The sequence below is a fragment of the Nelumbo nucifera genome, chromosome 5 (assembly GCF_055504915.1).
Source record: "Nelumbo nucifera cultivar China Antique chromosome 5, China Antique-T2T, whole genome shotgun sequence".
Taxonomy (NCBI): domain Eukaryota; kingdom Viridiplantae; phylum Streptophyta; class Magnoliopsida; order Proteales; family Nelumbonaceae; genus Nelumbo; species Nelumbo nucifera.
The window spans coordinates 24,836,088-24,897,035 of record NC_142653.1 but is presented as its reverse complement, the minus strand read 5'-3'; the positions used below and the strand labels follow the sequence as shown (position 1 = coordinate 24,897,035).

The 60,948-nt window shown below is 39.7% G+C and overlaps 2 protein-coding genes across 10 annotated transcripts in view; both read right to left on the bottom strand.

Moving 5' to 3' along the window:
• Positions 1-5,486: 5,486 nt before the first annotated feature.
• On the bottom strand, positions 5,487-46,612 carry LOC104595886 (mitogen-activated protein kinase kinase kinase 5). Of its 9 annotated transcripts, none has more exons than XM_010256836.3 (11): positions 45,794-46,612; positions 40,677-41,414; positions 40,514-40,601; positions 34,434-34,496; positions 34,162-34,325; positions 23,035-23,110; positions 22,106-22,165; positions 21,895-22,020; positions 6,549-6,758; positions 6,350-6,450; positions 5,487-6,220 (listed from the first exon to the last, which is right to left on the bottom strand). In XM_010256836.3, exons 1-11 carry the CDS (start codon positions 46,300-46,302, stop codon positions 6,010-6,012), a joined length of 2,346 nt encoding a protein of 781 aa, XP_010255138.1. In that variant the 5' UTR covers positions 46,303-46,612; the 3' UTR covers positions 5,487-6,009. The 9 variants fall into 9 exon arrangements, with proteins under 9 accessions (XP_010255138.1, XP_088744732.1, XP_019053003.1 ...); XM_088888606.1 differs by having other exon boundaries at positions 6,549-6,761; positions 40,677-41,411; XM_019197458.2 differs by having other exon boundaries at positions 40,677-41,411.
• A 7,469-nt stretch (positions 46,613-54,081) lies between these two features.
• LOC104595885 (Ribosomal protein L25/Gln-tRNA synthetase, anti-codon-binding domain-containing protein) overlaps positions 54,082-60,948 on the bottom strand; it is a 9,490-nt gene continuing 2,623 nt past the window's right edge. The window contains exon 3 of the mRNA XM_010256833.2: positions 54,082-54,692. Within this exon, the coding sequence (XP_010255135.1) occupies positions 54,466-54,692 (227 nt within the window). The 3' untranslated portion in view covers positions 54,082-54,465. The remainder of the gene's footprint in view (positions 54,693-60,948) is intronic.

Here is a 60,948-nt window from a genome sequence, read left to right as displayed (position 1 = left end):
ACCAACTTGAACTAGCTAATTTGTATTGTCTTCAAGCTAATCACATCAAGAGTGGTTGAACCGTTTAGAACCGGATCATTCCGATCAGACCGGTTCAGATTGGTTGAACCTGACCCCAACCGGATCGGGCTGGTTCAACTATTGGTTGATTGACTTTGGGTTGGCTCATGTCAGGTTTGTGCACGGGTTTAGGACCGAACTGACTGGTCTGAAACGGGTCGAGAGAAGTAAATCAGACTGGATTCGGGTCGGGTTGTATGGATACAAGCTAGACCGAATGATCTAAATTGGGCAAAGCAAGCAGGTGGGTTTAGGGTTCAGATCCCATCCCATCCGATCCGTTTCAAAGTCGGGTCGACCGGGATCAGGTTGTATTGGGTCAAGTTGGCCTGTGTGAATAATGGTTGGACTGGATGACCCAAAGTGGGTAAAGCAAGCAGTACTGAACCATCCCATCCGGGGTCTATTTCGGATTCGGGTTGGCCCAGATCGGTATAATGCTGGATTGGGGTTAGACCGCGTTGAACTAATCCGAACTCGGATCAAATTGATTTGGATTTATGTTGGGTGAAGTGTGTTGATTCAAGACAAAACTAATTTTAGTCAATAATTAATAGAAAATTAATGCATTAATTATAAATTATTTAATTCAAATGAAGAAAATTAAAAAAAAAGGCTAAGAAATATTAAATATATTTGTGATGGTTAACCCAATGGTTATCCACAACCCAACCCATTTAAATAAATAAATTAGGTGATGGGTTGACTACACAACCCATCAAGTAAATGAGCAGGTTAGATAGATTAGATATACGGATGGGTTGGGTGGATTCAGCGGATTAGGTGAAAAATTGCCACCCCTAACTTTGGTGCTATATTTCAACTTTGTAAATAGAAATGCGAATAAGGTTGCCCATCAGCCGGCAAAAAAAGGGCTTGGAGGGTCAAGTTTGTTTATGTTTGGATTCAAGAGTGTGCTGTTATGGATTTGTCCGATCCTTGAGCTGAACAAAAAAAAAAATGTGGTGATTCAACCATGGTGGTTGAGCACTCGTATTCCAGAGAAGGGCTTTCCAAATTTTCACTAAATACAACTTTTGGCATTCCCATGTGGAGCCCAACTCGGAGCGTCAGAAGTCATGTTCCGAAATCCCTCCCAAACGGGCACTAAAAATATCCATACTTTTAACTTTTAACTGTTTGATACATTAAACCATGGTTGGGATCATCTAGCCAACAATAAGCGCTCCCGCAACTAAATGACTTTTTCTGGGTGAATACCCCCAACTTAATGAATTATACAAGATAAAGTAATAAATCATTCAATTCAGCTATTGTCAAACAACCCCTATTTTTTCTCTTGCTTGAATCTTTAAGCCCATAAGCGATGAACATATGCCCATTGAATTTTTGGTAGAAGTAATGCACACGTGACTAGTACAAATACCTTCATTTAATGTTCTAGGTCATTTACTATGCATCTAGACTTATAGAGGAAGCATGGTCCAGTAGTGTACATGGTCGTCCATGGTACAAGGTAACCACTAAGCTCAAAGAGTGTAAACAACGTCTTAAGAGTTGGAACAAAACTTGTTTTGGCCTTATCTAAGACCATCTCCGACAGCTAGATAAGAAAATTTCGAGTTTGCACATGGCCTACGATTCATATTACAACCACATAAAGCTGCAGAAATTTTAGAAGCAATACCATTATTAGTTCCTAAAAGAAGAATAGTTATGAGGGCTTAAATGCAAGAAGCTATGGTTAAAGGTGAAGACCAGAATACAAAATACTTTCACCAAATGGTTAAACAAAAATACGTCAAAAATAATACTATTTGGGTCAAAGACTCGAATGGTAATTGGACCTCATACCACAAAGAAGTGTCTAAATCCTTCTTTAGTATCATTTGGCAGATAGGAGGGAACCTGAATCCTTTAAACCAACTCACCTAGCTTCCCTCAACCTCCCTCGCCTTTAACAAAACCACCTTAAGTCACTTCTGGTCCCGCCAAGTTGTGAAGAACTTCACTAAGTGGTGAGGCAAATGAACCCCCTCACAAGGTTTTTGGACTCGATGGTTTTACTGCTTATCTCTACTAGCAATTTTGGGATATTCTCAGCCAAGACATTCTTGAGATGGTCAATGACTTTTACTACTTTGAACAACTCCCAGAGGAAATTAAGAACACAAATGTTATATTCATCTTGAAGTGCAACTCACCCGTAGATCATCTCAAAATGGCTAGTCTAGAGAATGCAGCCTATTCTACAGGACATCATCTTCACTTTTTAGTCTTAACTTTCTGAAAAGTAGACAAATCACTGATAACATCCTAGCTACTTGTAAAAGAAACCATACATCAGATGAAACTACAAAGAAAAGGGAAAGGGTATATTGCTATTAAGCTAGATATGTGCCAATTATTTGATAGATTGGGGTGGAAATTCATTAGAGAAGTACTATCAAAAATGAACTTCTGTCAAAAATAGTGTAATTTAATTTATCTTAAGAAAGGACTAAGACAGGGAGATCCCTTATCCCCTTACCTAATCATTCTAGGTATGGAAGTCTTATCCAACTCCTCAATGGTATAATCAGTGAAGGGTCCTTACAAGGCATCAAAATAGGTCATAATGGGCCAGAAATTAGTCATCACCTATTTGCAGATGATGTCATCAGAGCTAAACTCTCTCAAGTTCAAGCTCTCTGACCCAAAGTACTCAAAAAGTTGGAAAATTTATTGAGTCAAAAAATTAATTATGGAAAATCTTCAGTCACGATAACAAAGGAGGGTCAGAGCATGCTTTGTTCACCCAAACCCTCGGGTGGAAATGGAATGGGTCTCAAACAGGGAATGCAAATGAACAAAGCATTGTTCAGCAGATAAATTTGGAGACGATTGACCTGCACAAATTCATTATGGGCCTCGGCTATCAAGGCAAAATATTTCCCAAACACAGGTTTATTTAGTGCCAAAAAAAAGGCCACAATAGCGCCCGATGGTGACGTCAAGCTTTGAAACTGCTAAAGGACTTGAAGCCACGTATGTTATAGTTGTAAAAGAATGGCAGGTTAATTCATACATTCTGTGACCCATTGATACCAACCATCTAGGGTGGAATTCCAAAACCAATCACAACCACTAACACTAATCTCTTATCTCATCAAGGTTGCTGACTTGCTAAACAATCACAGTACTTGGAACTGCCAGCGGTTGCAATATCTGATTTTTATAGATCATTTACATCATATCATGCACCTCTGACCTAATTCAGATCTCAACATCGAACAACTGATATGGAAAACTAAGATCCCACCCAGATTTCAACTTTTTGTTTGGAAGCTGCAATGGGGTGGAATCCTCACCAAAGATAAATGCTCCGCTTGGCTCTCTTAAGAAGATAGGAAATGTTCCCACTGTCAGCAGGCACTAGAAACACCCCATCACTTGTTTTTTACCTGTGCTTATGCTCGTGCAATATGGTGCCACGCACAAGTGAGACTCAACCCGAACAAAGTAACACTCCAGCCAATTCATGTGATAATCACAAAATGGTTGGAATCATCTGTTCTCTTTTTGGTAAGTTATTTATGCAGGTAAATGTAATTACCCGTGTTCTTTTATTTCCTAGGTAAATAATGTAATGACCAACTTAACCACCAAAACCCATTATTAAAAAGGGCATTTTTGTCCCATTCAAGTGTTGGCAACTTTTCCCATAGGTGAGAAAGTGATTATCCACCTAGGAGATGGGTATTACTTACTTAGGTAAGTGGTACCTAAGAAAATAAACTTTCCCTGGTTCCCACAACAAAGAACATGGGAGGGGGCGTTCTTTATTCGGATTTTAAGAGAAAGTTTATTTGTTCAGATTGACCAAGAATCTGGTTCCCACAACAAAGAATTTGGTTCCCATTGACCAAGAATCCCATATTCTTTGTTCAGATTTATATGGGGACTAGAGAAAGTTTATTTTCCTGGGTACCACTTACTCGGAAAAGTAATACCCATCTCCTAGGTGGGTAAATAACTTTGGGGGTTGTCAACACTTGAATGAGATAAAAATGCCCCTTTTAATATTGGATTTTTATGACTAAAATGGTCATTGCCTTATTTACATGGGAAATAAAAGAACATGGGTAAATGCACTTACCTAGGTAAGTCTTTCTTAGAAAACATTTACCTAGGTAAATGCATTTACCCGAATAAATAATTTACGGAAAAGTGAACAGAGCCTAAAAGTCTAACAGACAAGGAAACATGTCTAAATCTCTTCGGCAAAGGCTGCATTTTACTAATATCTAATATGGAAAGCAAGGAACAAAATAATCTTTGAGAACACCTCACTATCACCCATGTAAATTCTGTCACAGCATATATGCTACCAGTGTTTGCGACTACACCAATACTCTTCTTAAATAGCTTGCATATTGATGGCTATTTTGACCCCAATGCAGGGTAGGTAGGACGAGCATTCATCATCAAACATGCCTCAGGTGAAATCACTGCGGAAGGAAAAGCTTTGCTGGGCAGTGTCCATGCAGAAACGAGGGCCCTCGTGGCCGGGTTGGAAGAAGCTTCGGATCTCTCTACAGCGTATAATAGTATATAATGACTCTAACAAACTAGTAAACTTCCTTTCAGAAGGCTGGAACAGCATCAGAACTATTTTGTCAAACTTACATTCCATCTTTTTTGAATATGTAAATAGATCTACTAATCGAGATGCTCTTGGCCTACACAGCCTGTACAGTTCAATTTCGCTAATCAGTAATTAAGCTGCTTCTCTTTCTTTTGCAAAAAAAAAAAAGAAAAGAAAAGAAAAGAAAACTATAGGCAAACCTTGCTTTTGCAAAGGGCTGCAAACGATATCAAAATCAAATTTGCATCCAATCAAACACCAATTTGATTCCATCCTTTAATATGCTTATTATATCTACGTAAAATTAACATGTATCTATTGGTAAAGTTTGAATGTTGACTATAGTGATAGGTTCCAAATTTCCAATCTCAAGTTATTTTGAAATCATAATTCATGATAATACCACATCGAAATACTTTTTTAGTTATTTTATTGATGATATATAATATTTTGATAATTGTTTTACTTAATAATAGTATTCAATATCCAAATCCAATGAGATATGATTTAAATCCAATGGATAAGATTTGCTTCAAACCTGAATATTAAGTTATTAACAAATCTAGTTTGAATCTAGGTATGCCCATTCGATCCAACCCATTTGCAGCCCTACTTTTGCATGCAACATAAGCTTAGCAAGAATCCAAAGCTTAAATATTTAAATGCGTGGCATTATCAGTGATGTCGAGCTTTCTCACTGCAACTCTTTCCCAAAATAAAAGAACAAGTGACGTTGATGGGGTAAAGCTGTAACAAAAAAAAAAAAAAAAATTGATGGTAACAACATACTGAGAGCCCTATATTGGGCCCATTTCTTTCTGGGTTGTATAACAACATATTGAGAGCCCTAAGTGGTAGTCTTTTTTATTGATCAAATCCAAAAACATATAAATCTAGTGACAATCACAACAGCCAGTTACATCAAAACTGTCAATGAAAGAAAATTTCATCCTTTGGGTTGCTCTGCCTCTACCTCGTATACAAGAACATGAAGATAAACTATATGCTATGCAATAATTAGACTGGCTACTAAGGACCTAAATATCTACAAAGTCAATTTGATACTATCCTATACATGTGAAAATCTTCTCCGCATAGCATGGATAAAGAACTTCAGCATTCAGCACAAAATGATAATAATAATTATGAAAATCAAAGATGAGGCCTTGTAGCTTCAACAGGTGTCAATATTGATGATACAGGAAAGAACTTTTTACAGATGTTCTGCTGTTCATGTGATCTGGGAACTAACTGCAGCTTCAATGCAGGCATCTCTTAACTCTACGCAACTAACTTGCAAGTCTTCCCCAGATCCAAATGAGAGAACAATATGTTGTAGATATGAATCTGATCAACCTGTGTCAGTAAAGTTGTGAGACTTCCTCCCATAAGCTCTTGTGAAGGCATATTAATGGCTGCTCCAAGTGTGCAAGTCTACATTGTTGAGAATGTCTGGAATTATGTGTGCTATTTGAGTGTGGAGACAAACTGCCAAAGGCCTCGAGGATGGATTTAGGAGAATGATGGGAGGCTGCTGCGGAGTCGCAAGTTTCAGCATGAGATTGTTGATCACTGGAGCAAAAACAATAATCTTGCATGAAGCCGGATGCAGTGGTCATGCAATGTAAAAGTACCATTTCAGAATCATAATTTGTTCTAGTGGCCTCAGATAGTACAGGGGATCATGCACAAGAAGCTTACCCATTAGATGGTATGCTTCCTTTTGTAGTTGATGTGCTTGGAGATGTTGACACCATCTCAGATTTATGTTTATTCCACTCTCTGGTATTATATGCTTTGTCCTGTAAGAACATATTTTATGAAATATTAGAACAAGTTTACCAGTCATTTTAAATGCTTAGATGGGTGAACATCAACTGGTTGTATGAAAGAGAGTTACCACTAGTTTCATTCCAGAAAATGCTTGCAGGAAACCTGGACCTTCTGGATAATTTGAGATTCTCACAAAAGGATGTTCCAACAACATGATTGCTGATGGCCTATCTGCAGGGTTTCTTTGAAAGCAACACCTGAGGAAATCCTTGCCCTCAGGTGATAATGTTTCCGGTATTGGCGGTGATCCTTTTAGAGCTTGAAACATAGCTCCAACCTGCTTTAGCATAAAACAAAATAACCAACTTAACAAATGTTGGTGTGAAAATTTTAAAAAATTCTCATGCAACATAATTCACTCAATCAAGTGATTGAGTTTTTAATATTTTGGGTAAGGCCCATTCAGGGAATCATACGGATTGTTCCCCTTAATTACATCCCCACAGGAAAGTAGAGAACACCTTTTGATTCTGACTTGGAGAAATGAACGCATAGAACAAAAGAAAAGAACAATAGGGTACTTAAAAAGAACTTTTCATTTGCTTTTCTTTTACATCAGGTGTACAAGAATGAGAAGAAAGAAAAAAAAATAATACAATTGAGAAACTATACAGCAATACATTTCTCTTTTCTTTAATACAAAGAAAATTTCCTTCTCACTCCTTTCTTCATAATAAGTTGTAGTCAATCAGATGAAATTCTGATTGTAGACAGCCTTACTCCTTGGAATTTTGCATACGAAAAGGGAACCGTAGTCAATCAAATTGAATATTTGATTGTAGACGATTTTCATCCCTCTACTCAACATTTTCATTTGAAGGGAACCATAATCAGCCTTTGAGATTTAGATTGTAGATGGTTTACTCCCTAACTTTGTCTTGATAGAGGGACCATAATCAACCAAGTAGAGGCACCTGGTTGTAAATGGTTCATTCCCCCCTACTCATCATTTTCATTTGAAGGGAACCATAATCAATCTTCGAGAATTAGACTGTAGACGGTTTAATCCCTATCTTTGTCTTGAAAGAGGGACCATAATCAACCAAGTAAAGGCACCTGGTTGTAGATGGTTTATTTCCCTCTTTTTCCTTTCTCAAAAGTAATAACAAAAGGGAGAGAAAGAATGATACATAGCAAAAGACATAAATAGGAAGTATTCACAGAGTGGACTTTTCTTTTCTCTACCTGTATTAGTGAGACTTTTCCTTCCTTGCCTTCCCTTGAGCACTTCTCTTTTCTTCTCTCCTTATCTTTGCCTTTCTTAAGAATCTCTTGTGAAAATTTTCTCCGAAGAGTCTCTCTGTGTGTCTATGTTTCTAGCTTCCCCTTAAGGAGCTTAAATAGGGAGTGGAGTGGTTATGTAACTACCCCCTCCTCCTAGGTGAAGGACACATGTCCCTCCCACTTAAAGAGAGAGAACTCCCCACTTAAAGAGAAAGAACTCCCCACTTAAGAGGGGGAACTCCCATACAGGATACTTTTTTATAATTTTAATGATTTGGCTAGTACACTAGCTAGCCCACTTATTACAAATTATTTGAATAAAAAAAATGACTTCAACAGTGCCCCCTTGAACACTGTGGGCCCAAAATCATAGAATATGGGCATACAGGACTTAAAAAAGCAGTTAAAGTCAAAATTTATGAAAGTTTTATCATTAGAAAAGAATTGAGACAAAATTGGAAGAGTCCTAGTATGATCAAGACTCTTGCAATATCTTTCGTTAGACAAAATCTGATATAATCTAACTGTTTGATTAATTTGATGAGGTTTTATAGTTACTCATCTTGTTAAATTGAGAAGTCCTAGTGCAACTAGGACTCTGGACTCTCGATTTTGTTATGCTTGATGTTATTAATTATGTGATTTGATTTGATTATTTGAGGGTTAACCATAGATTTTCACAGTTGGAAGAGTCCTGGTTGAAATAGGACACTTTGATTTTATCAAATTATCTTTTATCCACCCTTAAATCTTGATCCCGAGTTGTTTTTGACCAAGACAATTATTTTGTAGGCTCATAAAATAAGAGTCCTAATTTAAGTAGGATTCGCGGAGGAATCCTGGCTTTAGTAGGATCTTTTTTTTTTTTTGAAAATAATCATGTAATTAGTTTTTTTTTTTTTGAACAGAAGAGTCCTAATCCGAATAGGATTTTGAATAGGTCTCTTTTTTTATAGCATCCAAAGATGGATGTTGATGGTGCGCAATCCGGCCGATCCTAGCTGTCAACGACCTTGCCTCTGATTGGAGAAACAGGGGGGCCTGAAACGAAGAAAGTGGGGAATCTCCGGGGAGGAACCCGGCGAGATCACTCCAAAGCTCAAGTTAGTATTTTCTCAAAGGCAAGATAAAACCAGATGGCGCAAAGTTCACATACCTTCCTCGGGGGGTAGAGAGCCTTTTTATAACCACCTCGCGCACTCACTCCGAGGCCTCTGTCAGGTCGGGTATGATTACTTCTGTGCTTCTATCAGTTCGGGTGTCATCACCTCTGTTGGGACAGAACCGCCACTGCTCCTTGTCGGAGCCGTCTCTGTAACTGGAGATGGCGGTGGCAGGTGGCCGTTGGAATGCGGCTGTCAAGCATCAGATCCCAAGTCAGTTAGGTGCGGTGTGTTCAGTTCGGTGTTCAGGGGGCGAAGTGCTGGAGTGGTGTGCGAGGTTGTCTTGAGTTCGGATAGAAGTGTGGCTCGAACTGCCGTGGGGCAGGCCAGTTCGGGTTGTTGCCCTTTGTGTTCGTAAGGCTCGGGGCCTAAGGGAGAGCTCGGGCTCCTTACTGGGAGTTCGGGCTCCTTGCGGGGAGTTCGGACCACTAGTTCCTCCTCTCGGAGCTCGCGCCTTGGCGAGCTGTTGTGCCGAACTGTTGCCTTTGCCACGTGTTGAGTGGTTACAAGGTCGAGCCAAATCTTCCTTCATCAATTGCCCCCCACTCCTCGTGCTAAGGGTCTTGCCCTGGTGCGGAGAGTTCGCGAGGTGGAGGGTGGATTTGTCCCGTACTTCGGTTTGACTGATAGCGCGAGGTGCATCGTCAAGATTTTTTGGGTTTCTCGAGCGCCCAAAAGACGGGAAACGCGCCGATTTGCCTACAAATGCTGACAGACGTGACAGCACGCGCCTTATTTCAAAATTCAAAAAGCGCGCCGCTAGCAGACGTGGCAGGGCACGCTTTATTTCAAAATTGAAAAAAGCGCGCCGCTGGGAGATGCGACAGCGGGCATCTTTTCAAATTTGAAAACGTGCTGCTGCTGCCTTTAATGTGAGGAGACGTGCAGTTAGTTTCAAGAGATGTGTGGCCAGTCACGTCTTGGTCTCAGGAGACGTGCGGTCAACGCGACTGCAGGCCGTCGGATTGGCTTTGATCTGAGCTATTGATTCTTGGTTACTGTGGGTATAAATAATGGGGGGACCCCAGTTGCTTGTCACTTCTGCGCTTTGCTTCTTGAGCTCGCGTCCAATCCTTTAGTTCGCCTTCAAGGTCTTCTGCTCGTGTTCAAGTTCCCGTAGTCCGTTCAAGCATTTTTCCGGGTGAGTACTTTCCTGGGATCCATCTTCTCTCCCCGATGTCTAGCTCAGATAGCTTAGACGGTTCTTCTTCAAGGGGGTCCGATGCAGGCTCTACGAACCAAGTTGCATTCCCTGATGGTCCTAGTGAACCGCAGGTTCCACCTCTCGTCGAGGTCGGACGTTAGACAAGTTCAGTCCCTCGACCATGACGCCCGAGGGGCTCCAATCCCTTATTACCTATTACAACTTGCCTGGGGAGTATGCCTACTTCATACCTTCGGATAGCTTTCCTTGGGAACACGGTCCTGAAGAGATCGTGATATTCCGGGAGCAGCTCGCTGCGGGGCTGCGATTGCCTTCCATCCCCTCCTTGTCGAGGTCATGAACCACTTTGGCGTTACTGTCGGCCAGCTTCACCTGAACTCCATTCATAACTTGGTGGGGACAATCTCCCTATTTTGCGAACAGGGCTTCCCTTTAGACTTGGAGATCTTCTCTTCCATCTTAATGCTTAAGAAGCAAGCGGGTCCCCTTCCCGGGCGTAGGCGGGCGTATTACCTGTCTCCCCGCCCGGGTTTTAAGCTTTTACACAAACTTCCCAACAAGGTCCCGGCGTGGAAGCGGGATTATTTCGGGGTAAGAAGTGTATTGGGGTGGCCGTTTCAAACCGGGTGGGGAATGGCCGCCCCTGACTCCGATGTTACGCTTGATAAAGAGATGGCGAAGGGCCTTCGGCAATGGGCACGGCTTGGACAAAAATGCCATCTTTATCTATCGTAGGCCAAGCTCATTGAGGCCGGTTTGAGTTTAGGTAGGTTCCTTACTCAGGTTTGTCTTGTTTTGCTTTGTTCTTTCGCCTTTTCATGATGCCGAACTCATTTTGCAGGTGTGATGGACTTAGAGAGGACTCGCGGCGGGCACTTGTTTCACGGTATGAAGAGGAGGAAGCGGGTTGCAAAACGAACTCGCACAGAGGTGCCCACAGACGCGGAGCCCGAAGTACCGAACTACCCGTCTGTGGACCCGCCTAGGGAACCCGAGATGGCCCCTCCAGTCCATGAGGCGGCAGGGGCTCCTTATGCCGAAGCTACTTATACGGGGGCTCCTGCTTACTCTGAATCCGCTTACACGCGAGCTGGGCCCTCAGGCTCGGGGGCCCAAGGCGAGTTCAGGAGCGTGTTATCACCGAACTACGCTCTGCAGAAGAGTAGGGAGGCTATCTATCCTGAGGAGGTCGTGGCATGGTCCGAGCTTCCATTGAACCAGGTAGCTTGTCGTGCTGCCACTCATGCCATGGTGGTAAGTCAGATTTCTTGTCCGGCTCTTTGCTTTTATCCTTCTTTCGTTCCTTTGATCATTTTGTTCTTCCCCTTTTGGTAGGTGAATTCTTCAATCCATGCCTTGGCGGCCCAGGTGGAAAGGAGCTCGAGGCAGGCGCGAGCTGCCGAAGAGGCCTTCCGTGCTGCCGAGGCGGCTTCCCGAGCTGCTGAGGCGGCTGCTCGCGCTGCACAGGCCAGGCAGGCGAGGTCTCAGAGAGATGCTGAGGCCATGGGAGTTGTGGTAAAGCATATGGCGGACCTGAGGCTGGACTTGCAGCATCAGGTTGAATATCTTCAGGAGGATATCAGGGAGAGAACGCAGATTTTTTCCCAAGGCATTAAGGACGCCAAGAAGAAGGCTGTTGACAAGTACATTGCTTCGCTGTGCTTTGATGACCTGATGGTGGACTCGTACAGAAAGGGCTTTAAACTAAGCCGGTGGATGATCCGGAATACATACCCCGAGCTTGATATTAGTGCGATATCCACCTCGCGCATTACACAGGAGATGGCCGACGCCGCTGATGGTGAGCCAGATTCCAAGGGCGAGGCAGGACCTTCGGGTGTTGTCGAAGTGCCTTCTGATGAAGAATAACCACCTCCGGGCCTGTGAGCTCGATATTTTTTTTTTTCCGAAATGTACACTCCCTTATTTTGGAATGGAATCTCTTTTGGTTAAGTGTTGGTTGTTTTCTTTCTCCCGAACTGACCGTATTTGCCGAACTGACCATATGCCTGATCTGTTTCTTGCCCAGGTTACTGCACACACGCGGCCTGTTTTGGTGTTAATACTTAATCTCTGACATGCCAATGTCCTTATTAGTTCGTTGTCACCACTTCGTTAGCTCGGCATCCTAGCCCTTGGGCTCTGATAGCGATTTTGTCCACTTCGCTTGGTGGTTATAGGTAGTATCGCCTTAAGTTGACGATGTTCCACGCTCGGGGTACTTGTTTGCCCTCTAAGGTTTCGAGCTCGTATGCCCCCCCCCCCCCCCCCGAGCACTCTCTTTACTCTGTATGGCCCTTCCCAATTTGGTCCAAGTTTGCCCACGCCGGGTTCGGGTACCATGATCTTACGGAGAACCAGGTCGCCGACGCGGAAGCTCCGCTTCTTTACTCTGGCATTGTAGTACCGAGCTACTTTTTGCTGGTAGGCTGCTGTCCGGATGTGCGCGAGGTCTCTTACCTCATCCAGTAGGTCGAGTTTGATACGTAGCTCGTCTCCGTTTGTCTAATCATCATATGCTTCTAGTCGCAGTGTAGGTATTTCGATCTCCGTCGGAATTACCGCTTCAGTGCCATAGGTGAGGTTAAAGGGGGTCTCTCCCGTGGCGGTTTTTTCCATAGTTCGGTGAGCCCATAGAACACTTGGTAGCTCGTCCGCCCACAGCCCTTTAGCTCGGTCTAGTCGTGCTTTCAGTCCGCGGAGGATGGCTCTATTCATTACTTCTGTCTGACCGTTTGCTTGCGGGTGTGCAACCGATGTGAAGTTCTGACGAATTCCCATATCTTGGCACCATTCTTGGAACTTGATATCCTCGAACTGCTTGCCGTTGTCGGAGATCAGTACCCGAGGTAGACCGAAGCGACATACTATGTTTTTCCAAAAGAAGTTCTGTATGTTTCGGGCTGTAACTGTTGCCGAGGTTCAGCTTTTATCCACTTTGTAAAGTAATCTACCGCCACCACTAAGAATTTCCTCCCACCTGTTGCTGGCGGGAATGGCCCTAGGAGGTCGATGCCCCATTGCGCAAAGGGCCATGGACTGGTGAGGTACTTGAGGTCGGCAGCAGGCTGATGGTGGATGTTGGCATGCTTTTGACACTTGTCGCATTTTCTGACGAGCTCGATGGCCTCTGCCTTCATCGTTGGCCAGTAGTATCCTTGTTGAAGTGCCTTTTGAGCGAGGGCTCTACCTCTCAAGTGTCCGCCGCACAGGCCTTCATGAGTGTCGCGGAGCACAAGCTCGGCTTCGGTAGGTCGCAAGCAGCGCAGGTAGGGCAGCGTGTAGGGCCGTCGGTACAGCCGTTCGTCTATTATGACGTATTTGGCTACCTGGCGCTGCACCCTCTTGGTTGTATTGCGGTCCGTAGGGAGGGTTCTATCTAGCAAGAAGCTCGCGCGTGGGTCGATCCAGCTCGACTCTGCTTCAAGGACGGGAGCGACCTCCTCTGCCCCACCGAGAATGCTAGGCCGAGGTAAGTCCTCTATGTACACGGTTCTCATGGTGTTGTGACTCGTGCTGGCTAACCAAGACAAGGAGTCGGCCTCAGTGTTCTTTGACCTCGGTTTTTGCCTGATGAAGTGTGACTGGAAGTTGAGCAGAGCCTCCTTTACCTTTGCCAAGTAGGCGATCATAGTCAGCTCGCGTGCTTCGTATTCGCCCGTAACTTGGTTGACCACAAGCTGGGAATCGCTGTAGATAACTATGTGTTTCGCCCTTACTCTTTGCGCTAGGTTCAGTCCGGCTATCAGTGCCTCGTACTCCGCCTCGTTGTTGGATGCCGCAAACTCAAAGCGTAATGTGTATTCCAGTTTCGTGCCATTTGGGCCACGTAGTACTATTCCAGCCCCACTGCCCTATTGGTTCAAGGAGCCATCTACATGAAGGATCCAGGGCTCCTCATCCCAGTTCGCGTTTGTCCTAACCAGGAGAGATGCCACACTGGCTGCTACTTCACGGGGTTCAGACTCTGTTGCCTTGGGAGCTCCATGCTCACCCGAACTGGGGATCTCGGGCTCGACCAGCCTGGGGACTTCGAGGCTGAACGTGCATTCGGCGATAAAATCTGCTAAGGCTTGGGCCTTAATAGAAGTTCGTGGCTTGTACTGGAGGTCGTACTCGCTGAGTTCGATGGCCCGATTCGTCAGTCGACCGGAAACCTCGGGCTTGAGTAAGACTTGCCTCAGAGGTTTGTCAGTCAAGACGATGACAATGTGAGCCTGAAAGTATGGGCGGAGTTTTCGAGCTGCTATCACCAGTGCGTATGCTAGCTTTTCTATCTGCGGGTACCTTGTCTCTACTCCCTGCAAAATCTTACTAACATAATAGATGGGTCGTTGGACCCGATCTACTTCTTTTATTAGTACCGAACTGACCACCTCGTCGCTTGCCGAGAGGTACAGTTCCAAGACCTCGCCCTCCTCGGGCCGGGCTAAGGTTGGCACACTAGCGAGGTAGCTTTTTAGCTCGTCGAACGCGAGCTGGAAGTCTCGGGTCCACTCGAACCCTTTGCCTTTGATTGCTTTGAAGAAAGGCAGGCAGCGGTCTGCTGATTTGGACATGAAGCGGCTCAGAGCGGCTATGTGGCCGTTTAGCCTCTGAACCTCTTTTACTTTTCGGGGTGGTCTCATATCTAGGATGGCCTTTATCTTGTCTGGGTTGGCCTCAATACCGCGCCGGTTGACAATGTACCCTAGGAACTTACCTGAGGTGACACCGAAGACACACTTGTTAGGGTTCAGTTTCATGCTAAATTGACACAGAATTTGGAAGACAGAATCTAAGTCTTGTATTTATTCCTGTGAAAACTGCGTCTTGACGACCATGTCGTCTACATAACATTCTATTTCCGTGCCAATTAAGGGCTGAAACAACCTATTTACAAGTCTTTGGAAGGTCGCCCCGGCATCTTTTAATCCAAAGGGCATGACCTTGTAGCAGTACAGGCCGAACTCGGTTATGAAGCTGGTTTTTTCCTCATTGGACTGGTCCATCCTGATTTGGTTGTAGCCCGAGTAGGCGTCCAGGAAGCTTAGCAACTCATGTCCCGAGGTCGCGTCCACTAGGCAGTCAATTCTGGGGAGGGGGAAACAATCTTTCGGGCAAGCTCGGTTCAGGTCGGTGTAGTCGACGCACATGCGCCACTTGCCGTTTGCCTTTTTCACCAGCACTGGGTTGGCTACCCAGCTCCTTGGAATTTTGCATACAAAAAGGGAACCATAGTCAATCAAATTGAATATTTGATTGTAGACGATTTTCATCCCTCTACTCTTCATTTTCATTTGAAGGGAACCATAATCAGCCTTTGAGATTTAGATTGTAGATGGTTTACTCCCTAACTTTGTCTTGATAGAACAAAAGAAAAGAACAATAGGGTACTTAAAAAGAACTTTTCATTTGCTTTTCTTTTACATCAGGTGTACAAGAATGAGAAGAAAGAAAAAAAAATAATACAATTGAGAAACTATACAGCAATACATTTCTCTTTTCTTTAATACAAAGAAAATTTCCTTCTCACTCCTTTCTTCATAATAAGTTGTAGTCAATCAGATGAAATTCTGATTGTAGACAGCCTTACTCCTTGGAATTTTGCATACGAAAAGGGAACCGTAGTCAATCAAATTGAATATTTGATTGTAGACGATTTTCATCCCTCTACTCAACATTTTCATTTGAAGGGAACCATAATCAGCCTTTGAGATTTAGATTGTAGATGGTTTACTCCCTAACTTTGTCTTGATAGAGGGACCATAATCAACCAAGTAGAGGCACCTGGTTGTAAATGGTTCATTCCCCCCTACTCTTCATTTTCATTTGAAGGGAACCATAATCAATCTTCGAGAATTAGACTATAGATGGCTTAATCCCTATCTTTGTCTTGAAAGAGGGACCATAATCAACCAAGTAAAGGCACCTAGTTGTAGATGGTTTATTTCCCTCTTTTTCCTTTCTCAAAAGTAATAACAAATGGGAGAGAAAGAAGGATACATAGAAAAAGACATAACTAGGAAGTATTCACAGAGTGGACTTTCCTTTTCTCTACCTGTATTAGTGAGACTTTTCCTTCCTTGCCTTCCCTTGAGCACTTCTCTTTTCTTCTCTCCTTATCTTTGCCTTTCTTAAGAATCTCTTGTGAAAATTTTCTCTGAAGAGTCTTTCTGTGTGTCTATGTTTCTAGCTTCCCCTTAAGGAGCTTCAATAAGGAGTGGGGTGGTTATGTAACTACCCCCTCCTCCTAGGTGAAGGACACCTGTCCCTCCCACTTAAAGAGAGAGAACTCCCCACTTAAGAGGGGGAACTGCCATATGGGATACTTTTTTATAATTTTAATGATTTGGCTAGTAGACTAGCTAGCCCACTTATTACAAATTATTTGAATAAAAAAATGACTTTCAACAAAAAATAAGAAGTGGAAGGTTATGCATTAGATGAAAACCATACCAAAAAGAAAAAGGGGAGAGAGAGTAGACCTATTCATGGCCAGGCTTTACCACTTATCAACAAAAAATGTTCAGGCCCAAGCCTAAGCCCGAGCCCAACCCGATCATCGGGCATATTCTTGAGCCCAAGTCCAAGCCTGGTCTAAATAGGAAGTAAAAGGAAACTTAAGACAAGCAAAATTTATTATATATTACTAGTTTTTGTGTGTGTATTACTATTTACTAATATATATTTTTATTATATAATATTATCAGGTTGGGCCAGACAAGCGTGCCACGCTACTTGGCCCATGAACAAGTCTGAGAGAGAGAGAGAGAGAAAGATTGAGAGATTGAGAGAGAGAGAGTGCATGACCTGCCTCCAGTCCCACTATGGACATGGGAGCCATGAACAAAGCTAACTGGGTTTTCATGGATTTGTAGCTCTGGCATTGCTTGCTAGAAATCCTCGGGGAGAAAATCCAATATTTATGTGCTTGATGAGATGAAAAGTTGAAAAATAGTCATATTGCATCACATCTAAAGTCAAATTTAGATGGTGGTAAAAACATGTTTGGCATGTTGCACTGTTGCAGTCTTATCCCAACCATATGGGGCTAGATACACAAATCTTGTTTCTCCATTTTACTTAACCAAGGGCCATAGAAACAAATGATTCAGGATTCATGCTCACAAGGGTTTAGCAAAAGTTTTACATCAGTTTCCAGCTTGGCACAATCCTCATTCTTTATTTGGCCTCGGGACAGTGGTAAAACCGTGCACGACAAGCTTGAAATGCTCTCTCCTTAGAAATTGTGTAGCGAATATCTCATCACTTTTTTAGGTAAAACATAAAAACCTCCCTTGGGTTTTCTGACAATCATATAAACCTCCCCTATGTTTTGACCCTAATAAAACCTCCCTATAGTTTTGAGAAAAAGTACAAATACCTCCCTTCTGTTATCTTTACAGTAATAGATGCATTGAAAATACCAAAATTCCCTTATTTCCATTGACTCCAAGTTTACCCTTTGCTTTTCTGCTATCATTTCCAAGCTCTTTTCTATGTGATGTGGATACAGGTGCAACTTGAGCAGGCCCGACGCAACCCACAATTTTACATGAACCGTGCTTGGATTTTTGGTCCTTGGATTGGGCCTAGGCCCAAAAGTTTGGCCTTTTTAATATTTTGGGCTGGTTGTCCAAACCCGGCCCGAGCTCGGCCCGGTTATCTATATCTATATATTAAAATGAAATGTGCCAAGCTAGCACTTTCCTGCTTTTGGTTATTTTTGAGAAGCACTAATCTTTTTTTCTGGTTGTTTTTTAGAAGCAATTATCTTTTTTTTTGTTGTTTTTAATTTTTCTCATTTTAAAATTGAACAAAATAACTAAAGTGGCCAATAAGCTTTAAGATTTTCATATCCTCTCATAACCATTACCTCCCTCTCCTATTTAATTATCTCATCTCATTAATTACGCCATTAGCTCTCTCCTTCAATAACTCAAGCCATTAATTCTTTCCTCTTCATTATTCCATTAAATTGCCTAAAATTCATTAACTTTATCTATATTTATATCCATTTCAATTTAACTATAATTTTATATACATTAGATATATTTATATTAAATTATAATTATCTATAAAAATAACTACATTAAAATGGATATATTCAATGATATATTATTAGGCAGAATAATCTACTTCGATTTAAAAGATAATTAATTTTAAGTTAATTAATTAAATAATTAATATTTCAGAATAGATATTATTTAATTCACTCGACAAATAAAACTAGTGTTTTAAAAATCAACTTGAAGACTGAATAGTTTTGCCTCTAATTTACAGGTCAACAATTCATCTGTTTAGGTTGGACAAATCAAACCATGACACATCATCCATCTATATATGTTTTATATGATATATTATAATTACATTTTGTGTGTGTATATATTATTTTAGGTTCAATTTGTACTTTTTATTCTAGTTCTTAATTTTTTATAAATAAAAAAAAAATTGAAATTAAATATGAGACCATGAAATGAGTTTTTTTTTTGTATAGTGGGTTGGAAAGATTGTGAAAAGTCACCTAAAAAAAAAAAAAAAAAGATCACCCCAATCAGACAATTGAGCACAAAGTTAAGTCCTCTAGAAGTTTTCAATACATTGTATATTGTATTGTAATCCATGACCCAATGACTAGATCAAAAGGGTCAATGGTTCAACTGCCTAGGTTGAACAGATTTTAACCATATCAACAATTTTTGACAAAATAGTAAGTTTTAGGAAACCCAGAATTAGAAATAGGGCCAAGTGATGGTTCAAATGGTTTAACCGTCTAAGGCAACAACAAGTTGAAAACATTGAATAAAACATCATAAAAATTATAATCCATTTCTATTCCATTTGAAATAATAACAATTAATTAACCATAGTAAAAATAATCTATTAAATTACTTAAATAATATAAAAATCATTAATTGATATTGATAAAAATACTTTTATTAATATAGTAAAAACAAATAAATTAATAAAATGTAATAAGATAAATTAAAAACTAACATCCATTTAAAATTATCTAACAATTATTAGTTTCATAATTGATTTTTACTAACGAACTTAAATTCCATTGAAAAATAAAAAATTAATATAATAAGGATTAATAAAAAGAAAAATTAATAAAATTTTATTAACCTTACATATAGTTTAATTAATTTAAAGTCAACTTTAATTCTATTTAAAAATAGGGAAAATTATAAAAACTTCCTTGGGTTTTCTAACAATCCTATGAACCTCCCCTATATATGTTTTGACCTTAACAAAAATCTCCCATATTGTTTTGAAAAAAGGTGCAAATATTTTCCTTCCGTTAGCATTTGAAATAGAAAATGTTGATGTAATACATTAATTTTCTTTAATTACCAAATTTACCCTTAACCAACATTATTTAGAAATAATTACAAGCCAAAAATATTTTGGTAAAAAAATATTTTTACCTAAATTTAATACAAAAATAATTACAAACGATTAAATTTTAAAAATTAATAAAAAATTTATCATTAAGATACAAAAAAAGATGCAAATTTATCTAGACCATAGGAAATTATCCACTCTCACTAAAGTGCAACTTGAATTGAGATCTAATAAACTAGACATAACTAAAAAAAATGCTTGAATTGAACTTAAATGAGCACTGCTTAGTTGGAAATGTCATAAAGCTCCTTCCTTAATTTTTCTTAATAAAACCCATGCATTGCATAGGTCCTGACTACTATACATGTATATATGCATATATATAGACACATATTTGCATGCATACATACATATACATGTATATCAATAAAATTTGATTTGATTGACCAACCTGAGCCCAGACCAGGCCTAGGCCCAACCTGAGTGCATTAAATTTTAGTGTGGGCTGGACTTGGGTTGGATAGTTTGGGCCTGACCTCGAAATCAGGCTTTAGGCCCAATTCTTAGGCCTGAGTTGAGCTAAAAACCAACCCAACCCACCCAACTTGCACCCCTAGATGTGGATGTCTCCCTTTTCAAGTACTAGTTACCTAGTAAAGATCTTCATGCCCTCATCTTTGTAAGCAATATGAAGTTCTCAAGCATATGATCTTTGTCTCTTCCTTATTATTTTTTCTTCTAATTAGGACCTGATAAACAATGCTTTCCAGACACTGAATAATATCCCTTTCAATCAGTTGATGCCTCCTCCCTACTAAAAGCTGCCATGCAGAATAATCCAGATTTCCTCTTCGGTTTGGATGAGGGATATAATCTAATTTCATCAAAATTGCTGGAAACTACTGTAGAATCAATCCTGTCAGAGATGCCTCCATTGTCCATTCTGGTGACAGTATTCCTTTTGGCAGGCATATTGGCTAGATGGACACATTGCAACTGGGGGGGTTACTCGCCTCTTGTGGTGACAATAAGAGGAATGGAACAACCTGTATCTGATTCCGACTCTATATACTGTGTATCATGCACTGACAGGACGCTCCATAACAGGTCAGATAGGGGTGTACGCAGAAGGTGGGGTTGGAATGGTAAGGCCTTCAGCAATGGTGGATGCAGGGCATGGGCAACAGACCTGTTCACTTGATGGGCTTCGGGCCTGAATTTCTACTGTGTCGGGCACGGGCTTCGGGCTGGGCCCATTCAAGTTTTGGCAAAAGCCAAGCCCAAGCCCAACCCATGAACAGGTCTAATGGGCAAAATGACTTATGATGGTGTGGGGAGGCAAAAGTACTGCTATATAACAAAGCAACCATGTTTAGTGCCCCAATATCAAACACTAACAGCCACGGGAACCAATCTTAGACAAGCAGCCACTGCTACTGTTGCTGCTAGGGCATTGAGTCAAGCAGGTAACTTGGTCCTAAAGTCCCAAGGTGCTCTATTATAGTGTGAATGTGATCTTCAAATATCCTTTTTTTTTAATAATTTTCCCTTGTTTATTTGAGTAATGCTGTTTTTTTGGGGATCAAATAAGATCTTCAGATCTATTTCTCTCTACTTCCACTCAAAACCCAATAACCTCTCCATCAATGATGGTCCTGAAGAAACAGTCAAACTGAGTACCTGACAAATAAATAATTCTGTGGATTTGGGTAGGTTAGAGAAATAGAGGTGCAGCAGGTGATGCTACACAGATTCAGTCAACACAAAAGCATTTAGATGATTGGAAAGAAGCTTCTCAGATTGGCAAATCTGTTGTTAGTGCTGAAGCATTTGGTCAAGGGTAAGCCTGGTACCTAAAAATAAATAAATGTATTATGCCACTGTTTTCCGTCTAAAAAGATAACTGAAGAGACGCCTTTACACCATTTTTTTTTTACTTTTTGTTAAGGGCAAACCACAGGGGAGGTTTCTAAGACTGTCAAAAAAACCAGGGGAGGCGTGTATAATTTTCCCTTTTTTTTTACTGTTTCAGACTGTTGTGAAGTGCTCTTGAGATTAACACATCACTATCAAACAAATACAACTTTATTATTGGACTCTCAAAACCCTTCTTGCTATCAAAGCCTATAGAACCCTTCAAGAAGAAACTACCCACTCAATTAGGCTCTCTATCCTAGAGAAATCTGTCTAGGTCAACCGTCAAAAAAATGTTCTTCCACATTTGCATTCTTCTACTAGTTTTCTACAATTTCTAATTTCTTTTTATGATAGGCGACCCTGAGGCTTACAAAAAGACAATTCTGAGAGTGTTATCTATACATCATATTCATAAAAAATTATCAACCCCCATATACAATGCTATCCCGATGATGTATAAACATGCTATCCTTAATACCCTCAAAATGATTTATACATCATATCCACAAAAGACAACTCTTGAGAGTGTGATCTATACATCATTATACTAACTTTTTAAGATTCAGGCCAGGGCAAAGAATACATATAGGTGATAGTTTAAACTGCATGCTTACCCCTTCAAGCTCATTCCAGGGAGGTTTTCCATTCAGCATCTCAATAACAGTACAGCCCAAACTCCAAATGTCAATGGAATATGCAAGGTCAAGACTCGTATCTTTCTTTATCATAGCTTGTATAACCTGTAGAGGAGGAAATCAATGTCAGATCAGGGGAACCATGAGCCATATTGCCTATATTTGTGAAGAAGCAGCCACAAAGGATTACCTCTGGGGCCATCCAGTATGGACTTCCCTTCAAAGAGAGATCAGTTGATTGTCCATTAAGCTGAATACAAAAACAAATAAATACTCTTTAAGCCAAATCAATCATCATCATCCAAGCTTTATCCCAACTAGACCTGTTCATGGGCCGGGTGGCCCGACGGGCTAGCCCGGCCCGGCCCGGCCCCCGGAGGAGCTTGAACATGTTTATAGGCCCGCGGGCTTAAACTCAGGCGGCCCGAACCCGGCCCAGCCCGACCTAAAATTAGACTTAAAATGGGTTATGTGATTATGTCCATTTGAATAAATTTTTTTATTTAAGAATGTAAAACTGTGTTTTAAAACGTAAAAAAAAAGGGAAAAAAACCATCTTATAGGCCTATTGTTCATTTAAATAGGAAAAAAACCATTTGAATTTTTAATTCTAATTTGAATAGCGAAAATTGTAATTTTTTTTATTAGGTCGGGCTTCGGGCTCGGGCTCGGGCTTCGGGCTTTTTATCAGGGCCAGGCTCGGGCCCAAGTTATAGGCCCGTTGGTCGGGCTGGGCTCGGGCTCGAGCCTAGCGTATTTCCATTAATGATGAGTAAAAGCCCGGCCCGAGCCCAGCCCGCCCGGCCCATGAACAAGTCTAATCCCAACATATGGGGTCAGCTACAAGGATCCTGTTTTGCCGTATTCATTGTTGAATTATTGGTGCTAAAATCATTTCTTACTTCTACCCATGTCCTTTTTGGTCTACCCCCTAGCCCTTCTAGCCCCTTCAACTTGCAACCAACCACTTTTTCATACAGGTGTTATTGATGATCTTCTATGCACATGACTAAACCATCTTAGTCTACTTTCTCTCATTTTATCACCTATTGGAAAAGAAGGCAATATATTAAATATAAGAATATGAATCAGTAGATGTTTGCTGAATTCAAAACTCACATGTTTTGCCATCCCAAAGTCAGCAAGCTTGACAACACCAGATGCATCAACAAGCATATTTGCCCCCTTGATATCCCTATAATATAGTGATAAAATTTTGCATATCAGACGATGCCCAACAAAGAAAGCATTATAAAAAACATCAAACTCATAAAACAACAGAACAAGAAATATCATAAAATTTTTGTTCTAACAGCATGTTACAACAATAGGGATTCTTTTAGTTACAACATGAGCATAGTACATCTAACACTACATCTTAGTAACATGGGAAATTGAATATTAACATAGAAAAAATGGTAGCACAAGCATGTTATTTACTTAACTTTTTATATAGACCTGCAATTGTATTTTTACATGTAGAAGCCAGAAAACAAGTAACATGAAAAACTATTTTCTTCGTTTTTTTATCAAGCAACACTGAGAACTGTTTAAAGCTTTCTTGTTGAAAAAGGGGAAATAGAAGCTAGTTAGATAATTGGGACTTATTACAAAAGAAAACAAGAACCATGAAACAAACAATCAGCAGAAAACACAAATTTTCTATCTTTTATGGATCATCCTGTGGGAATTTTGGAATAAACTGGTCTCTGATGAGGCTTCAAGAACCTGCTTGGGTTTTTTTTCATGGGTTGATTGAGAATTTATTTAGTTTTTCCCTTATTTTTTTCAGGGAGAAGAAGAATCAAAGACCAAGATCACTTTCCAATCTGATTTGAAGTATTTTCTTTTATTTTTCTTCTCTTCTTTTTTTTCTTTTACTTTTCAGTTTGGAATTCAAAAAAAAAAAAAACAGAACTATTTTAAAAGTATATACTTTTCAATAGAAATATCAACAAGTCAATGTTTTCTCATCTTGCCAAGACTCTTTGACATGCATTGGATTCCAATTCCTGTGTTCAAGTCCATGCAACACTGGTTTTCAACCCCCATATTCCATATATTTGCTTAGTAGAATAAGAAGAAACCTCCTTTTATTTCTCTTCTGATCAAAACCATTGATCATTGGAAAAATCCCTTCCATAAGGATACGGGGCCACACCAAAACAGTACGACTCCACTGAGAAAAGAAAAAATGAGACAACTTTGAGAAAAGAACTCGGAACTTGTCAGAACACTCCTTGTTCTTCTTCTCCAGTCCAGCTCCAAGCCTATCAGCGATTGCATCTCCAATGAAATTTTTCTGTCGTCTCTGGCAACGGTAAGACTAAACCAACATTATACTCTCTACACTTTCGTTTTTGCCTTTTTTCAGTTTTTGGTATTTTCTTTCTTCTTCCCCACTCCAGCGTCTACCATCAACCATCAGATTTTTTTATCGTTATTTTCTATGGTCCCCGGTGATAGTACAACCAGACAACATTCTCTACAAGCATACCTCCTTGTCCCTTTTTAGTTTTTCTTTTATCATTCTAACATAACAGCAAAACCTGGGTGTTCTTGGCCTAGATGCCATTACTTGGGTTTGGTGAACAACGATTTCCTCTTCAGATGAACTAAAATCCATGGGGGATATTGTAGACTTAATTTCTTTTCATCCTTTTTTTATTAATTTTTTTGCAGGTCACTTTGCAAATGAAACCAGATTTAAGGTTTTCTCCTGCTTTTTTTTCCTTCTTTACTCATTTTGTTTTTCCCTCTTCATTATTGTATTTTATTTTGATAAAACAAAAATACATAGATGATGCATACAATTGCTGATTCAGATCCATATATGTAGCTGCGTATCGTTTACTTTTATTTGCATTCTTTTATTTTATTTTTACTAGAATACCACACAAGTGATTTGATTTTCTACATTAATTTGCTTGCTTAATCCTCTAATTCATTGTTACGATAAAGTGAAGTATGTGGTTTTACTTTTATCTCTTAGTCCTTGTTTCCTGAATATAATCCAAAAAATAAAAGAAAAGAAAAGAAATCATCCACTAATCTGAACTTTTTGTTCCATTAGATCCCTAGGTATAGAACCTCTGTTTTGCAGAGATTTTTTTATAAGCTATTTTATAGAGAAAATCAAAGAACCAGCATCTACTTTTCACATAAAATGAGATTTCTTACTCAGTTTTCTTCACCATCTTCTATATTCTGTTTTACTTATATGCTCCCTCTCTGCTTTGGTTTCAGGTTTAAAGAATTATAGGGGACTGTTGAAATTGGATATATTGTGATCTTTTTGTTTTTCCTCATTTGTTGTTTCAAACAAATGAAATAAAAAGAGCAATAAGAGGAAATTAGAATGAAAAATGTTCATGAAATCTGAAACTGTGTGTGCAAAGAATTGGCTAAAATTGGACCCAAAATTGTAGAACCAGTCCAGGCTATTAAGTACTGGCTACTTGACTTGATTATTCAACCTTGTTTTAAAAATTTAGTCTAGGTTGCAACCACAAATCAGGTTATCTAGGAGAGGATATATAGCCAGAAACTTGCATTTAATAGTTAAAAAAGTTATTTTCGTTCTTTCACACAACAGTTTGCATCTACTGACAGTAGATCTTGTGAAGACATTTTTCCCTTTTATGATCCATGACAGGTCAAGACAGAGTATGGAAGCCCATCCTTCCATTTGTTAATTTTAAATATCATACTTATATCTTGATGGTTCAAAAAAAAGGCACTGTTAACAACAACCATGTCTTAAAATGTACGAGACACATGCCAAATATAATTGCCATGTGGCAAAATTTTGACATGTATCATCTTAAAATTGCCATGTGTCTTCAGCATTTCGCATCATCGCACAAAAAGTTTAAGATAAATATATATGTGGAGAAAACATATAGAACATGTGCTAATTAATGTTGCCATGTGGCAACTTTTATGCCACATGTCATTTTTAAATTGCTACATTTGCTCTGAACTATGTCACATCATCATATGAACAAGTTGCACTTTTCATGTATAAATGGATTGACAATAAGGCTAATTGTAGATCATCATAAATTTTCTCACAAAATAAACACAGGATAACTAGTTGAGAAAATAAATATTCCTTTTCCCATCGCTCCCTTTCTCAGCAATCAAACAAACCCTTAGTGGTCATAACAAGAATTTAAGTTTTGATTTTCAGCTATGTTTTGACCTGGGTCAAAATGGAATTTTTTTTCCAAATTCCAGTTAATTTTCAACCTGGGGCTCTCTTGTACTGTTGTATGATTCTTGTTGTGCCCTTTTGTGGCTGTACAGCTGGGGTCCTATACAGCTCCTTCTTTTATGATTGGGGACTTTGGTCCTTTATGTATTGTAATGGTCTTTTGAATTTCAATAACTTTGCCTTCAAAAAAATTCAGGCAACTTGAAATTTCAGGGAAAAAATGTTGTGCTTTTTAATTGCATTTCCATTTCTTACAATTTCTTTTTTTCTATCTTATTTTTCTCCTTTTAAAAGGTTATTTTTAGCAGTAATCCTTTTGAAGTTCAATTTATCTCTTTCTTAGTTGGACAACATCTAATTACCTAAAATTTCTCCCTCTTCCTCTTCTATTTGTACAAGAATTGGAGGATATATGTTTCTATATGGATTTCATTTTGGTCCCTCCTCAAACTAGCACATGTTGAAATTATGACTTTTCTATGGAATTAACCTGGACTTTTAATGACATGTAAGAGCTCCATTCACATTCAAACTTAAGCACGAAAGTACATTTAGACTAGCTGCTTTCCAAGGAAACTGTTGAAGTTTGACCTGCCATAGAATTCTGTCTTGTTCGTTGACTGTAGAGTAAAGTAGACAGCAAGAAGTAGGAGAGGAAAGAAGAAAAGAGAGAAGAGAGAAAGGCTGGTTCGAATTAGGGAAAAAAGTTAATCCCTTGATTCGGCCAGACCTGTTATTATATTATTAACTTATTGGAAAAGACTTGAGTGCCCTTCTTTAAGTAAGGGGCACTCGAACTAATATAACAGTACACATCAGCATTCTCAACAAGTACAAAGACTGAAATACCCCTTCACTAACACCACTAACACTCCCCCTCAAGCTGGTGAGTATATATCATATAATCCCAGCTTGTTACATATGTAGTCCACTCTCCCCCGACTCAAGCCTTTTGTAAACAAGTCTGCCCACTGGTTTCCCGTACTAACATATGCAGTTTCTATCACCCCATTCAGCACCTTCTCTCTCACAAAATGACAGTCAACTTCGATGTGCTTGGTTCTTTCATGAAACACTGGATTGGAAGAGATATGAGCCGCTGCCTGATTGTCACAATAGAGCTTCATTGGAGTACTGATGTCATATCCTATCTCCTGTAGAAGGTTCCTCAGCCACACTAGTTCACAAGCAGTATGTGCCATGGCCCTATATTCTGCTTCTGCACTGCTTCTTGCCACAACTGTTTGCTTCTTACTTTTCCATGTTACCAGGTTACCCCCCAGAAAGGTGCAATAGCCTGTGGTAGATCGTCTATCAGACATAGAACCTGCCCAATCAGCATCGGTGTATCCTTCTACTACCAGTTTTCCACCACTTCTGTACAGCAAACCACGACCAGGAGCTCCTTTCAGATACCTCACAATCCTTAGCACTGCATTCCAATGTGGGACCAAAGGTTTCTGCATGAACTGACTCACCACACTAACCGCAAATGAAATATCTGGCCGAGTAATGGTTAGATAGTTTAGTTTGCCTACAAGTCGTCGGTATCTGCCAGGCTCTTCAAACACTTCACCTATATCACTGCTCAGCCTCGTATTTGTTTCCATAGGTGTCTCAGCCGGTTTAGTACCCAACAATCCTGTTTCTTCCAGTAAATCAAGCACATATTTCCTCTGGCACAAATTAATGCCATGCTTAGATCTTGCTACCTCTATGCCCAAAAAGTATTTCAACTTGCCAAGGTCCTTTGTCTGAAAGTGTTCCTGTAGGAATGCCTTCAATCTGTCAATGCCCATTTTATCATTCCCAGTCACAACGATATCATCCACATACACCACCAATATTATTTTACCTGCCGAAGAGTCAAGACTGAAGACAGAGTGATCAACTTGGCACTGTTTCAGACCAAACTTCTTGACCACCTCACTGAACCTACCAAACCATGCTCGAGGGGACTGTTTAAGTCCATAAATAGCCTTCTTAAGTCTACATACCTTACCATCCTCCCCCTGAGCAACAAACCCAAGTGGTTGCTCCATGTAGACCTCCTCGAGCAAATCCCCATGCAAAAAGGCATTTTTGATATCGAGCTGATGGAGAGGCCAACCAGACATAGCTGCAAGAGAGATGACGACACGAACTGACCCTATCTTAGCAACCGGGGAGAACGTCTCCGTGTAGTCAATGCCATAGGTTTGGGAGTACCCTTTGGCAACCAGCCACGCCTTCAAGCGCTCAACACGACCATCTGGCAAGTACTTAACACTATACACCCACTTACAACCGACAGCCTGCTTCCCAGGAGGAAGAGCGGTGAGATCCCAAGTGTGATTATGATGCAAAGCAGAGAGCTCTTCTTCCATAGCACGGCACCACTCTGGAGAGGTAAGGGCTTCCTGGACATCCTTAGGAACAACCACGGAGGATAACAAAGATATGAACTGGCGATGGGAAGCGGAGAGGTGGGTAAGTGAAACAAAATTGGAAATAGGGTGAAGGGTGCAAGTACGCTTACCTTTCCGTAAGGCAACAGGAAGATCTAGGTCGGAGGCTGGTGTCGGAGCTGGAGCTGGATCTGTCGACGGTGATAAAGCTGGAGGAGCTGCAGCCGGTACACGTGGGCGATGTGTATACACGTGACGGATGGGTGGACGGTCAACCAATGGTGGCACCGGAGGCAAGGACGTAGGCATGACTAGAACCAGAGGAGGTGGTGATGTGGGGGAAGCAGCAGCACCGGACCCCACGAAGAACGGAGTAGACTCGAAGAATGTAACATCAGCACATACCAAGGAACGACGAGAACTAGGATGATAACACTTGTACCCTTTCTAAGTTCGGGAATAACCAAGGAAGATACACTTCACGGAACGTGCATCTAACTTGTCAGTCCCGGGACTCAGATTATGAACGAAGCAGACACACCCAAATACCCGAGGAGAAAGCGGAAACGGAGACATGTTGGGGAATAAGACACTAAAAGGAGAACGACCATCAAGGATAGACGTGGGCATCCGATTAATTAAGAAACAAGAGGTGAGCATTGCATCGCTCCAAAAAGTTTTGGGAACATTCATGTGGTGCATGAGGGAGCGTGCCGTTTCTACAAGATGGCGGTTCTTTCTCTCAGCAACCCCATTTTGTTGCGGAGTATAGGTACATGAAGTTTGGTGTATAATGCCATGTTGATCCAAGTATTCTCGAAAAGATGAAGACAAGTATTCACGACCATTATCAGAACGGAAAATTTTGATGTGAACACCAAATTGATTGCGGATCTCAACATAAAATTTCTGGAAGATGGAAAATAATTCACTTCTTTCTTTCATTAAATAGAGCCACGTCATTCTTGAACAGTCATCAACAAAAATAACAAAATATCGGTATCCATTATATGACATCACTTTATAAGGACCCCAAACATCTGAATGAATTAAAGAAAAAAGACTCGACACACGGTTATCGACCCTAGAACGAAAGGGAACACGATGGTGTTTCCCAAATTGACAAGACTCACAATCTAAAACAGAAAGTTGACTCAATAAAGGGACTAAGGACTGCAACACTTTCAGCGAAGGATGACCAAATCTACAGTGCCACTGGAGAGGAGAAATGGATGACTGAAGAGTCGTTGACGTTCGTCCACCACCATCAAGATAATACAGTCCACCGGCTTCATGCCCTCCACCAATCTTCATCCCCGTCTTGAGATCCTGAAAAACACACATAGAAGGGTAAAAAGTGATGGAGCACTTAAGGGACTTGGTCAGCTTACTAACAGACATAAGATTAAATGGAAGCTTAGGTACATATAAAACAGAGGATAGGGATACAGGGTCTAGGTCAACATTACCAACACCACAGATAGATGACGTGGAGCCATTAGCAAGGGTAACAGATTGTGATGTTGAGCAATGAGTGAGAGATGAAAACACACCTGGAGTTCCCGTCATGTGATCGGAGGCTCCAGAGTCAATAATCCAGGGGTTGGGTGTGGATGCCAAACAAGCCATACCTGAGTGTGCAAAGGAAGTTGTGTTCTGCTGCGACTTGGATTGAACAAACCTCTCATACTCATCACGAGGAACACTCACCATCTCCTTGCCTGGACCATCTGAGGGAGTAGAAGGCATCGGGTCAGCTGACCGTTTCTCTTGTGTAGAGTTGAAACTGGTGTCACTAGTCATGGCATGGTTGGCCCACGTCGAGGGAGGACCATGTAAGTCATAGCAGTAGTTAATGGTATGTCCATCCAAACCACAGTGAGTACACTTCCGTGGACCCGAGCCACGTCCTCTACCACGAGCTCCCCCTGAATCTCTACCTCCAGTACGACCACCACCACGGATATGTGTAGATCCACCACTACCACTCCTGCCAGGCTAGGTTCCTCGAGTCCCACTTCTGCCACCTCGGCCTCTTGACACTGCAAATGCTGATTTATCGGAGACATTAGAGTCCATAGATCCAATGGAAGCCCTCCGAAGACGAGCAAACACCTCCTCTAAAGATGGAAGAGCAGATCCCCCTAGTATCTGGGCTCGTACAGGTTCATACTCAGACTTCAGCCCCACCAGAAACCGTGTCACATCAAGCTGCTCTCGCTGTTGCTGTTGAACTTTGACATCTGAAGTGAGAGGATGATAGACATTTAACTCATTACGGATATTCCTCACATTGGCATAGTACTCCTCAAGGCTCTGATTTCCCTGTTGCAGATTGAAGTATTCCTGATACAGTTGATATACCCTAGTGGTATTATCCTGACCTGAATACAGTTTCTTAGCATGATCCCACACCTCTTTGGCTGTGTCAAGAAACATGAAGTTCACACTGATTTTGGGTTCCATACTGTTCCACAACCATGTAATGATCTATGCATCTTCTTGTTCCCAGTCTTCATACTCCTGAGAATTAGCGGGGGGTTTCTCCTCTCTTATATGCTTCACTTTCTTCTTCACCTTCAGAAAAACCTCTACAGACTTGGCCCAAGGGACATAATTCTCTCCATTCAGTTTAATGGAGGTCATTTGGACATTCAGGTAGTCAGTAGATATCATGACACTAGGTTTACTATCACTGTTATCTGCCATTGCCGAACTCCCTTAATTCTGAGCACTGAGTTAGGAGCACTACACACTGCACACTACACACAGACATTTCACCGAAATCTGCACACTAATTTCAACAGCTGAGAACTGCAACACCACAAACCCTACTCACCGAAATCTGTACACTGATTTCAGTAGTATTAAATGCTGAAAACTACAACACCACAATCCCTACTCACCGAGGTCTACACACTGATTTCAGCGATATCAAAAGCTGAAAACCACACTAGTAACACCACCAACATTAGTCCACAACTATAGGAAGCTTCACCATTCAGTAGACACTATTGCCATTCGAATCACACACAAACCAGAATAAACCCTAGCATAAACCCTAGCATACTGCAATCTGAAAACCCATCATGCGAACTGTACTACACCTCTCATGTATTCCAAAAAAAATATATATAAAAAAAACTTTACCTCATCGCCTGAAAGCCAACCATACGAAGGGTTGAGACACCACTGCACCACACGTACCAGCCCTAACTAGGGCTTAGAAACCACAGCAACCAATCACCAACGACACAATCGGAGGCATAGAGACCTCCTAGGGAAGAGGGCGATCACTCCTTTTCAGCCCTTTTTCCCAGTCTCCAACTCACAACTGAGAACCCCAAGTGAAACCCTAATTCAAATGCGCAAAAGGCAGAATTCTAGCAAGTCTGATTTGGTGAACCTAGCTCTGATACCATGTTGAAGTTTGACCTGCCATAGAATTCTGTCTTGTTCGTTGACTGTAGAGTAAAGTAGACAGCAAGAAGTAGGAGAGGAAAGAAGAAAAGAGAGAAGAGAGAAAGGCTGGTTCGAATTAGGGAAAAAAGTTAATCCCTTGATTCGGCCAGACCTGTTATTATATTATTAACTTATTGGAAAAGACTTGAGTGCCCTTCTTTAAGTAAGGGGCACTCGAACTAATATAACAGTACACATCAGCATTCTCAACAAGTACAAAGACTGAAATACCCCTTCACTAACACCACTAACAGAAACAAATCAAAAGAAACTGAAAGAAAGGAAAAATGAAACAACGGAATTATTTTTTTCTCCTTATCTGTAGGCTGAATTGGATTGGAGATTGTCAGTATCACCTCTGCTTATGATTGAAGAGTGATCATCTTCCACAGACATCACACAATCTGCAATTTTCTAGGAGACATGTAAAGAACAAAACTGGATTTGCCTTTGTTCCTTACATCATGGATTGGCCTTTGATTTTAAAAGAATTGAAGGATATGAGAAAAGCATATTAAAAACCTAAGCAATTAGCACCTCTAAGGTTATCCAGCAAAATAGAAACATGGAATAGATCACTGAGTAATAGGGTATCTAAGTGAAGTGTTCGACTATGACGCCAGAAAGACATGATACTGGAAAAACCTATAACCAACTAACCAGCAACATAAAAGAGGTAACCAATCAGGTGGGTTTGAAAGAATAGATTTTTCCTTAAGTGAATTGACCCCCACTCCAGAGAATCTATATGTAAAATACAAGTGCAAATATGCCATTCAGGGCCCCAAATAAGGTTAAGATAAAATGATACAGTATATCTTCCATACACTAATATGGAACATAATACACCCTCATCAGCTGCTGTTTCACAGAAACATTACAATACAGTGGGATGACATAATGAGACATTGATTTTGCGTATCCTTGTGACTCCTTTGTACATACAAGAATACATAGACTTACTACACAAACACATATAGTGAGAATTGTATATCTTTTTTGACGCCTTTTTAGTGCAATGTGTTGAAGGCATTTTTTAATCCAAATAATATTGAATAATTTAATAACCCAAATAAGTGAGTTAGCTAGTCTGTTAGCCAAACTATCAAAACTATAAAAAAGTATCCCGTATGAGAGTCTCCTCTCTTTAAGTGGGAGGAACAGGTGCCTCTCATCTAGGAGGAGGAGGTAGTTACATAACTACCGCACTCCCTATTTAAGCTCCTTAAGGGGAAGCTAGGGGGGACTCTTTGGAGAAAATTGTCACAAGAGATTCTTAAGAAAAGCAATGATAAGGAGAGAAGAAAAGAGAGGTGCTCAAGGGAAGGCAGGGAAGGAAAAGAAGTCTCATTAATACAAGTAGGAAAAGGAAAGTCCTTTCCATGAATACTTCCTATATATGTCTTCTGCTATGTATCCTTCTTTCTCTCTCTTTTATTTTCAGTTTTGAGAAAGGAAATAGAGGGAAATAAACCATCTACAACCAGGTGCCTCTACTTGGTTGACTATGGTCCCTCTTCCAAGAAAAGCTTGGGATTAAACCATCTACAATCTAATTCTCAAAGGTTGATTATGGTTCCCTTCAAATGAAAATGAAGAATAGGGAAATAAAATCATCTACAATCAAATATGCAATTTGATTGACTATGGTTCCCTTCTTGTCTGCAAAAATCCAAAGGATTAAGGCTGTCTACAATCATAATTTAATTTGATTAACTACAGCTTATTGTGAAGAAAGGAGTGAGAAGGAAATCTTCTTTGTATCAAAAAGAAAAGAGAGAAATTTATTGTTGTAGTTTTGTTTTCTTCTCATTCTTGTACACTTGATGTAAAAGAAATGTAAGTGAGAAGTTCTTTTAAAGTACTCTATCGTTCTTCTCTTATGTTATGTGCATTCATTTCTCCAAGTCAGAATCAAAAGGTGTTCTCTACTTTCTTGTGGAAATTTAATTAAGGGGAACAATCCGTATGATTCCCTGAATGGGCCTTACCCAAAATAATAAAAACTCAATCACCTGAATGGGCCTTATACACACAAACACATAACCAATCTCTTCATTTCTGTTTGAAAGAATATGTCAGCATGCTTTTGTATCACATATATTACTATTTATTGACAAGCCATGATGCACTTATGCCATGAAATTTTAATGAATTAAAATCAAACATAAGATCATTTACCGGTGGATTGTCTTGGTGCTATGCAAGTAAGCCAACCCAGAGAGGATATGGCGGGTGAAATTACGAACAACTGATTCTGTAATTGCCCCACAATGGTCACGGACATATTTATTAATTGAACCGGGATAAACATACTCCAAATATATGTAGAACCGTTCCTCAATCTGAATTAATGAACAATTGCCTCCAAATTGGTTAATATTTCAAAGAATATAATGGATGTAGAAGATTGAAGAAACATAGAAATAACACCAAACTAGAGAATGGCTTACTATTTCACTACCATAATACTGCACTATATTTGGGTGCTTTAATTGGCTAAGAACTTTAATTTCCTGCAATGAAAAAAATAGTATAAGTAACTGCCAAAAGCAATTTTAGATGAAATCAAAATTGTTTGGTTAAAAAAACATGCCGGAAGCTCAAAAGAACATGTTGTATGTGTATTCTCAATCAAAATGAGGCATGCCATCATCATGTTCTTGTTGTTCAGCAGCAAAAAGAAACTTTATTGAAGAGAATAAAGTGAAAGTACAAGCCCTTGGGAAAGAAGTCAAGAGCATGCCAAGGACATGAATAGGCTTCCTTAACAAAATATAAAACAAATGTTATTATTACAACAGAGAACCCAAAAACAACCCAATCCTTGTCAGCAGCAAGAATAAACTTTATTGAAGAGAATAAAGTGAAAGTACAAGCCCTTGGGAAAGAAGCCAAGAGCATGCCAAGGACATGAATGGGCTTCCTTAACAAAATATAGAACAAACGTTATTATTACAGTAGAGAACCAAAAAACAACCCAATCCTTGTCACCCTTTAGTTGTAAATCACACCTGCAATAATCTAAATTAAAAGAAAAGAAACAGGAGAAAGGAGATTGAAGAGAGAGAAGTGATGGAGGAAGAAGATTGAAGAAAAGGAAAAAGAAAGAGTAGTTCAATGCCTCTCTTCAGCCCCCAATAATCTCTTTTATTCTTTTGTTGTAAAAAATAAGGAGAATTACATGATTGCCCTTACTCGGGCATCCATCACTAAAGACATCAACAAAAAACAACAAAAAAAAGAGAAACAGGCCCATAACTAAGGCCCACTACCTACTGACACAAGTCATAAACATAACTTAAAGAAAAACAAAGAAACTAAGGCCCATTCAGCCCATTATCTCTACACTCCCCACCAAGCTGAGCATAGATATCAATTATGCCCAACTTACTTACACAATGTTGTAACTTTGCCTTGGGGACACCCTTGGTCAAAACATCTGCTAATTGTTGCTTTGAGGCAATAAAAGGAAGGCAAACTTCTCCAGAAGCTACCCTTTCTCTTATAAAATGCCAATCAACTTCAATATGTTTTGTCTGTGTGGGGTGAACTGGCGAGCTTTGAGAATGCATCGGCTCGTATGTTCTCGGCTTGGGGGATTTGTTGTATGGTGAAGTGTTCGAGTTGTTGAATGAGTCCTTGCACTTTTTGTAGGTAGCTCGCCATAGTTGGCACCCTTGCTTTGAACTGACCGAGGACCTAGTTGACCACAAGCTGGGAGTTGCTGAAGGCTTCAACTCGCCTAGCTTCGAGGTCCAGGGCGAGCCGAAGTCTGGCTATTGGAGCTTTGTACTCGGCCTCATTATTGGACGCTTTGAACTCGAACTTGAGTACATGATCTAGGACGGTGTTGTCCAGTCCAAGAAGAACGAATCCAGCCCCACTGCCTTGTTGGTTGGACAAGCCGTCCACATGAAGAGTCCAGGCTAGTGGGACCTCGGCTAGTTCCTGTGTTGAGAAGGTAAACTCGGCCAAGATGTCAGCCAAGGCCTGGGCTTTGATGGCAGGCCGAGGCGCGTAGTCAATATCAAACTCACTCAGCTTCACACTCCATTTGACTAGGCATCCAGATGCCTTCGGCCTCTGTAGGACTTGCTTGAGAGGCTGGTCGGTGAGCACCCGGACGCTATGGGCTTGGAAGTATGGTTTGAGCTTTCTTTCCGAGGTGACTAGGGCCAGGGCAACCTTCTCCAGGTTTGAGTACCGAGTCTCTACACCTGCGAGGACCTTGCTGGTGTAGTAGATCGGCCTCTGCGTCTAACCTTCCTCCTTTACCAAGACCGAGCTGACCACTTCATCTCCAACAGACAGGTAGAGTAGGAGTAAATCTCCTGAGCTCGGCTTTGTGAGCAAAGGTGGCAAACTCAGGTATCTTTTTAGCTCCTAGAAGGACAGTTCACACTCCTCAATCCATTGGAAGTCCTTTATCTTTTTATTGCTTTGAAGAAGGGCAAGCACCGGTCCACGGACTTTGACATGAACCTGTTGACATAGTTTTCAAGGCACCAAGGCGAGGGTAAGCAACAAGGGGGCGCCTTGTCGCCTAGTCGCCTAGGCGATGGATTTTTAAATGAAAAATACATATCCTAGGTAGTTCCCTAGGTTCCATAACCATCTTTCCTTAATAACTATCCATAATTTTCATAAGAAAATTATAAACTTCATGTTTATGTCTAGAAAATCAACATATTTATGAGAAGAAAAAGAAGAAAGAAAAGAAAATTCAAAAAATATGGGGACTGAACCCCATATTTTCAGGTTGTGTTTTTGGGTGGAATATTTACAGTTGCTAGACATTGGTTTTATGGATTTTGTGTGGTAGGCTAGTATCAAAGTAGCTTTCAAATCTGATATTTGTTGACTTATGGTGCTGTTAATGGTTGAATATTGAATTATGGTGGCTGTTAGTGTGAGAGATTGTGTGGAGGTAACTGGCAACTGGAGAGTAGCATAAGTGTGTGGTGGTATAGTTTTGTTATTTCGCATCTAGTTTTATTCTATGGCTCAGTCTAGTGGAGAAATATATCAGGGGGTAGTTATGAGTTATGAACCCAGAATTTATTGTTGCCCAAATGACTTCAGTCAAGTTAAATGGTGCAAACTATGTCCCATGGGCCAAATCTGTGGAGGTATTTCTTATTGGAAAAAGCAAAGTTGAAATATATTAATGGCCTAAAGTCATATAGTGGGTCTACTGGGTAAGATGAGTGGGTGAAAGAAACCGCTCAGATTATGACTTGGCTATGGAATAGCATGGGAACTCATGTTAGTGTTAACCTTATGTTTCTGGACACTACCAAGGAAATCTAGGATCATGTGAAACAACTCTGTTCAGGGTAGGACAATATCAGCCTTTGTCTATTGATTTGAAGATCCAACAACAACAACAATGAAAATACTTGGGTGTTGCACATTCCCTTTCAGGGTAGATCTGAGTATGAACCAATCCATGCACAAATTAAGGGTAGTAGTGACATTTCGACCCTATAGAAGTATTTTCCAGAGTTAGAAGAGTTTCAAACCCACAAGTTGATAGTACTTCAATGTCTGAGAAGTCTGCTTTGGCTACAACTAGAAGTGATAGAGGAGTACGTGGTAGGGGTACTGGTGTTAGAGGTGGTGGTTGTGGAGTCAAAGGTGAACATGGAGGTGGTAGAGTGGAGGTAATTGCTAGGGGTAGAGGTATTGGTGGATGTGGTACAGTGCATTGTTTTAAAAGGCTTACACCTTGAGGCAAGGTCCGCAGAAAAACCAATGGGGACAATCAAGCTCTATTAGTTTCTCTTAGTATTTTAGCCCAAGAGTGTTCAATGCAAAAAAAGGCCAATCAAGTTATTAGTTTCTCTTGGATAAATCAAGTGGAAATATTTTTCTTAATATTCTAATTTAGCATCCCAAGTTTGTTGTTTTTCTCATTTCTTTTCCTAATAAATTTATTTTTCTTGTATTTGTTTTTTTTTTTTTGCATGGGTCAAATCAACTACATTGTTTCTTTTCTTCCCAATTGTTGGATGACCATAAATCTAATTGTTAAATTTATGATTTTTTTATCAGTAATTGTTATATTTATGATTCTTCATATGAATAATTTCATAAGATTGCATTTTGAAACATAAAAAGTAAAATTCTTATAATTGTTAGATGATTCATTATTATTCTCTTTGATACTTAAAAGTTAAAACTTATTGCTTATAAACTTCTATTTTATGGATATCAGTACCTTCCATCATTCTAGCTTGGTATACTACATCTACATGTTATTTTTATCATTTATAAACTTCAATTAATTTTTTACTTCATTTTTAGGCTTATGCTTTGCCTTTTTGGACTATTACGTCTTTAGCCCTTTAAAACCTTGGTACAGTGCATGAGTGCAACCATTGTGGGAAGAGCATACTGTGAAATGTTGCTATGACCTACATGGTCCACCATCTATCTACATGGGAAAATCATACTTTAATTGGAGAGGATCATGGTACTACTAGTGATGACCCTTCTACTTCAAGTGTCGGGAAGGAGAAGGAGATGATATCCATTACACATGATGTGTATGAGAAACTTGACCTATCTTCTTCTGGCAACACTGCCACTCTTGCTAATTCAGGTATAGCATGACTTGTCTTCTTATCCCCTCTCTCCACTTCCCAATCTGTTACCCTAGCCGATGGTACTACCTCCTCCATTTTACGTACTAGTAATGTAACACTTAGTTCTGATTTGACTCTACTATTCATCAATCATTTGTTCTCCCCAATGTTTCCTTCTTTGAGAATGTACCCTTTTCTCTACAGAAAAGTCCCCTTCATCTCCTCCACTTCCTCTACCTCTTCCTATTGTAGAGAATACCTTACAAGCTCCCACTATTGAGGCAACTATGTGAACAAGTGTTCACGGAGTGTACTATAAGGGGCCACAGGGCATCTTTATTCCAACTCTAGATTCTTCCAAGCCATCATCAGTTTCACTATCAACCAATCTACCTGATCCAGACTGCTCATTTCCCTTTGAAAAAGTAAATGTCTTTTACCAACCACCTTGTTTCCTGTTATGTATCTTTTGCTCATTTGTCTCCTTCCCATCATAAATTTGTCTCTTTTTTCCTCTGTGATTGTTCCTCATTTTGTCCCAAAGTCTCTTGTGTCCCTTGACTGGAAAAAGAATTCCATGCTCTAGAACCCAACCACACCTGCAAGCTTGCCTTGCCTCCTGGCAAACAAGCAGTAGGGTGCATATGGGTTTACACTATTAAACATCATCCTGATAGTAGTGTTGATTGGTATGAAGCACAAATAGTAGCAAAGGGGTACACTCAGACATATGGGGTTGACTATACTAAGACTTTTTCTCCAGTTGCCAAAATGGGTCCTATATAGGTGATTGTTTCCTTGGTTTCCCACTTTAATTTGCCTTTCTTTCAGCTTGACATTAAACCTCCTGAGTATGTTGCTCAGAGGGAGATAGGAAAAGTGTGTAGGTTAAGGTGATTTATGGTCAGAAATCACTACGTGCTTGGTTTGGTTGGTTTAGTAGTGTGGTACCAGAGTTTGGATTATATCAATGCAATGTTGATCATTCAACCTTTAGCAAAGATACTTCATTTGGAAAGATTATCCTTATAGTATATGTTGATGATATCATTATTATAGTGAGTGATACATGAGGGATTGATTAGTTGAAACAGTTTCTGCAGCAGATATTCTATACCAAGGACTTAGGGTAGTTAAAATATTTTCCAAGGATTGAGGTGGAAAGGTCTAAGTGGGGAAACTCCCTTCTACAGCGAAAGTATGTCTTGATTTGTTGGAGGAAATAGGGTTACTAGGAAGATACAAATACCAGACCTCTATTGAACAAAATGGTTGAACCATTGTTACATAGAGGCATTTAAAGTGAAGATTTGTAATTCTAGAGAATTGATGCAGTGGATGTCTTGGCAAATCCACCTTATTTGCAATCATGGCTGAGTCTAACACATATTTTGAAGAGTTAGACACAAGTCAACTCATAGATGTGCATTGACTCACCAATCCCCTCCAAAGGTGGGGTGTCCATGCAACACCGGTTTGGAGAAGCAATTGAATGATAGGCAGTATAACTTGAAACAGAAATTCTCTTCTTTTAGATTCTAACAAAGTAACAATAATTCAAGGACTATAATCAAGACTCCATCTATCTTTATGAATATATAAAAAATTAATTTACTCTTGCTAATCATGTATATACAAGAAATTGTTATTCCTACAAAAAGAAGAAAGTACTGAAATTCACATATAGTGACAAAATAATCTGGCATTCAGTCTTCTCAAATCAACCAAGCTCCAATTAGTGAATTATTTCACATGTTTGAACTTCAGCTTGACAGTAGTGCTGTTTTTCCTACTTGTTCACATTATGATGGTTGGCAGTACTTCTATTATATCCTATATTAAAATAAACCTTCTTTTTATCCAGATAAATGACCAAAATATGCTTGAACACAATACTGATATACAAATAACTAGGGGATTATGCAAGGTTCCAGAGAAATAACCTGCTCCAGTTGCTTTATACATTCTGCAGATTTGGGGTCATCAGGGATCAGATTAACTTCTTTCATTGCACATAAAGCTCCAGTTTCCCTATTTGAGTAAAGTTAGTGCTAGCTTTAACTGCAAAAGAAAAAACTAAAATACGAACCATTAGTAGTTACATACCGGTTTGTGGCAACATAAACACTTCCAAATGTACCACTTCCAATGAGCTTTCCTTTCTGCCATTGCCCAGCAAGTGATGATACCTCCACTTTAGCTGCAGTCTGATGAAGAAAATATGATGGCGGAGGAGGAAGGGGTAATGGATGGACATTGACATGACCATTACTTTCATGCCACACAGCTAAACACTCTGGAGAAAGTTTTGGATGTAATGGAGATGCAGGTCCATTTGGACTTTTGACGTTTTGGCTATAACTGTTGATCCTGGGACTACCATTTTCAATACATGCTGACAAAAGCTCTGGAGATAATGTGGGATGTGATGGGGGTGCAGCTCCACTTCGACTTTTGATGTTTAGGCCAGAACTGCTTACTTTGGGACTATGAAGTGAATAATGGTCAAAACCAGATAGAGTTTTCTCTGGTGATGTTTGTGAAGAGAATCCTACAAGCAGGTCTAAGGGTGGGAGCTCTGGGGCAGACCAAGTCTGTTGAACTTGAGAATGTATGTAAGGAGGAAAGAGATCACAATTACTCAATCTTCGAGGGCTAAGTGCAGGACTTGAGAACCCACTGGTTGGAGCACTCTTAGTAGGAAAATTGAATATGTGGTTGTCTCGAACCTTATCAACATTATTTGGATCTTGAAGCACTATCCGCATGCGATCCTTTGGAGATTTATCTGACAGTATGTCAACATGATCTGGACTCTTGTGGACAGCTTGGTAAGAAAACCTACTACAGTAAGAGACTGTGTTATGATTATTAAGGTCAACTTGTTTTCTAATAATAAAACCCATATTAAATACAGCAGAAGAGATTAAAACATAGCCATGCGATATATGAATAAATGCCAAGTGGGGGTCCTGATGTCTTTTTTATTTTTTTGATCATTAAGGTCCTGCCCTCTTTTGAGGGGTGGCAGCATCTTCAGTCTTCACTCCAGAGTAGATAAGAAAACCAAAGCTTGTATTTTGTTTCTCCCGATTCAGTCCAGTTCTACAAATGCTGGTAGTACCAGAGAAAAAGGTTGTATTTTGATATTTAGATTATTAAACATGATTTTATTCTCCCTAGGTCTATGACCAGGCCTGATGGCATTAATTCCCACCTAGGTGTCTAACAACTCAAGGAATCATGGTCATGAAGCTGAATTTTGATAGGTGCTTCCTTGATAACCCTCGGCCATTTACCATTTTTAGGTGCATAGGCATCATAAAGGTGAAAGTGAAGCTATATTGATCTATCATGGACTTATTGGCCTTCAGGATTCTTTTACAGTCAAGCTAAGATTCTGTCTGGGCTTTAGGGTCCTGGGCTGATTCACTCTTTGGATAATAGGTAGGTGAAGTTTACAGTGACTACTAGGTTTCCATTAGGTTGATGGAAGCAATGTTTTAAAAGGCATGGGAGGCGTATGCCTGGAGACGTGCCTCCAGGCGAGGCACCACCAAAACGCCCAAAGGCGCTAAGCCTCTGAGGCGTACGCCTTAGGTGCAAGAGGCATACGCCCCATACGCTTTTTTCATGAGGCATGCTTGAGGTGTATGCCTCATGCATACATCATGTAAAAAAGACCAAAAAAAAGAAAAAAGGAAAGGGAAGGGAAAGAAAATGAAAGAACAGAAAAATAGAGAAAGGAGAGGAGAGAGAGAGAGAGAGAGAGAATGAAAGTAAAGAAAAAGAAAGGGAAGGGGAAGTGTCAAGACTGCTGGAACAGACAAACAGAAGGCAGTTAATCAGTTTTACAAGAAAAGGCCACGTCAGCACAACTAACCACCCACTTGTAACAACTGCCTTGTAACAACTATAACAATCAAGATTGTAAAACTATAAGTAGTAGAGCAGAAAAGGGAATAGGACATTGATTCTTTCAGCATTAAACTCTCTCTCTTTCTCTCTCTTCTTCCAAGAATTCAGGAGGTTGGCCCCTCGAAGAGCCCTGAGTTAGGCAGGTTCCTAACAATTTGGTATCAGAGCCAGCATGACCAACACAAGAAACACGTCAGTAGACACCCGAGTGGATCAGATGGAGGTAGAGATCCATCGAATGTCTTCAGATCTCAAAGAAATGAAGGAAGGCTTCACTGCTCTCCTCCTTCGACTGGAGCAGGGAGCAACGAACATTGACAGAGGAAGCCAAGAAGAGCGCAGCAATGAAAACAGCCGCAGAACAGGGGTGGCAACAAGAATAGCCAAAATCGACTTCCCCATCTTCTCAGGCGGCGACCCAACTCCCTGGATTCTCAGAGCCGAAAGGTATTTCAATTACCATGAAACACCGGGGCAAGATAGGGTAGCTCTGGCTTCTACACATCTTGAAGGGGAAGCTATCCTCTGGTTTCAATGTTACCGAAGGGGGCACCCTCGTCAAACCTGGGCAGACTTCACGGACGCCATGACTGTCCGTTTTGGATCATCTGGGTTCGAAGATCTTGATGAAAACTTGGCAAAGCTGCGGCAGGTGGGATCAGTAAAAGTATACCAGATGGAGTTCGAAAGGCTGGCCGTGAGAGTCCAAGGGTGGACGGAGAAGGCCTTTGTGGGAAGCTTCGTCGGCGGCCTAAAAGAAGAACTGCGACTGGAAGTGAAAGCAATGCAGCCCACTTCGGTCATCAATGCGGTAGCACTAGCCAGATTGTATGAGGACAAGTTCAGTCGAGCAAGAAAGGTGCAGCGACCATGGGGTCCCGGAGCAAGAAGGGAGCAAGAAATGACGACAGCACCAGACAAGGAGGAAGGAGTATTGGGCCCAGGCCCACTGGTTCCTTTCAAACGGCTGACCTGGGCAAAGATGCAAGCCCGTAGAGACAAAAGTCTCTGTTACAACTGCGAAGAGAAATTTGGGTCGGGCCATCGCTGCAAGAAACAACAAGCGTTTCTCCTCCAAACAGATGCCGAAGAGGAAAACGACATCACCGGTTGCGGAGAATCCAACCCAGGGTGGGAAATACAATCCAATGGCACGCCTGAAATATCCTTACAAGCCCTTACGGGACTTGCATTCCCTCAAAAAGGGAAGGAAAGAATAGATAAGGGGGAAGAAATGAGACCCTTTCAACTAGTGTTATTCATCTTCGTTCTTTTTAATATAAAAGACTTTTATTAAAAATAAGGAAAAATGAGATCCTCCTTCCTCTTCTTCATCTTCCCCTTCCTCCTCTTTCTTCCTCCTCATCCCCCTCCTCTTAAGGAGGCTTACACCTCCTTGTGTTCGGGAGGCTTATGCCTCTTACATTCTGAACTACGCCTCACGCCTCGCATCACGCCTCTGTGTTTTAAAACATTGGATGGAAGATGGTACGATGGTTTGTGGGTTTTGTGCCATCACACTAAAAAGGCTATGGTCCTCATTTCCAAAGAAAAGAAGTCATTCATGTGTATTCTGAAATCAACCATTCAATCAGAAATGACCTTACTAGGGGGGAGGAGGTTGGAAGAACTGGAGAAATTCTTTGTGTTGTGGTCCATTCATATTGGGTTGAGGTTTTATTGTTTTTTGGCTTATTTTGGTTTCACTTCTTTGGCCTTATAGCCTTCCTTCTTGCCCTTATGGAGAAGGCTTCTTGTACTAATCCCTTATTTGTTTCTTAATAAATTCTTTAGGTATATACCAAAAGAAATAAGACAAAGAAATCCAATGCAAAACACCACAATATGGGGACTAATGATGGTTAAAATGATAACTCATGGTTCCCACTTTTTTTTTTTGATCAGTAAATATGTATTTTATTAAGATTCAGATTGTAAGCAGTTTATACAACTTGATGAGTGGACTGTTGATCCCCTTTAATCACTCTATTCACCCCTCATTACAGTGTAGCCCAAAATAATTGTTGTCTCAATGCCCCCTGTTTTGCTAATCCATCAGCTAGTCCATTTGCACTTCTTCGGACCCATTTAAATTCATCCTCAACCTCCTTTGCAATTTTCTCCACTTCCCTATTCACATGTTTAAACGTCCATGGGGTGTGGCTGCTATTTGTTGCCCATGAAATTACTACTTTTGAGTCCCCTTCCACTTCAACATGTCTGCATCCTAGTTGTTTGGCTAGCTTCAACCCTTGTAGTAATGCCAATAGTTCAGCCTTCAGCGAGTTTCCATTGCCAATCGGTCCTGAGAACATACCCAAAATCCTCCTGTCAGAGTTTCTTAATACTCCTATTCCTGAGATGCCTGGATTTCCATAGGAGCACCCATCAAAATTCAGCTTTACTTTATTGCCTTCTGGTGGTCTCCACTCCAGCCTTATTTTATCTCTTACTCTCGAAGATTGTGCTACTTTGGACCATGTTCTTAGAATGTCTGCGACTGAAAAGACTTGAAAGCAGTCCAAGGGTTTTACCCAATGGGCTACTTTCACCTTGATACTATCAATCACTTCCTCTATTGTTCTACTTTTTTCCAAGAAAATTCTGTTGTTCCTCTCTTAAGACTTCTTGGATTAGCACACTTTATATGTTTTTCTTTGAATTCCCTCTAAGAAATCACTCTACATTATCTTCAATTTACTCAAATAAGTTAGAACCTTCCTACTGTCTCAAATAGACATACTGATTACCATATTTTAAAGGGAATTATAGGTTTAATTGCCATGCATATTATAATATATCTTGAATAAAAGATATTGTGCCTTATTTGTGGTGCATTGTTATGCTATTGGCCGGTTAATATGATTTAGTATCAGAGCTCATTATGCCTCCTGGTTTGGGTCATAGAAACGGCCATCATGGAGATCCTGCCGCTGCTGAAAAACCGCAAAGATTGAGAACCGCTGGTGGAGGTATGTTACGGTTTTCAATCAATCCTAGGGCCTCCGGCCTATACGGTGTCTTTTTTTTTCGTCTCTTCGTGTAGCACACTGCTACTCTGTACTTGTGAATCAGAACACCTCATTTCAGTGCCTTTATTTCTAATAACCACACCAAAAATGGCGGTAACAAGTAGCAACCACGACAGACAGACAACCACAGAAGACAGAACATTCTTTGGGGAAGCATGGATAGATAAATTGGCGTTCTGTCAAAACTCATTATCAAGGGAAGAAAAGTTTCAATCGCACAATCGACATTTGATAAATCTAATTGAATAACAAGAAAAAGGAAAAAACAAATACCTCCCGATTGCAGAGGTAGGGAGGATTCCCCGCCCTGTTCCGTCTCCAGCTAAGCTATCCCTTTTATCCCCGTCCTCCCCCTCACCTCTGCTGGGCACCTTCTTAGGGGAAGGAAGAGGAAAGTCCGTCGAATGGGGAGACGAGAATGCCGGTTCCCGACGAATAACCGCAGATAAATCGGGCCGCGGCAACGGCTGAGGAACCACAGACGAAGACGATGACAACGATGACCGCCCGGAGAGGATCTCGAGATTGTTGGACGACTTCGAGACAGGCAACGAATTGTGATCGTCGTAGTTATCTAAGGACAAACGGCGGATGTCGAGGTCACTGAGATGGCGAAGCTTGCGCTGTCGTGTGAGACGGGGCTGGGCGTGGGTGACTCGACGGCTCCTGAAGAAGTTAATGTCCCTGACATTATTGCGTTTTTTATGATAACCACTGGATGATTTAGGTGAGGGCGACGACGACGATGAAGGTGAAGAAAAGCTGCTCTGCCACCAATGCATCTCTGAAGTTCGGAAATCATGGTCTGTATGAAGGCAACTCTTTCAATTATTATTAGAACCAACACAACTTGGTTTTATACTGGCTTCCGCCATTAGAGAGGGAATCGTAGCTGAAGAAAACCAATGACAGAGGCAGATATTCGCAATCCTGTCTTCCTTATCGTGCATGACATGAACAACGTTGGGTTGGGGTATGCCTCCACAGCCGCGCGCTTTACGTCGTCATATTTGATACTTCCATCCCAAACGAGAAAGGGAACGTCGTCTTCACTCTTCATTGAATCTCCTTGTCCCAATACTCTTCCAACATAATCTGAACCGCGGACTGGATCCACCATTTATGAGATGTGCGGACATATGGTTTGAAACGTTTTGAAACACTCCAGATCTGCTACCCACAATTTTGTTCTCACATCTATACGTACGAAACATTGTCGCCGTGTATTGAGAACATCTCCTAGCTGTTATATCACGTCTATTTTGTGTTTCATAATTTAATTATTTATTTTTTTGCTGGTTTAAATTGACGAGACGAGATTATTTTATATTTGATTCGGAACTGCTCCTCGTAAATCGCGCCCCACAGGCTCACAGTGTAACGGATCCGAATTCTCTTTTCCACTTATTTTGATTTCTTTGATATATTTAGCAGATAAGGGCTAAATATATCAATAATTATTTATCGATAAGGGTAATTTTTTATTCTTAATATCAATAAAAAATAATATTTTTTATATATTAATTAAAATAGGATAACTTTTTTTAGAAAAATATTAAGAAAGTTCATTGTGACAATGTTACTTGTCTTTGTCCTCTTGTCTCTGTATTCATAGTAAGATTCCGGACAAGTAATAAGCGGAAATGTTCTTCACGTCCCAGAAAACAAACCGGCGATGGGGCGTCTCCACCATGACGTGGAGGAGGAGTTGAATTCTTCGTCTGCATAGAGCAAGACAATCAAGGGTCTTCCAGGTTTAGTATCGAAAGCAATTTCAAAAAGATTGAGCCCTCCGCTTGTGAGAACGCTATGACGGAATGCCAGCCAGGCTTGAACTGTGCACGTGAGAAAAAACCAGCAAAGCTTGGGTGGAATGCCGTGACGGCATCGGGTGGGGATAAGCCCTCCGCTCGTATCCTGTTTTGCACACTAACATGGGCGGACAAGAGAAGAAAGAAGAATGAAAGGACAATGGATTCATAAGGAATGGCCGGAATCTTATGATCCTCCGGCAAGCATTGCAGATTGTGGATCTGCAGTCCTCCGGCAAGCAATGGATTAATAAGGAATGGCTAGAATCTTATGTCACAAAACCTCCAGAGGTTCTGTGAGTCCTTGGAGATGGACACTTGGACATGACTGCCGGTTTAATTTATAGGACACGAAGAACATCTCCAGTTATTACTTACCGGAATTTTATGATTCATTCGGATGAATACAGAGGCAGAGGAGGAAGAACGTGACTGTTCTTTTTTGATATTTTTTCAAAAAAGATATCTCATTTTAATTAATATATAAAAATATTATTTTTACTAATATTAAAAACAAAAAGTTGCCTTTATTACTATTCTCCCTTATTTATCAAGCTAAGGCCTAAGGGTACGACCGTACGAGCGCGTGATCAATTGTGTGAAGTGACGAGGAATGGGTAGATTCATGAGAATCATGACTTATGTTCTGGATGGAAATCTTTAGACCACGCAAACAAATGGGTAGATTTCGAATTGTATTCTAATCAGGTATCGATTTATTCGGTTAGAACTCAAACCGAATAAATTAAAATTTTAAAAATCAAACTAAAAAAATAAAAATTGAACGTAAATTAAATTATAGAAAAATCAAAATTTTTAGTTCGATTTTTCAGTTATTTCAGTTAAAAGTTTAAACTAAACTCAATAATATATAATATAATATTATATATAAATATATAATATATATCATATCATAAAATATATAATGGCAACTCAAACTAGTTTTAGGGTATAGGGGTTTATCTTACCTTAATCAACTTGAAAAACTGATGTTGATTGGCTTTAGAGGAATTAACTTTAGTTGACCTTGGAATTAAATTTGATTTGAAATGAATCTCAAAATACTTCAAGGATGATAACATGTATAACCAAACACTCGTATTACTAGACCTGTTTGTGGGTTGGGTAGCTTGACAGGCTGGGCCTGTCCTAAGTTGAGCTTGGACAATTTTAAGCCCACGGGCTCAGGCTCTAAAAATTGGGTCCAACTGTTTTTTTGGGTTGGGCTAGGGCTTTACCAAATAAACTTAGCTCGATACTATTATATAATAGTAAAAATTAATAACAAAAAAGTATTATATATATTAAATGTATAAAATATTATATAATATATAATATATTATGAAATACATGTCAAAGTCAGGCTTCGAGCTTTATATAGGGTTGAAACCGGGCTCAAGATCTAGGCCCGATAGTTGGGCCGGTCTCGGTCTCGGGCTCGGGCATGGTGATTTTCTATTTATAAAGAGGCAAAGTCCGGCTCGACCCATGAATACATTTATTAGTTACAAAGATCATGGTCTCATTTAACCATTGAACCACATATGTGATTTGATCATTTTTCATTAATTTAATATTCAAATGTGTATAATAAATATTGTAAAAGATAATATTTACAAAATTTAAATTGATAAGGTTGGCAATTTTCCCCATAAAATTTGGGTGTATTTTCCCTAATCTAAAATAGGGGCTAGGTGGGGATAGGAAAAATATTTGTGCCTCAACCGAGAACAGGATTTGCATATAATTCTCCGAACCTACACCTAAACTTAATAATAAACTAGTAAAATATTCTTAGTTTTAATATTGACTTTTAAAATACCCCTGACTATCTTCAAATTCTTAAAATCCTAACATCCCATAATTTCATTTTTTATAATACTTTCAAATTTCTAAATACCCAAAATATTTATATCAATAAGATATATTTTCAAGTGATTACATCTGAGCGGGATAGTGTATTTTGGCTACGGGGCAGAGATGGGGAAGGGATGCCCCGCCCCAAACCCACCCGTTACCATTGCTATTGATTGATTAGAAGATCGTACATGGTGTGTGATTAGTAGAGTTAGATAGTGACTTGGCCCTTATAAGCAAAGTTAGAAAAAAGAAAAAGAAAAAGAAAAAGAAAAAAGAAAAATGTCATTTGATTCAACTGCCTATGGAAAGGTAAGCTATTGTCTTTTGATGTGGGCCAGTGAGATATATCTTTGAATTTAATCTGCAATATGAGCTTTCTTTATTTAGCTTACTGAGCAACTCATGCATGTTTCTTAAAATTATGCTTTCATAATTTTATATTTGAAATCTATAAATTTATTAACGCGTTGTTTAATATAATTGAAGAAATAACTGGCGAGTTGACTCATGAAAGGCAGTGACCACTGACCAGTGGTGATTTGTAAATTAATAAATTAATATTACGCGTTGTTTTACCAAGTCCAACAGATGTACTTGGAGTCGGAGACATGGGAGCTGGGAGCTTTACGTGAGCCATGAATGCTTGAATTGACTAATTAAAGAGTTAAAACTGGTGCTGGCTGCCGGGTCCAGTTTAGCAACAAAAACTAAACGTTGGTTGAGGATTTCTTCAACCAAACTTGTATTGTATCAATACTTTAAATCTGCATTCAACATATTAAGGTATAGAAGGCAGACGCGAGGTGGGCCATCACAAATTAGATCATGGAAGAGAGGAGACCGATGCAAGAAAGACAAGAAAAGAAGGTAGAAGAAACTATTGGACGGAGATTGCACACACTCTTGCGACTGCAATGTTTGAATCACCGGTCGTACTCCAGCATCTTCTCCCCTTCAATCAGACTCAGTTTTCTAATTTGTTGCAGCAATAAGCAATGGAGATTGATCAAGGGGGTAGAGAGAGAGAGTATTGGGGGAGAAGGAGATTGATCAGAGGGCATTGACTAGTGAACCCTAGCTGAGGGCATTGACAAGTAGTGAACCCTCGTGTTCTCATTAGGATCGGAAGGATTTCTTCAATGAGAATAAGTACGAGAGGCCAGAAGCCTTAGGCCCTATTCCCAGGTGGGGGGGAGAGAGGAGAGAAAGAGAGAGAGGCATCTTCGAGTCTAGAAGAGGATGGAGGTTTATTGATGTAAACTTTTTGCAGATTTTCGAGGGAAATACCGGCAAGATGGATTTTTACATCGACTTATGTGGTAGATTAACACCTCTACCAAGCACATGTAAAATCAAACCGGCATGTAAAGTTTACCCGGGTTCTCATTTACACTTCAAACAAATGCGGCCTAAACCTTAAATTTTAAATCCTAAGATCTATGCTGTAAATCCTTAAGCCTTAAACCCTAAATCCTAAAATCTAAACTTTAAATTCTTAACCAGTAAATTCTAAACCCTAAAACAAATGTATGAAAGAGCTACGATAGAATGCATGTCCTCCAATATTGTAGAAGCCAAGTATTTTCCGGCAAAGTCTGAGCCCATGAATTGTTTGACCTTTTGTTTTTTTTGTTTTTTTTGTTTTTTTCTTTTTTTTTTTACAGGTTTGCCAGTTAACCCGAGTCATTGGTGTCCCCAGCCCCAGGTAAACCAGTTCGATCGAGTTACCTGCCTTGTCCAAACATGTCCAAACTTCGAACTTATTTTATCAAGCATGAAAACTCCCAAAAGCATTTACAACAACTTCTATGCAAGTAGAAGGAGAAGGCATGTGCAGCAGTTCTGCACAAGAACTTCTTGTTTCCCTCCTTATTTAACTGCATATGTAGTGATGGGCATTTAAAAAATAACTTCGTATACATACGGTTATGGTGGTGGGTTGGTTCTTAATTACTCAACGTTGTATATCTGCTACCAGTATGAAATGCAGGAGTTGGCATCTATGAATTCCTTCCCCTCTCTTTCCTTTTTCCTTTGTATTATGTGGTCATCATTAGCTATCAAAAGCCCATAATTACTGAGGCCCCTTTTGGTTTACAGGAATGGGGTTTGAAGTCGGAATCGGAATGGGTTATTTCAATTTCAATTATTTGGTTGAACGAAATTCAAATTTTATTCTCATTTCAGTTGGAATGGCATTCCTTGCCCCTTCCTTGAGAACAAAATCTCATTCTGATTTCAATTCTCACTTTCATTCCTGTCTGAGCCACACAGATTATGAGAACGAAATCTTGCTTGACATTAATATATATAGGAGCTCTATTTCCGCATTCTGATAGTACAAGTTAGGAAATGATATGTTAAATCTGTCAAACCTGGATCTTTGTGAATCTGGATCCCCCCACACACACACAAAAAAAAAAGAAAAAAAAAAAAAACTTAACATGATCTATGTCTCCACATCTCATACATGATGGGTCCCAATCTTTCTGATGGTGAGATGTGCAGAAAAAGATCGTATTGGAACATCTTCAAATGTTTTTTTGTTGGGAGGAGATCCCCATTCCCTTTTTTTTTTTGAGTTTGTTTGGGTAAATACCTTTTTCGTTGGGGGGATATTTATAGCCTAGCCAATCAGATAAATGCAGTACTTGGTATTTACTATTTAGTAAAAGTATATTTTAGAAATTGCATACCTCTCCATTTATTTACCAAGATACCTTTGTTAAAGTGCTGCTACTTCTTAATGGCAAGGCATCCATGGTCCATGCACACTTTCTTCCTGGCCATTGTTTTTACGCTACATTTAAGCTCTCAAGTTCAAGACTGCCAATTTTAAGCCTCATGTGTACAAATTCAATGCTACATTTATTATAGATCCAAAGAAATTGGAGGCCGTTTGGTTCAGTCGGAACTAGATTTGGAATCGGAATGAAATCCATTAGAACTGGAAGTCTGGAACCATATGGTCTATTCCTCCTACCTATGTGGTTCAGATAGAAACTGGAATTGGAATCAGTTGTAATGGATTCTCATTCCCAGGGCCCTAGGGGAGAGGGAGGGAATGGACATTCCCTCAAATGGAGAAATAACATTCTACCAGGGAATGAGAATGGGATTTCTATTCTACCCAACCAAACAGTTGAATCATTCTGATTCCAATTCTAGACTCTTATTCCCACAAACCAAAAGACCCTGATATCATGTCCAGGGTTTTTCTTTACCGAGCAATGTATCTTTCTTTCTTTTCCATTGTTATTATTATTTTTTTTTTGTAAGAAATTTCATGAAACAACATTAGATCACTTTTGGGTCACATTTTTTTGTTTGTTTTTCTTGACAAGTGGCAGTCTGAGGCGACAGCCAAACCAAAAGGGGCCTACATATTCCACCAAGTTCTGATCTCCTACCTATGTCTCACTACAGTTGCACATTAGCTGTACATTAGGAATATCTCCCTATGAATAGTTACATACAAATACGGAGATGTTCTAAATGTAAAACTGTAGTGCCATGTGGGTAAGATTCTTGTGGGTATGAAATCTGAATTGTATTTAGGAAGAAAGACACTTCAGCCCAGGATCAGAATTTATAGACACAGAATACTGTTGGGATAGGTAACAGCTCAGAATTGATGCCAATTTAATGCATAGTGTGAGTTGTACATGGTGCAAAGTTCATACTTTCAACCTTTGACTAGTCAGTTATCACTCCTTTCTCCGACACTACCTCAGTCTTAATTTCAAATCCAGTTCTTTTATTGATACCGGTACGTGTTCAACAAAATCAAAAACATAGATATCTCTACCAAATCTCAAAAGATCCCAACATCTTCGAAAGTTGGACGAGACCGAGGCAAGTATCCGTTTTATATAGCATAGATGTCTCAACCTACCAAATCAGCTCTTTAGCATAAACCTCCTCATTATAATTCTTTGGTTCAGATGGATCAGAGCCTAACCGTAAAACATAAGTTCCATTTCTAGGGTTTTGAATATTTTGTATTCGTGATACCATTTATTTTCGAGCTGTTTAGTAAAGGGAATTGTAAATACAAGGCCTTTTTTTTTGTAATTAAAATTTCTAATGTCCCACATGATTCTCGAGTTTCCTCAGCATTCCCCATTTGCACGATCCGAGAATCTTCCGTATTCGGCATTCACGTCATATATGATATATTAGATGATAAGCTTAGCAAGCTCTATGTATTTCCCGTGTGGCTGTCTTCATTTAATGAATTTCAGCTCCCAACAACTTTGAAAACGAGCCCTTTCTTTTATCAAGTTTTGAAACTTGATTAGCTAGCTTAACTCAGGAAGAAGAAGAGTTAACAGCCTTTGCAGCTGTATGTTGGGAACATCTCCATATTTATATAAATTTTATTCATGGGAGATATTCTTAACACACGGCTACAAGGAGTGTGAGGATGAAGTTCGGATTTTGTCCTCAATCCGAATTCGACTCTCAACTCTGTCCTTGCATTTGGGTTTGGCTTGTACCATTTGGCCAAACTGTGCATCAGGCCTATTCTTGGATGAGAGTGGAGTGGCTTACAGAACCACTTATCAAGGCCCAAAGGATATTGATGGGTTGGTTCATTCTCTGGAAAGGCAGGTTTGCCTGGTCTGGATCAACTCACAAGTTAAAACACCGTTCACCAAATAAGTCAGGGTGCGAAGATATGATGATAACCGTTCAGTCACCTAGGTGGAGTGGAATACATCAATAATCAATTGGGTCATTCCCTAGATTGTCAATTTGGGATAAATATAACACATGGGGCAGAGATGGAATTGTTCCTACAATTCTCCTATCCACCACACACAAGTACTTTAATCATGTTAATATTGGATCCAGCCTACCACCATAAAAAATCAACAATTAATATTAAGTATGGCCAAACCTGAGAAGCATCAATAAAATCACCCGATCTAATGCTAGATTATTAAAAGTTCATATGGTGTTTGGCAGACAGTTCATAGAATTATTTGCAAGTTGCCAAGCAACCACCACCACCAGTAAACTATCTATACTATCAGTTTTAAAATTGAGGGAAAATTCCAGATTGGAGTATGTTGTTCTGTACACCAACAGGAATAAACTACCACACTGCTCTAGAGGCATTTTGAACCATGCATCCCAATTTACCAACTCAAGTGAAAGCACAGCTCCTAATTAGCAATCATAAATGTTCTTAAACTGTTTTGCCTTGTAAGCTAGGGTGATCCACAAGGATACTACACCCTCCTAAGTGCCTCAAATATATCTTATTGACTATGCCTTGGCAGTTTCCGAATTTTCAGATTTTGTACTCACAATCTTACATATGGGCATTTCCTCATACTTACTTAAAAGCTTCAATCCTGGATGAACCTCAATATCACGTATGAAAATTTTATCTCCAATATCTAGATTGCTCAGATCCACCTCAATCTTTGGAGGAATGTTTTCAGCTGGGCACAGGTATTTCAGACTTGTTCTTATCTTGTTCAGGTAGCCACCTGAATTTCATAAAGTAGATATAAGTAAATTACAATCAAATAAATCTAAAAAAACAGTGCCAGGGTACTGCAATGATGATAAAATGATTCAAGAGCATACTCATGGATCCAACAAGAGAAACATTTACAACCAGATAGAAGTATAGAACCCTAAAAGAACATTATTAGTGCATTAGCAACATGCAAGAGGAGTGATTTTTTATAAAGTTAACCACCTTGTAAAGAAGCTTTATAGTTTTAGGATTTGGGAAAAAGGCTTGTAAATATTTCAACAAGAATAAGTCAAAGTTCATCCAAGAATCTGGATGTCTAGAAATCATGTCATACAGATAACGGTGCAGTAGTTTGTTAAATAAGGTATACCTGAAAGTGGAATAGACGATGTCATGACTTCAAAACTAGCTGAGATAAAAAAAATAAACAAGACTAGAAGAGATCTGTGCGATGAATGGGGCTGGTGTTAAAAGATGCCCATGTTCTACAGGGGATGACTACATTCAATTTCCTAAATTAAAAAGAAACTGAATTAGTTGTGGGTGAGTTTAAAAAGCCCCATATTTGCTTTTTTCTAAAAAAAAAATATAAAAAAAACCACAAAATTCTAAGGGGGTTGGGAAGCAATATGAGGAGAAGACATGGACAACTGCACTCCAAGTATATAGAATAGATGAGAACTGTGGAACAACTGAAGGACAAGCAATGTAAGACATATACCTATGTCCAAACTCACCTTTCACATGATTCAAAGCGAATAAAGCTAAAATCCGGATGAGCTAGCAAACTCAGAATCCATCAGCTAATCCCCATGCTATAAGGAAAATAACAGAAGTGGTTTCCTCAAACCATAAGTATTTATGCATGTCTACCATCTAGGTTGTATAAAATCCATATAAGCCACAGGATGATTGTCCAGGCAAAAGATGGGTTACCGCTCACAAACTCGTTATTTCTGTATAAACTATTTTTAATATTTACGCATGCTTGAGGAAAATCTTGGGTTAGCATGCATGAAAATGTATGTTCGAATCTGAGGGTGGCCACTTAGTGTGAAAAAAGTGACAAAGGTTAGGACCATACACCTTACTTCAAGATGTAAGATATGCCAAACAATTGAGGTTACACCAAATTGAGATAGAGGGAGACTCTAAATTGTTGATTGAGTGGCTGCAATCTGGAAAGTTGGGAGCCTGGATTTATAGACAGCCCATAAGGGAAATCCTCAACACAAGGGAGATCGGTGCATGCTTCAAATGGACAAGGAGATCAGCTAATGGTTTAGCTGACACGTTGGTTAAATAAGGGACTGTGAGGGAGAGAATGTTCTGGGCAGTTTTGTAAGAAAGATTACTGAGGCTCAACACCTGTTTAGGGGTTGACAGCTGTACTCAACTCTGGAAAGTTATTCTTAAATTGTATTGATGAAGTTACCGTTTCCAATCCAAAAAAAAAGGACCATACCCAGTCTACCCCTCCCATTTACCCCATATAGCTGGGACCAACATTGGGTAATGGCCTTTTACACATGTTTGAGGAATAGATTGATTATTTCTCAAACTCACTATTTTTTGTATAAACTATTTTTAGTATTTTTTATTGGTACTATTTCTAGTGTTTATGCATGTTTAAGAAAAAGGAAGATTACTGCTCACAAGCTTCTTAGTTGGACACCTTGTCTTTATATTTCATGACTTTCTTATTTTACATTTCATCGATAAAAATACTGTTACATATGAAAAAGGGGTTACTGTCCAACAAATACCAGAAGAATTAATACGCAAAGAAAAGTAATTGAAGTCAAGAAAGCAAATGTTTATGCCAATTTGAGTACTACCCAAGGATTAAGGTATCGATAAGATACTCCCAATACGGGGCGTATCGTATCTGTATCTATGGTCATGGATATGGGATACACCACAATTTGATAAGTATCCCACGAATCATGCGTATCAGCATGATATAACTTCATATCGGGCCATATCGCACTGTATCGGTGGATACGGTCCAACACACACTAATACGGAGGTGTATCCATGCCTAGTTTGGCAAAACTGTATATTGACTACTTTTGGATTATTTTTCATCTTTAATAAAAATTAAAAAATAGTATTACGAAAAATGAAATAAATAATTTAAGATTTAATTTTTCCAAAAAAAAATAATAAAAACTAAAAATTATAACAATAATATATTTCATCTACCTTTGATGATTTATATATTTTATTTTACACATAATTATATGTTAAAAATGAAAACCTAGTTATTATTTGAAAAATAGAGTTATTGTATAAAAATACTAAATTAATAAATATTCCAAAAAATTAATAAAAATTGAAAGAAAGATAATTTTTTTTTATGAATAAAAGAAAGATAATTATTGTATGTTGTTGAGTCTCAGTATTGTTTATTGTAATATTTCTCTTCATATAACCAATTGAAGTATGCATTTCTCATGTGTTTATATCTTATTCATAGATAATTCAGCTTTTGGTTTAGTATTATTAATGTATTTATGTGATTTGCATGCATTTCCCTAGTGTATCCAAGCGTTTCTATATCTTTCGTTTGTACCCATGTGTTTCCAAAGCGTATCTGTATCTGACTTGTCCGATATGACCAGATCACATGTCCAGAAGGAAGCATTAAATCTTCTTAGGGGTGAAAACCCAGGAGAAGAAAATAAGAAAGTATGCAAGGGGCTAGAAGCTCCCAAGTTAAGACAGAAATGAATGTGAGAGGTGGCCCTTCACCATTTCTATTTAGCAGCTTTTATCAAATTATCTGAAGTCCAATTTGGAAACACAACTCTCAAATCAAGATACAAATGAATACACTATGGTCTTGTCATCAACTCATCATTCATATTCAGCACCAATTACAAATTTACTTGGGTCCAATTTGGAATCATACACAGATACACTGAAACATGCAATCTAGACCGAGCACAATGGAGACTGTAGTGTTCCACAAAGCAGTAGTAATAAATGGTCCCTTCCAACAGACTATACGTACTAAAGTAAGAAGAATGACCAAACATACATGGTCATTGAACATTTTGTAAGAGACATGAAGGAAACAACAAAACAAGAATACCATATTACTTTTTTTTTTTATCAATAACACTTTCATTAATTCATCAGTAGAAAATTTACAAGTGGAAGACAAACACACTTATCTTCCGAGAGTCACAAAGAGCTTCAAGAAAGGAAAAAAGAAAATACAAAGACACTAACGTTACAGCTTAGCCCAAAAGAATGAATCCCTTTCTGCCCCTTGTTTAGCTAAACCGTCAGCTAGGGAATTAGCTGATCTTTTAATCCAACATGTCTTAACTTCCATCTCCCGCACCAACCACTTGAATTTCCTCTTCTCATTATTATACTTCCATAAATCATTTTGATCTTTAGTCAGCCACCCTATCACCACCTCTGAATCCCCTTCAATTATAAGTTTCTTGATGTTCAATTCCTTAGCTTTCCGGATTCCTTCCATAACTGCACAGATCTCAGCTCTAAGGGAGTCACCCACTCCAATTGGGCCTGAGAACATAGCAGAGATGACCCCATTTTCATCCCTAAAAACACCCTCGATCCCCGATTGTCCCAGGTTTCCCCTACTACATCCATCAAAGTTTAATTTCAAGAATCCACTAGGTGGGGGGGTCCAAGCCACACTCATTACTGACTTGGTCTGCGTGCAATTTGCAATTTCACCCCACTTCCTCAACATGTCATCCACAGCGTAATCTGTGAATATTTCCAAAGATTTCAGCCACGGTACCGCCCTAAAATGTATGATAGCCCTCAGATCTGTTGTTCCTCTCTAAGTTTCTGAGAATATCCTAGAGTTTCTTTCTTCCCACAGTGTCCAACATACTGCAGCCCTTAGTCCTCTCCACATTGTCCTTCCCCTTTTTAACCGCCACTTGAAAAAGGAAGGGGAGAAAAGGCCCTGCATGTCTAATGGGAGATTCCAGCTGCATCCAAATAAGGAGAAAGCCCAATCCCACAATGACCTCGCAAAGTGGCAAGACATCATTAGGTGAAAACCAGTCTCCCCATCTGCTCTACACAAAACACACCACTGAGGTGACAAGCAAGTATTAGGTCTCTTCTTTTGGAGTAGATCACCAGTGTTGATTCTTTCCAGATAGGCTTCCCAACAAAAACTACCAACCCTAGGAGGTATAGCATTGCACCAAACCTCACCAACAGGGAAAGGGGACAAGGTAGGACTGGTGAACTGACTTAAGACTTTGAAGAACGAAGCACAAGAGAAAATGCCATTGGGGGCAGGTGTCCAAATTCTAGAATCCGCCCTAGTGGGGTCTAAGACAATGCTATCAAGAAGTGCAAGAAGGCTCGAAATACAGTCAAAGTCTGAATCCCTCAAATCCCTTCTTAGACCCAAGTTCCACCCAATCCCAGAAGTGGAAGAGGACGGGGTGGTGAAAGACGAGATCGGCTCATTTTTCAAATCAGAAAGAGCATACAAAGACGGAAACTGATCCTTTAGAGGGGCGCTCCCCACCCAGGTTTGTTCCCAAAATTTTATGGAGTTACCGGAATTCAAGTCATACCTGATATTAGGGAAGAAAACTGGTAGCAGGTCATGAATGGCTTTCCAAGGAGAATTGCTTGTGATCCTAGCTCTGATTCCAACGTCCCATCCATTGTGCTCCAGCCCATGTATACTTGCCACTATTCTAGCCCATAGCTTCTCCTTTTCCATAGGAAACCTCCACAACCACTTCCCCAACAAAGTCATATTCCTTCTCCTAATACTCCCAAGCCCCAAACCACCACACGACTTACTCCTACACACTATCTCCCAGCTAACTCTATGATCCCTCTTCTCCTCTCCCAACTCCCACAAGAAAGCTCTCATTATCTTCTCTAATCTGTTAGCAATCTTCATTGGGATTTTAAACACCGACATGAAAAAGATGGGTAAGTTAGCAAGTGTGGCCTTAATTAGTGTAATTCTCCCACCAAGAGAGAGGTAGTTCTTTTTCCAGGATACCAATCTTTTTTCAAACCTTTCCATCACCGGGTTCCATAAACTCTCTTTCTTGGGATCACCTAATGGTAATCCTAAGTAATTCAAAGGCCACCCCGACACTTCACACCCCAGCACTTCAGCTTTTCCCAAGGTATTACCATGTCAAGATTTCAAACTAGAATGCAAATGGCACTCTCAAACTTGGGCGAAAAAACTTTTCTCGAACATCATTCACATGTTACTTCTGTGTTGTGTGGGTGTGTGTGTGTGTGTGAGAGAGAGAGAGAGAGAGAATCAACAGCTTATGGTACATCAATGTTTTATAAGCGGGAGGTGCAAGAAAAGTACAAGAGCATGAAGCAAGGAGCAAATTTTTGGAAAAAATATTAAAAAAAACATTAATACGTTAAAAACAAAAAACGTGAATTTTATGTGAAATTAAATATTTTAAAAGCTTCTGGGTTCAAATCAAATTACATAAGCAAAACATATAAGATAAATTCAAAGTGAAAGTGAAAGCAAACATGTTATGATCATACCAAAGTGCCCCAAGAACTGAATAATTCAACTAGTAACTCAAATCAAATTCAAAAACTAAAACTATCAACATGTTTATCTATCTCCTAGCTGTGTTACTTCATGTAGCTAGTGTGATGTTAGACACCTTGAAATTCCTAATCCTAGGAGGTTGGAGGTACAAAGGCAAAGGGCCGATTTAAGGAGCTTGGTTTTGTAATTTTGGTTGCAGTTCATTATTCTTTAGGGTTAGGGATAAGAGATTAATTATACTGTTATTGTTTACTTGGTGGAAAGTGGAAACTTTGCTATTTGAGATCCTATCTACAACAACTAGGGCTCCAGGTATTCAAAAGGCCTTTGTTTTGTATCATCTAAAGTCAGTAGACCATTAGTATTGCAGTATTGCATGATCACCGACAAAAGTTAATTTACAAGTTAGTAAAAGGCATAAGAATGTATAGAAAACATAACCAAAAGGAAAACTTAAAAAAGGTGCAAACCTGTGCCACCTTTTGCTTCAGCCCAAGCGCCTATACCAAGGGGCATCAAATGGGACAGATCTGGTATTTTATTAGTTGGGTATTTCTTCCAAAAACTGAACACCCAACAAGAGAATATTTTTCCTTATAAAGAAATATGGCTGTCAGATTTGCCGTCATTCATGGTGTGGATTGCTATCCTGAGCAAGTGTCACCAAAAATGGATCAGAAAGAAGGGAACACAACCTGCCTCAGTGAAC

Coding starts and splice junctions, on each gene's coding strand:
- LOC104595886 (XM_088888605.1), bottom strand. CDS start 46,302: ATGCATTGGTGGCAGAGCAGCTTTTCTTCACCTTCATCGTCGTCGTCG. Junction 34,497..40,513: donor GTATAAAGCAACTGGAGCAG/GTTATTTCTCTG, acceptor TTTTCATTGCAG/GAAATTAAAGTTCTTAGCCA. Junction 6,221..6,349: donor GGAAGCATACCATCTAATGG/GTAAGCTTCTTG, acceptor TTTTTGCTCCAG/TGATCAACAATCTCATGCTG.